The 72089-nt window shown below is 32.7% G+C and overlaps 3 protein-coding genes across 6 annotated transcripts in view; 2 read left to right on the top strand and 1 right to left on the bottom strand.

Moving 5' to 3' along the window:
* The window catches only part of slc6a6a (solute carrier family 6 member 6a), a 31126-nt gene extending 25622 nt beyond the window's left edge, over window positions 1-5504 (top strand). The window contains 3 exon segments of the mRNA XM_073819715.1: window positions 1593-1693; window positions 1759-1929; window positions 4777-5504. Coding sequence (XP_073675816.1) covers window positions 1593-1693; window positions 1759-1929; window positions 4777-4932 — 428 coding nt within the window. The 3' untranslated portion in view covers window positions 4933-5504.
* Window positions 5505-14872: 9368 nt separating this feature from the next.
* Window positions 14873-68418, bottom strand: grip2a (glutamate receptor interacting protein 2a). 2 transcript variants are annotated; one of them, XM_073818721.1, is made up of 24 exons: window positions 67101-68418; window positions 57970-58047; window positions 55796-55931; window positions 50619-50764; window positions 49183-49269; window positions 46525-46600; window positions 44441-44586; window positions 44026-44173; window positions 40117-40271; window positions 34176-34298; window positions 32367-32537; window positions 30350-30536; window positions 27427-27572; window positions 27217-27297; window positions 26986-27049; window positions 26719-26864; window positions 24620-24764; window positions 24268-24407; window positions 23942-24133; window positions 21736-21886; window positions 19304-19424; window positions 18068-18235; window positions 17835-17981; window positions 14873-16067 (listed from the first exon to the last, which is right to left on the bottom strand). In XM_073818721.1, exons 1-24 carry the CDS (start codon window positions 67261-67263, stop codon window positions 15873-15875), a joined length of 3312 nt encoding a protein of 1103 aa, XP_073674822.1. In that variant the 5' UTR covers window positions 67264-68418; the 3' UTR covers window positions 14873-15872. The 2 variants fall into 2 exon arrangements, with proteins under 2 accessions (XP_073674822.1, XP_073674823.1); XM_073818722.1 differs by lacking the exon at window positions 67101-68418 and adding an exon at window positions 62705-63499.
* Window positions 68419-69687: 1269 nt separating this feature from the next.
* Window positions 69688-72089, top strand: part of LOC141286944 (protein SSUH2 homolog) — a 10900-nt gene continuing 8498 nt past the window's right edge. The window contains exons 1-3 of one of the 3 annotated variants that reach the window (XM_073819074.1): window positions 69688-69871; window positions 70080-70211; window positions 70288-70343. In XM_073819074.1, the coding sequence (XP_073675175.1) occupies window positions 70192-70211; window positions 70288-70343 (76 nt within the window). In that variant the 5' untranslated portion in view covers window positions 69688-69871; window positions 70080-70191. The other 2 variants (XM_073819076.1, XM_073819075.1) reach the window with 2 other exon arrangements.

The following is a 72089-nucleotide window of genomic DNA, read 5'->3' as shown; positions in this document are numbered from 1 at the left end:
CATTTGGTTTTATGTAAATATATAATTTATAGAAAAAGAGTCATTTCAGTTTTAAAGGATATTTTATAATACTTGAAGGCTTTTTATTTGAATAAAATGTAATTTTTATTTTTTTCATTTTAATTTTATTGAAAATTTTCTACAATTTTCTCTTAATTAAGAAAAAAAAGGTAACTATTTGTTTTACTTTGCCTCTATAATACATGTATTTTAAACTAAAATCTGTAAATTAAATTTTTTTAAAGGAAAGATGGGGTTTCGATATTAGATTTTATTTTCATTTTATTTTATTTTGTTTTAAGTTCTTAGATTTTCACTTACTTTATAAGGAAAAATTCAGTATTCTACGTCACCTCTATGATAAAAAAATTTTTCCAAGAAAAGAAATCTTATCAATCATATTTTAATTCATTTGGTATTATATAAATATATAATTTATAGAAAACAAGGCATTCTAGTTTAAAAGGATATTTTATAATACCTGAAGGCTTTTTATTAGAATTATGTTTTATTTAGCTTAGATTTAACTTAGATTTTTACTTAAGGAACAATTCTGTAGATTCTACATCACCTCTATGATTACTACTTTTTTATTTTTTATTTTTCAAGAAAATAAATCTATCAATCATATTTTAATTATACAAATATATAGTTTATAGAAAAAGAGTCATTTTGGTTTTAAAGGATATTTTATAATACAATTTGAATTACATTTGATTTTTATTTCAAATGTTATTTTTTTAACCTTTTCTCACATTTTGTCTTAATTGTTTAAGAAAAAGTGAATTCTGACTAGAATAAATTTTATAACATGTATTTATAAAAAACCTGTGAATTTCCACTTTTTTAAAGAAATACTTAAATCAGATAATTAATTTGGCATATTATAATTCATTTATATACATAAACTATTATTTGAGATTTTTAGGTTGATATGTAAGACACTGATAATTTTATTTATTAAGGATGACATGAATTGATCAAAAATGAGAGTAAAATCATTAATAATGTTACACGATTTCAATTTCAAATAAATGCTCTTGGTGGTTGCTAGGCAGAATTAAGTCCTAATTTTAAAATATAAGTTTCTTTATTTTAATTGTACAAATATTTCACAATATTATTGTTTTAGCCTTGGTGAGTATAAGTAACTTTAAAAAAACATTAAAAAAACCTTAGTTTATATAAAAGTTATATACATTTAATTCATTCATATACATTTTAAACATAATGCTGATACATAAACGATCGTTTAGAAGTTATGCATCACCTACGCAGATACACAAATGATTATAAAAATCACTGAGTCTCTTCAAAAACAGATGCTGTAGTTACTTGTGTTTACAGCATGATCTTATGATCTTTGCATTAAGCTGATTATTGTTGCTCAATCAACAGTCCAACAATGTTTGCTGAGATTAATCTTATATAATCTTATTTAGTCTTATATAATCACATCAGCCCTCTGGCCTTATTTCAGTTCTCTATTTTTGTGGCCCCACATGAAATCAGCAAACTTTTCCAAATATCAATCACTACACAAATTTTAACTGCATGTGTGTGTGTGTGTGTGTGTGTGTGTGTGTTTGCAGGGGCTGATAATTTCTACGATGCTATAGAGGACATGATCGGCTACAGACCCAACAGCTGGATGAAATGGAGCTGGATGCTGATCACTCCCGTCCTTTGTGTGGTAAGTGTTTGTGAACACAGTTTATGCTTGAGAAAAATGGTTTGTGACTATTATTTCTCTTTCAGGGTTGTTTCGTCTTTTCATTGGTGAAATACAAGCCGCTCACCTATAACAAGTTTTACGAGTATCCTGATTGGTCTGTTGGATTGGGTTGGGCTCTTGCACTGGCTTCTATGATTTGCATCCCGATGATGGTCGTCATCAAAATCATCCAATCAGATGGCTCCCTGATAGAGGTGAGAAATTAAAATTCAAAACACTTCAAACATGTACACCTTTTGGCATTTTAATCGTATTTAAATTCTACTTTATCAAGAAAAGCTATTTATCAATTCATTATATGTATTGTTTACAGAGAAACAGTCTAGTTCTAGTTTTAAAGGATATATGTGACCCTGGACCACAAAACCAGTCATAAGGTTAAATTTTATAAAACTGAGTTGTATACATCATATGAAAGCTCAATAAATAAGCTTTCTTTTGATATATTGTTTGTTAGGATAGGACAATATTTGGCAGAGATACGTCTATTTGAAAATCTGGAATCTGAGGGTGGGAAAAAAAATCAAAATACTGAGAAAATCACCTTTAAAGTTGTCCAAATTAAGTTCTTAACAATGCATATTGCTAATCAAAAATTACATTTTGATATATTTACAGTAGGAATTTTACAAAAAATCTTCATGGAACATGATCTTCACTTAATTTCCTAATGATTTTTGGCATAATGGAAAAATCAATAATTTTGACCCATACAATGTATTTTTGGCTATTGCTACAAATATACCCCAGCGACTTAAGACTGGTTTTGTGGTCCAGGGTCACATATTATATTAAGATATTATATTTTTATTTGTATTTATTTGAATTGTTTTTATTTTTTTTTACTACTTAACTACTTCTACTTTACCTATATAATAAAAGTATATAAAATAAATTAAATCAGGAATTTCAGCTTTTTTTCTAAAGAAAATAAATATATATATATATATATATATATATATATATATATATATATATATATATATATATATATATATATATATATATATATATATATATATATATATATATATATATATATATATAATTAGATCATTTCTAAAATTTTAAAAGGACATAATAACGTATGGATGTGAATTTTCAATTTTTTAAACTAAATTTGATTTACTTTATTTCATATTTTGTTGACATTTTATTACTTTTTACTTTCTTTTATTACTATTTTTGATAAGATTTTTTTTTTTGTTGTTATTTAAAAAGTAAATTTTAAAATATTTTTTAAATTCCCCTCTATAATTAAAATAAAACTGTGTTAAAATCTGTAAATATATTTTAATTAAGTCGGCATTCTATACATAGATACCGGTTTAAAAAAAATTTAAAAATACAAGTACAAGCAAAAAAATAAATAAAAATTTTTCCAAGAAAATAAATCTATCAATTATATTTTAATTAATTTGGTATTAAATAAATAGATAATTTCTAGAGTCATTCTAGTTTAAAATCTTTTATTTGAATTGAATATTTTTTAAATTAAATTTAATTCAGTTTCATTTATCTTTTTATAAAATGTTTCCTTTTAATAAAAAAAAAAAATTTAAAGTCAGATTATCTTTGTTTCCCTCTATAAAAAAAATAAAATTGGTTAAAATCTGTAAATATATTTTAATTAAGTTGGCATTCTATACATAGATACCGGTTTAAAAAAAAAATTTAAAATACAAGTACAAACAAAAAAATAAATAAAATTTTTTCCAAGAAAATAAATCTATCAATTATATTTTAATTAATTTGGTATTAAATAAATAGATAATTTTTAGAGTCATTCTAGTTTAAAATCTTTTATTTGAATTGAATATTTTTTTTATTAAATTTAATTCAGTTTTATTTATCTTTTTATAAAATGTTTCCTTTTAATAAAGTCAGATTATCTTTGTTTCCCTCTATAAAAAAAATAAAATTGGTTAAAATCTGTAAATATATTTTAATTAAGTTGGCACTGTATACATAGATACCGGTTTAAAAAAAAAATACAAGTACAAACAAAAATAAATAATTTCTTTTTATCTTTAATATCTTTTTATAAAATGTTTCCTTTTAATTAAGAAAAAAAAGTCAGATTATCTTTGTTTCCCTTGATAATTAAAATACAATTGTGTTACAATCTGTAAATATATTTTAATTAAGTTGGTACTGTATATATAGACACCGGTTTTCGAAAATAAATTAAATTAATTAAATACAAGTACAAACAAACAATTATTATTATTATTATTATTATTATTATTTTTTTTTTCATTTTTGTATCTCTCTGATTAAATAGCATCAATAAAAAGAGTTAAACTAATAAAAAACTAAATTCATTAAAAAAAAAATCATAAAAAATATTTTTGGTTTTAGATTCTGCTGATCACATCAGTTTTATTTATCTTTTTATAAAATGTTTCCTTTTAATAAAGTCAGATTATCTTTGTTTCCCTCTATAAAAAAAATTAAATTGGTTAAAATCTGTAAATATATTTTAATTAAGTTGGCACTGTATACATAGATACCGGTTTAAAAAAAAAAAATACAAGTACAAACAAAAATAAATAATTTCTTTTTATCTTTAATATCTTTTTATAAAATGTTTCCTTTTAATTAAGAAAAAAAAGTCAGATTATCTTTGTTTCCCTTGATAATTAAAATACAATTGTGTTACAATCTGTAAATATATTTTAATTAAGTTGGTACTGTATATATAGACACCGGTTTTCGAAAATAAATTAAATTAATTAAATACAAGTACAAACAAACAATTATTATTATTATTATTATTTTTTTTTTTTTTCATTTTTGTATCTCTCTGATTAAATAGCATCAATAAAAAGAGTTAAACTTATAAAAAACTAAATTCATTAAAAAAAAAAATCTTTGCTGATCACATCACACAAAAAGGGTATTTTAAAATAGGTTTATAATATCATCTATAATTTCTGTTCTAGGCCATAACAGTAACAATTATCAGCTGTCATCTGCATTAATAATTTGTAATAATAGTCTTGAAAAAGTCCTAAAGTGAATGTCTGTTTTGTGTTTAGCGGATCAAAGCCGTGGCTGCGCCGGTTAAAGGAGGCGCGAGCTCTCGCCCGAAGGAGTACAGCCTGAAGAACAGCGAGCTGCTTCACCCACTGGACCCCAACGGCATCCATGCCTTCACCAAACAGAGCCACACCATCGTAGAAACTACTATGTGAGACTCTCTAAGAGAGATTCCCATATTCTCCCGCACCTATCCTCTCCTATAGGAGATCCCGTTTTCCTGTCGTCCCGCTCCCTCCCCCTCCGTTCCTCTTTCTCGCTCTGCACTAGTGCGTTTTTATGAAATGATCTTATATCGATATATCTTTTTTGCCATGTAGGACTTGTACTCTGATTGTAATCAATGGTATTAGCACTAATGCTGATATTGTAATAACCTGATGTGAGCTTTAGCCGTATGGGGCGGTTTGTTTAATCTGTAGTGCACCGTTTCACATTAAACCACGTCCTAACCAGGACCGACACAAGGTTTTCCACTCATTGCATTATGATTTCTTTCAAATGAATCAGAGTTTTGGTCATAAACGGCCACAATGAGGCATATCGCTTTCTGTTAAGGTCCTGACACCCTGAATAGCCCTGCCCAAAAAAAAGTGAAAAAATTATTCTTTTTTTTTTTTTTTTTTTTCCTACATTCGATCTTTTATTTTATTTTATGAATTCAGACTTTTCTACTTCCCTTCAATAATAAATGGTATTTAAAAGATTAAAATCAGGACATTTCTTCAAGAAATTTTAATTAATTTAATCATTTTTTTACATCAGATTTACTCTAAATGCTGTTTACACTAGAAAGTTTATAATGTCATTAATAATTATTTTATTTTATAAATTTAGACTTTTCTACTTTTCTACCCTTAATCATACATTTATTTAAAAGAATAAATGTAATAAATGTAAATTCTTTTTACTCTGAATGCTGTTCACACTAAATCTTAAACAATTTTACAATAGGTTTATAATATTGTTATAATTTTGGCTATCATTATAAACTCTATATCACTTATTTTATTTTATTTTATTTTATTAATTCAGACTTTTCTACTTCCCTTTAATAATAAATGTATTTAAAAAGACTTAAAATCAGGACATTTTGGCTGTCATTATAAACTATATCACTTATTTATTTTATGAATTCAGACTTTTCTATTTCTCTTCAATAGTACAGATATTTAAAAAGACTTAAAAGCAGCATTTATTTAATTGATTCAGATTTTAATGTAGTTGATATGGTATACATAAATACCCTTTTTAAATAAAACATTTATTAAAAAAAACGCTAAATCTAAAACAATTTCAAAATAGGTTTATAATATCATTAATAATTTTGGCATTAAAAACTATATCGATTTATTTTATTTTATGAATTCAGACTTTTCTACTTCCCTTCAATAATACATTTATTCAAAAAGACTTAAAATCAGGAAATTTTTACTTTCTACAAGAAAAGATATAATTTAATTCATTCAGATTTTAATTTATTTAATATGGTATACATAAATACCCTTTTTTAATAAATAAATAAAATTTTAAATTTTATAGTTTCAGATTTACTGAGTCATTAATAATTTTGGCTATCATTATTAACTATATCCCTTAATTTTATTTTAATTAATTTAGACTTTTCTACTTCCCTTCAATAATACATGTATTTAAAAAGACTTCAAATCAGGAAATTTTGGCTGTCATTATAAACTATATCACTTATTTTAATATTTAATTTAATGTAATTTATTTGATTAATTCAGTCTTTTCTACTTCCCTTCAATATTATATTTTAAAAGACCTAAAATCAGGAAATTTCTACTTTCTTCAAGAAAAGAAATCAATTAAGTCATGCAGATTTTAATTTATTTAATATGAGTTTCAAATTTAATCTGAATGCCGTTTACACTAAATCTAAAACAATTTTAAAATAGGTTTATAATATCATTAATAATTTTGGCTATCATTATAAGCTATATCGCTTATTTTATTTAATGTTTTAATTTTAGACTTTTCTTCTTCCCTTCAATAATACATTTATTTACAAAGACCTAAAATCAGGAAAATTTCGACTTTCTTCAAGACAAGATATCATTTAATTCATTCAGATTTTAATTTATTTGATATGGTATACATAAATAAAAAAAATATTCATTTCAGATTTAATCAATGCTGTTCACACTAAATCTAAAACAATTTTAATATAGGTTTATAATATCATTAATAATTTTGGCTATCATTATAAGCTACATTGCTTATTTGATTGAATTTTATAAATTCAGACTTTCCTACTTCCCTTCAATAATACATTTATTTAAAAAAGACCTAAATTCAGGAAATTTCTACTTTCTCCAAAAACAGATATCATTTAATTAATTCAGAATTTACTTCATTTGATATTGTAAACATAAAAAAATTATTGTATAGTTTCAGATTTAATCTGAATGCCGTTCACACCAAATCTAAAACAAGTTTGAAAACAGGTTTATAATATCATTAATAATTTTGGCTATCATCACTGCTTTATTTTTTATAACAGTTTCGAATACCTGTTCATTCCCTCAAATAAATGAAAGCAACATCACAGCAAAATCTCATTGGTCTCCGCAAAGATTTCCATACATTAATCAATGATTAGATTCTGATTTTGCCGCTTTGCATGGCATTTTACTTTCTGCGAGGACTTTTAATGTGTCGCACCTGGTTAGGACGGCAATTCATCAGCAGAGAGAGCGAGTTTTAGCTTCATTTTTAGGAAAAGACTTACTGTAAAACAGCAACGATCTAAATGTGACATAAGCTACATTATGACGTCCGTCAGTGGTTGTGGCAGTAACTCTTGTTCGATGAGATTCTTAAATGTTCTTTGTCTTGAAGAAAAATGAATGTACCTCCGCTTTGAGCGGACGCTGTGCACAGACATGCGCAAACACGTAAGACATAAGCAAACCTTAACGCTCTGTCCTTTCGTCTCTCCTTGAACCATAGTGATCACTGCCATCGCACACGTCGAGCCACTGAGTTCATTAACACTGTAGGCAGCTGTGTTCACTAATATGAGTATCATTTGATGCACTATTATAAGAGAGCTGATGATTATCAACATCACGCAGAGCCGCTTGGCAGCACTTTACTAGCTGGTCATGTACAGCGGGGTCCGAAGGTCTGAGATAATGTGTGTGTGCATATATATACCCATACAGTATATGTATACACATACATACACCCACACACATTTTTAAACTTAAAATGTTTTTATATTGTAAAGAATTCTAACTTTTCTACTTCCCCAGATTTTATATATAAGAAAAAAAACACAACCTGGTAAAGTCAGGTCATTGCATTCATTTGGTATTGTAGTTTTTAAAAGACTATTATTTAAATAATAATAGTCAATCTATTTTTTAGATGTTTTATTTGATATTCAATGTTTTTTGTGTTTTAGATTACTGCTACAGAGCCATGCACATGACTTCCAGACTAAAATATATATTGTGACCATCAATTAAGAATTTGTTCCTTTGTTTTAGTTCCCTTATTTTAATCGCAATAGTACAACGTGGCCACAATTTACTAAAATGAGGGAATGAATTAATAAGTTCCCTAGTAAAAAAAAAAAAAAAAAAAACCAATCTTTGGTAGAAATTCGTAGCAATAGCCAAAAATGCACTGTATGGGTCAAAATTATCAATTTTTCTTTTATGCCAGAAATCATTAGGATATTAAGTAAAGATGATGTTCCATTAAGATATTTTGTAAATTTTCTACCGTAAATATATCTAAACTTAATTTTGATTAGTAATATGCATTGCTAAGAACTTAATTTGAACAACTTTAAAGGGTATTTTCGAAATATTTTGATTTATTTGCACCCTCAGATTCCAGTTTTCAAATAGTTGGAATCTCAGTGAAATCTTGGCTACAGTAACAAAACAAAGTTTCCATGAAAATATTTTGTACATTTTCTGCCGTAAATACATCAAAACTTAATTTTTGATTAGTAATATGCATTGCTAAAAAATGTGATTTTCTCAATATTTTGAGATTTTTGTGCACCCTCAGATTCCAGATTTATTTTGTGCTAAGTATACTACAAAAATATTTGCATATTTACACACTTAATAAAATAGGGCCCTATCATTTCTGTGATGCGGAAAACACAGATGGACTTGCAAAATCCAGTCATAAAAATGGAATTTACTGTATAAAATGGAATTTTGGATGAATAAATCAAAAGTAGGTTGGTACACTTTAAATCAAAATGCAATATGGATGTGTTCATAATCCCTACAACTGCTCTGAGAGTCATTTCATGAGCATTTTACAGTTTCTTTTGACAAAAACTATCCTCATATCATATACAAACAGAAACGTAAAGGTCTTCACAGCAACCCATCAAAATAAAAGTTTGGTGCAACTTGAAAAAACTATGACAGGAAATTATAACACAACTAAAGAATACAAAATTATTATTTATTTACCAGAAAAATGTAAATACACAACACAGCAATAAATAAAATAATAATCAATTGTTTTTAACAACATTGAAATTTAATGAAACCATTCAAATGGAATCCAGACAATTAATGGAAAACAGAATCTGGTCAAAATAAAACTGAACATATTTTTAATAGGGCCTTAAAATGTAAAGAAATTGCTGTTAAATTGGTTAAGTTTAATTATTTCTATCAATTAGACATGCTTTTTGGTTGCTATTTTGAAATTTAACCATTAAATCAAAGTCTAGAAAACTGAATAAAATGCAATTTTGTAAAAAAAATAAAAAAAAAAGTCATATATTATAAATCTTGCATTTAAAGGCTGATATTATACAGAGGTGTGCCAATAAATATGTGGGTCTGAAGTATACTTAGCATAAAAAAATGTATTTTAAATAAATTATGGCTTCCCCCCCCCCCCCCCTAGGGTTATGGGAATGATTTCTTCATTTGTTCTTAATTTGTGGCCACTATTATATATATACACATATATTCATTATGAGTTATACTATCTGCATAATATTTTCAAAAAAGCTGACATGAACAAAACCTAATGCACATCTTGTGCTTCAGTGGACCAACTTTACAAAGAGTCACATGATCAATGCCACTAATTCACTTCCTTTAAATTAGTAACCTAAAAAGTGCAAAAAAAAAAATGGATTCCTAGACACTTCAGACGTTTGAAAGCCGCTGTCTATGACATGATTCAGCACAGCCAAACTCGCTCACAATCATCAAACCATCAGCTTTCAGAATGAACGCAGGAAACCTGGGCTTTATGTCCTTGCACAGAGACACTGCCTAAGAATGAGATTGTGCAATTGTCTCTTGAGCCTTAAAACGTCCAAATATTGAAGCTAATCACCAACAGCGAAGAACTGCCCTTCATAATACCTATGTGTCCTTTACCTTTGACCACCCACCCTCCATAAATACCATCCCCTCTCACCCCAGCGTCTTTGTACACCATCAGCTCATCCGACCTGACCTGTGACCCCCGAACTCTTCTAGATTTAGCTAGACCCTCTGACCTGTTTCCACCGATCTTGAGCTAACTGTTCACTAAGCAAGTGTTTGCTCATTTGTAGTATTTTCATTTATCTAAAATTTGCCTTTTTGTATTTAACCATTTTATACTGTACCTGATGTGATTGGTCATTTGCCTATATTTTTTCTGAATGTGTTCAGAAATTTATATTTAAACGGTGATTAGTCGTCAGCCTAAATGCAACTTGCAGTGTGCAATATTTGTAAACAGCTGGCTTTGTCCATTTTTTTTTATTATAATTTCAGCTGGAAAGTACTGTAATATGATGAAAACAGGAAATTCCAAGATAAAATTTTTCATTCACATTTTGCTGTACTGTAAGGTAACTTAAACTAAAACAAACAAAAAATCTTGTAAAACCAAAGTAGTTTTGTGACAGACACCATTCTAGATGCATATTGCATCTTTCAGACAAAATAAAAAAAAATGTCCAATCTTTGTATGTGTTGTGTCAAGTCTGTTCAAAAATGTCTATACCTGCTTTTTGATGTTCTGTACCAGAATGGACCGGGATGAGGAGGATGATGGCCAGGTTCACATCTCAAACCCCAATGGAAATGCTTCTTTTTCAAATCTATTAAAGAATAACTTGCAATATCAGTTGAAGTGGTTGATAATTCAAGAGTGTGGAAACAAGTTACAACAACAGCAAAATAAAACAGTGAAACTTACTCTTTTAAACCAACTGGAGTTCGAGAAATGTGGCACAAATGAAGCATCTGTGAATTACTTGTGAACCAAATCAATCAGCTCATTGAAAAGGATCATCTCGACATATCAGCCAAATCCTTTTAACATTTGCCCTCTAACGATCGTTATTACTCCCGGTTCTTTGATCATTTGAGTCAGGCTCGGCCAATTCTGAAAGTTGATTCAGGACTCATTCCGACAATTGAAGTAGCGAGTTTGAACGGGAGAAATTTGGAAATCTGACCAGTACAATTCATGAATTAGTCATTTAGTGGCAGTGCCATCTGTTAACCAATTCAATAGGTTCGTTAAAAAAGTCCCTTGCAATAATCTTGATCAAGCAATTAAATATATGTGTATGTAACCATTGTTGCAAGAGATAGGTCATACCATTGATATTACCAGAGAAGTTAAAGAAATACGCTAGTAAACTGCACTTTTGGACGAACGGACAAACCGAATCAACTAAGTGAGTCATTTACGCTGGAATCGCTACATTTGATTAAAACTTGTGACTTTTGTCATCCATCACATCGCTTGTAATGATTTTGAAAAGCATGTATAGTCATGGATGAAATGGATATTTTTGAAACTTCGAATCAGTTATTGTGTCGCAACATGAAACGCTTCAATCAAAATTATGTATCACAAATCATTTGATTCAGATCAGGACTTCATAGTGGGTTCGCGACTTCAGAGTGGTTTCGCAAATTGAATGATCATTATTCAGACTGGGATACTGTATCGCGGATCATGAATCGTTTGATTTAGATCGTGACATTGGAGCAGGTTCGCAAATCTTACAGACTGAAACTTTGGGGGCATAAGGCAAATCATTAGATTTAGATAGGGATGCACCGATCCTTATCGGTCGATAACTTGCGCGTTTTGTCAGTAAAGCCGGTTCTGTAATCAGCGGTAAATGCCATCAGGTGCGTGATTTCACGTTGAGCCGTATATACTACACACAGCCGTTGTTCACAGACGTGCTGCGCACATTCACACTGATAATGAACATTGCTATGCGCAGCTCGTCGGTAAACAACGGCTGTGTGTAGTATATACGGCTCAACGTGAAATCACGCACCTGATGGCATTTACCGCTGATTACAGAACCAGCTTTACTGACAAAACGCGCAAGCTTTATCGACCGATTGGTATCGGTGCATCCCTAGATTTAGATTGGAACTTCGTAACGCATTCTCAAATCTTTTGATTCAGATTGAAACTTCGAAGTGTGGATTGCGAATCATTTCATTCTGATCGGGACTTCAGAGCACGTATCGCAAATCATTTGGTTTAAATCGGAAATTGGGAACGCATATAGTGAATCATTTGCTTTGGAACAGAGCTTCGGAGCACATATAGTGAATCATTTGATTCAGATCAGGACTTCAGAGTGGGTTCGCAAAATCATTTCGCAAATTGAATGTTTCACAATCGGCAATCCGAAGTCTCGATCTGAAATCATGGTACGCGAATCATTATTCTGATTATCGCAAATCATTAGATTTAGATTGGAACTTTGTAACAGATTCTCAAATATTTTGATTCAGATTGAAACTTCAGAGTGCAGATTGTGAATCATTTAATTCAGATCGGGACTTTGGAGCACGTATCACAAATAATTTGCTTTACATAGGAACTTGATGGGCAAGTGCGGGTGCAGGCGGGTAGAGACTCCTGTATGTGGAATGTGGGAAAATAAAATGATTTGCGGACTCCTGCAAAATAGAAATATCTAAACATAAAATATCTAAAAACAAAAAATTGTTATTCACCTATTGCACAAAAGCAGTAAGAACTACATAAATATGATTAGTAAGCACGAGAATAGGCAGTTTCGATTTAAAACTTGTTTGCAGCGTGAGCAATGTAGCCATCTGCTGATTTCTGGAATGCATCGCCAATCAGTGGTGTTCAAGTTAAAATCCACTCACTGCTCAATAGTTTTGCACAGTGCTGAATATTGTGTGCTTACGAATTACAACACACAAAGTGTAGACATTTATGAAAGGTTAATTGTGCATAATATCAATTGAGCTTTATGAGATCGCGTATGTACTGAGATATCAGCTTTATATCACGCAGTAGCTCATGTTTGCTTTTTTGTTAAGAATTTGTGAATGTTGATGCTTAGCCTAAATAACAAATATTTTATCCAGAGCATTTATGCTGGGGTCTAGTGGAACTTACAAGATGTTACAAAACTGTTTCATGTAAATTCAATCGATGTACTGAACAAATCTATATAGGCCCATTTTATGCGGGCTTCTGCGGGCGGGAGCAGGACAAAACATGAATGTCGCAGGCGGGAGCGGGACTAGATAACATATATTTCCGCGGGAGCGGGTGGGCGTGGGACACTACTTCGGAGCAGATTCCCGAATCTTTACATTCAGATTAGGACTTCGCAGTGCGTATTGCAAATCATTTGATTTAAATCAGATCTTCGGTGCGGGTTTGTAAAGCTTTGATTCAGATCGAAACTTCAGATCACAAATCACTTAACCCAGATCGGGACTTATTCGATGCAGGTTCGCAAATCATGGTTAATTTTTTTATTTTAAAAAACACGTATAGTGATGGATGAAATTGATCTTTTCGAAACTTCGAATCAAGTTTTTGTGTCGCAAAATGAAGCGCTTCAATTGGATTTGTGTATCGCAAAGCATTTGATTCATATCAAGACTTCAGAATGGGTTTGCGAATCATTTCGCAAATTGAATGATTCACAATCGGCGATCCGAAGTCCCGATCTGAAATGATGGTACACAAATCATTATTCAGGCTGGGACACCATCGAATGATGGTTAGGCAAAATGCTACTTTCCAAAGTCGGACATTGCTTCTTATGATTTTCAAAGGTGCAGAATATAGTAGGGACACTATGACATGTCCCTGTACCAATATCCAGTGACTTCTAGTCCTAGCAATAATGTTGATCCAACAATTCAATGTCTTGTTGTCTATTGTTATGTCCCCACCAATGCCAAAATCAACCCTACGCCCTTGCCTTTAAGTATAGTTATTAGTTATATAGTTCTTTAATCATTTGAGTCAGGCAAGTCAAGTCTGCGAGTGGTTTCGAGATTCGTTCAGACTGGATCATTGAATTAGTGAGTTCTAGTTCAAAAAAAAAAAAAAATGGGACCAGTTCAACTTGTGAATTTGTGAACCAGTTCTAAAGGTTAATAAAAAAAAATATTTCAGCTCATCTCGAACTCAGACATGATCAACAGAGTTCATTCAAAAGAGCTGATTTCTTTCACTGAATCAGTGAGTTCTAGCATGAGAAATGTTCAAATCAGACAATTCAGGAACAAATCATTCCATCTAATTTGTGAACGAGTTTAATAGTTTGATTAAAAATAATCAACTCAAAGGAATGATTCATCACGAATCGGCCTTGACTTGAATACACTGAATGGGTCAAAATTATAGATTTTTCTTTTATGTCAAAAAACATTAGGGTATTTAGTAAAGATCATGTTCCATTAAGACATCACGTAAATTTCCTACCGTAAATATATCAAAAATTCATTTTTGATCAGTGATATGCATGGCTAAGAACTTCATATGGACATAAAAAGTGATTTGAAAACAATGACCAAACAGCAATATACAGTTGGTTAACTACTCACAAGCTGCAGAATGAATACATTAACCAATAAATATGAATAATTGTCTTTGTTGGAGGTAAATATCGAAAGTCACTGCCCCTCCATCACCTTACAATCCATTCAACACTACACGTTTAATATTAAATTCCCAGCACATGCATTAGGCTTCACGTTTTCTCAAATCAGAATCCAACCTTGGACTAAAATAGGAGTCGTGTCAACCGGCTTTGGCTTCCAGTATCTGACAGCGCGGTGAGGTGTGGGACAGCTCATCTCCACCTTGTGCCAACACTGTCTACGATATCAAACCCCTGAACGGCATCCTGACAGACACGTGCTGGAACGACAGAGAGAGATCCCATGCACCTGTCTTCAGTTAAAGCCTGTATTCGTATCACAGACAGGGTTACATTCACTCTGGTTTATATCCTTTATTTTCTTAAAAAAAGGAAGTAATCATTTCTAACCCAAGAATAATAAATATACAACTTATTCATAGCACTCTATATATTTAACATCCAGGAAAAGGGTTTATAATACACAGAATAAAGGACTGTGGGTAAACGATATACAGAGAAGGATCTGCTTTTTAAAAGTTACACTTAAAACAAGCTCCTGTGAAGGACTTTACTTAAAATCTGAATTTATTCCTGGTGTGTATCAGGATGTAAAGCCATAAAATCTTTGTAAAATGCCTTATTGTACACAAATGACATCACCGAACCGCATCGCATGCACCTGAAACATTCACATCAAGACGTCACTCCTGAAAAGGAAAAAGGATTTTAGCTTTTCATCAGAGAAATTCAAAAAAATCGATTGTCAGACTGCCATGGTTTTGATCTCAGATTTTCATTGTCTGAACAGACAACAGATGGCTTGAAGTTTCTTTGTGTTTTGTGAAAAACTTCTGATCTGCATCAACATCAAAGTATTGTTGTTGACAGCAAAAAAATAAACGAGTGTCATTTATTTATATCAGAAACAAAAGTGGCATGTTTTGTGTAACTAAAAGTGTACAAACTGAACTCGCGTGCCACTGTGAGTGGTCAAATAAACTTTGAAGATGTGGCTTGTTTAGTGCAGGGTGATTTAAAAAGCATAGAAAAACAGTAGTGGGTCCTGAAAATGATAAATAAAATAAATATGAATGAAAACAGTGCTAATGTGTGCACTGTGAGGTGAGAGAGAGCCATTTGTGAGAACAAAAACTGAAAAGTGTGCTCTGTGTTGCTCATTTTTGTGAATCAGAGGTAAACTCTTCGTGGATTTTGTGCAGAAACCATAGACAGTTCCGAAGGGTCCTGACAGTTTTTAGGTGGCCAAACATGTGCCTCAGCGAGAGGGTTTCTGCTAATGACCAGCTGCAGATGCTCTCCGGCCTCCGTGATCAACGGCACAGCTAGACAACAGTCGAAATCACGTGTCCGTGCGTGATTGACCTGTTAAAATAGTCAGAAAAATCAGTAGATTAATGGAATTTATTCCTCTGATGCAAAGCTGAATTTTCAGCATCATTACTCCAGTCTTTAGTCACATGATTCTTCACAAATCATTCTAACATGCTGATTTGCTGCTTAAGAAACATTGTTTTCAATGATGAAACCCGTTCTGGTGCTTAATTTTTGTGCAAACTGTGATATTGTCAGGATTTTTTCATGAATAGAAAATGTAAAATTACAGCATTTATTTGAAACAAAATGTTTGTATCAAATGTCTTTACTACCCCCTTAATAAGTTTAATGCATCCTTGCGTAATAAAAATATTAATTTCATTTCTTTTTCTAAATTAAAGAAAACTGTCAAGGTTAAAGGAATAGATCAACCTTCTAGAACACAGGTGACATGAGCAGTCAAAATTTCAGAAGCAAAAATGGACTTAAAGTTTTCGGCTTACTTACCCAGTTGATTTATTACTTTGATAATTGCAAACATTTTTTGTATTACAAGTTTTCGAAAATGTTAGGTTTAAATATGCAAATGAGGCATTATTTAATGAAATATGCTCTAATTTGCTTACTTTTCTAGTATAAAAATCTAAACACTGGATGAAGTCAGTTTCAAAATTCTTGTTTCTTAAAATTCTTAAAAAAGCCCAAAATCTCAAACTTGACAGGTGCATGAAAAAAACAGCGTTTTTGCCAGCACTGTTAAAGTGATTTACAGGAGAATTTAGTTTTTTACTTTTGTAATGGCATTTTTGGCAACTTTATTAAAAGTGTGACATTTATGTAGAATTTTTACAAAATTATTTTTTTAAAGCTTTTCTAGTTTTTAAAGTTTCTAATTAAAAAACAGAATAAGAAAAAGTATAATAATAATGAGTTACCAATCAAATTAAATGTATTTGCACTACAGAGGTGGTACAGAAGAACACAAACATCACTTGTAAGTGTATTTTCATATGTTTAATGAGGCACAGAGGTGGCATGAGTGCAATCACATTCATAAATTCATGCTGAGATTAATATTTTAACTAACATTTTGAATATAACATTTTTGAAGTCACTGATTTAATTACTAAACCGTATCATTCATTTGATTCGTTCGAATGGCTGATTCATTCAGGAATAAAGCAAGTGACTGTCTTTGACTGTCTTTTAAGGGAAATTGAATCATTGACTCGATTACTAAATCGTTTAAAAACGCATGTTCATTCATAAACTAAATAACACTGTGTTTTTGAATGGAAATGCACAGCTGTTCAGCTCAATTTTGATGATGAAATAGAGCAAAATCAGGCAATAGTGTTATAGTCAGACAATGCAATTCACTTCATATTAACTTCTTGTTTATTTAACTGTTGTATTAAATCAATCTTATTTACAAACTCCCTTAAAAATCATTAAAAGCTGTCACTCACCTTAGTTCTTCACGATCTCACAAAGTTCCATTGTAATCAAAGACGCTCTCTAGTCTGCATAATGAATATCTTATTTACACTTTCAGTTTATAAAAGGATTCGTGAGATATGCCCGGGATACAAAACATGTAGAAACCTTTGAAGTTCCCTTCAGTGCCAACACAAATATGCTGATCGGGTCAGTCATACTGTACATGGTGCTCCTACTGTAAATACTTTTTCATAGTCGCAAATGCGAATGAAATGGTCGCACTGTAGAGCCCTGTGAGGGCGAGTAAATAGTGCCATTTTTCATTTTTAGGTGAACTATCCCTTTAAGAGCAGGTCAGCCAGTAGAATACATCACCTGTAGAATACGGTCATATGGGCGTAACCCAGCTTGGTCTGCAGGCCCATCCAGACGGATCATGTTCACGTAAACCCCCTTTTCCAGCAGACCGTCAGACACGCTGAATCCAAAATCCCTGCTATCAACATCCTTCTGTATACAGATCTGAGACAAAGGGAGAGAATGAAGATCTGACGATCAGTCAAGTGTGATTTCAACTTGATTTCAAGTGCTAGGAAAGTGAATATTACCTTATGAAGCTCTATTGGCATGGATGGGCTGGTGTCCTTCATGTCCTCCGGTACAGCTGTGTTTTCTGAGGTCCTCTCCGGGCTCAGTACAAGAGCTTTGGTCCTGCTTTCATTGTGCTTCTCGCTGTCTTCTCCCAAACTCAGTGTGCTGCCTGACATTATAGTAGCCTAAGACATAAATAAAACACTCAAATACAAAATCTCATTTGATTTGGAACGACATGAATGATGTTTGCTGAGATTTAAATGATCGGTTTTGTTCTACTAAATCATACTGGTTTAGGTTACTTATATTATTGCAAAGATTTTGGTTAAAATGACTTATTTTATGCTTCCTCTCCCCACGGCTGCATTTATTTAATCAGAAATACAGGAAAAACAGTAATATTGTGAAACATTGTTACAATTCAAAATAACTGTTTTCTATTTAAATATATTTAACTTAAATGTAACTTATTACTGAGATGGCTATTTTCAGAATCATAACTCTAGTCTTTAGTTTCACATGATCTCTCAGAAGTCATTCTAATACGCTAATTACTTCTACAGACTTTTATTTATTTATTTTTTAATTACTGTGGTAAAAATTTGGGTTGAGAATTTCTTACATGGGAAAGATTTTGGTTAAATTCAAAAAAATTACTTATTTTGGTTGAATCCTTTTATCTTGGTAAATTAGTTAAAATATACTCATATTGTAGAAACATTTTTGGTTAGTCTGTTTTATCTCAAAGATTTTGGTTGAAATGTACTTTTTGGAAAAAAAGATGGTTAAGATTTTGGATAAGGATTACTTATTTTGTCAGAAAGACTTTCGGTTAAAAAAATCCTTATATCTTGGTAAAGATTTGGGTTAAAAATGACATTGTGGTAAAGACTTTGGTTGAAAATGACTTATATCACGGGAAAGATCTGGGTTTAAAATCCTTTTATCTTGGCAAAGATTTTGGTTGAAAATTACTTATATTTTGGTAAAGATTTTGGTTATAAAATCTTTTTATCTTTGTAAAAATTCTGATTGAAATGTACTTACATCGTGGTAAAGATTTAGTTTAAGAATTACTTATATTGTGGTAAAGATTTTGGTTGAGAATTACTTATATCATAGTATAGATTTTGTTCATGTTGCCCACCTCTACATAGTATAAACTGGAAACAGTTAGAAAGACAAAATATAACGATTTAGCAATCAAAGAACACAGACTGTATATAAAAATTGACAAAAAGTTGATTTACCTCAAGTTCCCGCAGGATTTCTGATTGGCCGCAGGTCTCCAGGTCCTGAAGAGCTTGTGACCAATAGTTCTCCTGAGCGTCTGTATTGTTGTGGTTGTGACAGCGTGCGGGACTGACAGATCTGTGTCAATGCAAAGCAACCTGGGTAATGTAAGGCCAGGTGTACTATTGGAAACGGAGCTCTCTCTCTCTCTCTTTATATAACTGTACTGGATGGCATGATTGAAACAGTCACTTTACAAGACCCTTCTCAACTACAAGAAAAGTGTCGGTTAGAGAAAAAGAAACACACACAGATGTGTCTGAAGAGGCTGTGAACTAGTTCCAGTGACAAAAGAATAAAATGACAAAAAAAAAAAAAAGTGATAAAGAAGCAGACAAGGGCGGATGACAGCGAGTGGCCCACGGATGATTAGTAAGGCAGACGAGAGACAGAAAACCTGAGAAAAAATAGAAAAGACAAGAGTAGGAGCATACAGAGACTGGAAGCAGTGCTCGACTGTGTGCATCTTTAACAAGCGTTTAGCCACAGAAACCAAAACCACAACAGAAAAAGTGTATGCCAAAAACCATATACAAAGAAAGGCTTTTGACTTTCCACTGGGATCATTAAAATGACATACAGTGCCCTCCACTAATATTGGCACCCTTGGTAAATAAGAGCAAAGGTAACTGTGAAAATAAATCTGCATTGTTTATCCTTTAGATCTTTCATTCGAAAAATTCACAAAATTCTAACCTTTCCTTTGAGTAAAATGATGGAAGCTAAGGGGGAAATCTCATTACGAAATAAATGTTTTTCTCTAGTTCACGTTGGCCACAAATATTGGCACCCCTAAAAATTTGTAAAATTAAAAAGTAAAATAAAAAAATACCCCATGTCCACGGTTAAAAATACTGCTGGGTCTTTAATGTTGTGGACCTATTTTTCTGCTGGAGGTCCTGGACATCTTGTTTAGATACATGGCTTCATGGATTCTATCAAATACCAGCAGATAAAAAATCTTATAATGGGCCATGGTTGCATCTTCCAGCAGGACGATGATCCAAAACAAACATCAAAATCAACACAAAATTGTGTCACTGAGCACAGAATGAAGCTTTTACCATGGCCATCCCAGTTCCCTGGACTGAACCCTGTATAGAAACTCAAGAAAAGAAGCACCAACATGAAGCTGGGAATAAAGAGATTCTGGAGAATCTAGAGAGTTTCTGTATGAAGGAATGGTCTCTGATCTCTTGTCAGGTGTTCTCCAAACTCATTAGAAATTGTTGGAGAAAACTCAGAACTGTTATCTTGGGAAAAGGACGTTGCAATAATTGGGTGCCACTAATAGCGGCCAACGTGAACTAGAGAAAAACATTTATTTCATAATGAGGTTTCCCTCACAGGCTCTATTGTTTTACTTCAATGACAGGTTAGAATTTTGTGAATTTTTTGAATGAAAAATCAAAACGATAAATTATGCAGATTTATTTTTTTTACATCCACCTTTGCTCATATTTACCAAGGGTGCCAATATCAGTGGAGGGCACTGTATAATCACCAACAAACTGTCTAATTTAACAAATATGGGTCAATTTGATGGTGAAAAATTGTAATACCTGTTACAGTACATTATTCGCTTACATATTTACAGCAGAATTTACATTTAAGTACATTTTAATACTTGCTGCTGTATTTTTTATACATGCTGTATGCTTTATATACATATGAATATACAATACCATTTACCCAAAAGTTTGGGGTCAACATATTTTTTATTTTATTCTGCAAATATGCAATAAATTGATCAAAAGTGACAGTAAAGAGGTTTGTAATGTTACAAAAGGCCCCAAAAATGTTTCAAAACCCAAACTTGTGACTGGTAATGTACATAATTTGACCAAAAAATACCAAAAATCATAGTCTTTTAAAAATGTCAATATTTTACAGACAGTGCATGACAACTTGTTCAGGTCATAGTTCACTCTAAAATAAAAACATATATAAATAAATTATATTTTGCATAGAGTAAAATACATTTTTAATACAAAATCTTAAACTGTGATGTATGAATGCATTACAATTCAAATATCCTTGAACTATGACCTGGACATGGTTTTATGAGACTGACTTGTGTTTTTTTTTTTTTATAAGTGCACAAACAAAAAAAAAATTGACAAACCAAAAAAAAGAAAGAAAGAAAGAAAGAAAGAAAGAAAGAAAGAAAGAAAGAAAGAAAGAAAGAAAGAAAGAAAGAATAACAGCCACATGACTGTGTCAGCAACCAAAACTATAAAACAAGCTAAAGCTTAAAATGTTCTTATGCACAAGTGTCCTTCTCGCAAAACATCAGCTGTTATGATTTAACCTTCTAGTTCCTGACTAGATAAAGATAAAGTACTGTACTGACAGAATCAACAAGCTAGGTCCCTAAACGAACTCTCACCCAGAGTATGTCCAGTCCTCCTCGCTCGGCCTCCCATCGTACATAGCAGGATGGTGGGCGTGTCTTCTGGAGACCATTGGGCTTCTGTGATTGGTCTGTCTCCAGTCATTGGGATGAAGAGTGAAATCAGATGCCCTATGAATATAGACACCTGAAAATAAAGGTTTAGGTTTGATTACGCACAAACAAGGTATATTTGAGTTTATTTATTTATTTTTTTTAGAAATAATGCCTATGTGTGACCCTGGACCACAAAACCAGTTTAAGTAGCACGGGTATATTTGTAGCAATAGCCAACAATACATTGTATAGGTCAAAATTATAGATTTTTCTATTATGCCAAAAATTATTAGGATATTAAGTAAAGATCATGTTCCGTAAAGATGATTTGTAAATTACAGTAAATATATCAAAACCTAATTTTTGATTAGTAATATGCACTGCTAAGAACTTCATTTGGACAACTTTCTCAATATTTAGATTTTTTGCACCCTCAGATTACAGATTTTCAAATAGTTGTATCTCTCCCAAATATTGTCCTATCCCAACAAATCATATCAACTGAAAGCTTATTTATGCATGGTGTATAAATCTCAATTTCAAAAAATTGACATTTATGACTGGCTTGTGGTCCAGGGTCAAATATAGAATATAGTGTTTGGCATTTATGGATCATTTTTGTCATTTTGGAACTTGACAGTATCTAGTCACTGTACGCTGCTTGGAAACTCTGCTAAATTTAGCATAAGAAAGAAAGAAAGATATACAGGTATGGATAAATTATAATTAGTTTTTGGGTGAATAATCTCCAGTGTTTTGCATTATTCCCCTCACAACTGCCATTTTAAAAATAACATTGCAGGAAAAAATTACCCAACCGCCACATGTGGGTTATTGGACACTTTTATGTATTGCAGAAGGCAAAAGGTTTATTTGTTGGCAAAAAAAAAAAAAAAAAAAAAATGGTTCCTTTAATTTAAGTTTATTGATTTTTGGAACAAATACTATCTATCTATCTATCTATCTATCTATCTATCTATCTATCTATCTATCTATCTATCCATCCTACCAGTCAAAAGTTTTATAACAGTAAGATTTTTAATGTTTTTTAAAGAAGTTTTTTTATTGGAGCCAAAATACTGCAAAACCAGTAAAATTTTGAAATATTTTTTCGATTTAAAAAAACTGTTTTCTATTTGAATATTTAAGTGTAATTTATTCCTGTGATTTCAAAGCTGAATTTTTAGAATCATTACTCCAGTCACATAATCCTTTAGAAATCATTCTAACATTTTTATTTGCTGCTCAAAAAACATTTTTTTTTTTCAGGTTTCTTTTATGAATGGAAAGTTCAAAAGAACAGCATTTATCTGAAATAGAAATCTTTTGTAACATTATAAATGTCTTTATCATCACTTTTGATCAATTTAAAGCATCCTTGCTAAATAAAAGAGTTAATTTCTTTCCCAAAAAAATAAAATAAATAAAAAATACTGACTTTAAGGTTTTGAATAGTGTATATAGTTACAAAAGCTTTTTATTTCAGATAAATGCTGATCTTTGGATTATTGATGATGATGATGATAATAATAATAATAATAATAACACCACCACAAATGTTTCTTGAACAGCAAATCAGCATATCAGAATGATTTCTGAAGGATCATGAGACACTGAAGCCTGGAGTAATGATGCTGAAAATTTAGCTTTGATCACAGGAATAAATTCTATTTTAAAATATATTCAAATAGAAAAGTTATTTGAAATAGTAAAAATATTTTAAAATGTTACTGTTTTTGCTATACTTTGGATAAAATAAATGCAGGCTTGGTGAGCAGAAGAGACTTCTTTAAAAAACATTAAAAATCTTACTGTTCAAAAACTTTTGACTGGTAGTGTATGTATCCTGTGTTTTATTCCATATAAGGAAATGCAAGATAAAATGAGCTAGTTTTCATTCTTTTTTGGGCAGGTTTGGGTTAGTTTTTGATTTAAATTTTTTATGGGACTTGGCAACCCTGACTCTCTCTAATTTTCCAAGGCTCCTTCACTGACCTCAATAAAACTCTTAGGACAAAACCCAATCCAGGCACAGTCATCTTATCTGAACTTTGAACTTTTTGTCCAAATGAGTTTATTAACCCTTTCTGATCTTAAGTTTCAGCCCTCGTTAACATTCAGTTACGTTTGTCATCATCTTCCGCACCTTGACTTCCATAGCCAGCATCCAGGGCCGAACTATCCCATGAGTCCATGGCTGAATCCAGACTGGGCGGCGTGGTCAGGCGATGAAGTTCAGAGTACTTCCCTCGCCTGAGAGAATCTGAGCGATCGTCTTCCATGTCGCTCACGCACGAGGCCGTCCTGGACGGGCTGCCCCTGTCTGACTCCAAAAGTGCTGGAAAAGACAGATGTGGGTCAGGAGGACAAGCACTGATGCATTATTTATGAAGATGTTTTTCCTAGAGGATTATATGTCGGAAATGTTTGCATGCACTTCTCCAGAACACACACAGGTCTTAATTCACTCACGTTCAGATCGCTTCTTAATTTTGAGAGTAACTGTGTCTCCGGCGGTCTGCAGCAGGTGGATAGCCTCGCTCAGAGGTTTTCCCTTTAGACTCATATTATTGATGGCCAAAACACGGTCTCCGATATGAAGAGCACCAGTCCTTTAAAAACAAAGTCTCATGTAAAAGTCACTTGCGTAAAAGGTACTTGCAGTTCCCACACTGCCCACTAGATACCATATGTGAGCCTGCTGCTCGTGAACAGATCGCTCAGCTGATGTGTGTTATGAAACATGCAGGTTTATTTATGTGTGTGTATTATTCATGCACTGCTGCATGAAATGCTAGATGAGGTGGTGAGTGTTTGTGTGCACCTGTGCGCGAGGCCGTTGCGGGTCAAGCTGGAGATCAGGATGGGATTGAAGGGCTCTTCAGTGCCTGAAATGGTGATTCCAAGAGGGCCGCCATGTCTCTTGAGCTCTACTGTGAATATGACTGAACCGGACGATTCTAATTCATCTGCAATATACAAATATGCAAGTTAAAATAAGATAAATTAAACAGTGGTGTCAAAATACAAAGGACTTTAATTTTTTTTGTTTGTTTACAGTGTTATTTTAGTAATATTTATATGCTATACTATTCGTTAACAATTAGAATTGGATCGTATTTATTACATTTTATTTTTATATTTTCAGTTTCATTTTTTTATTTTTATAATTAGCTTTATTTTATTTCAGTTTGAGTATTAGCGATTGTAGTACCTTAACTTAAATTTTAAATGTTGCATTGGCAATGAACCGAAATAAAATAAGTTAAAGTTTTTTGAATTTAAAGTTTTTCATATATTTTGTTTTAATTTACGTAAATTATTTAAAAAAAATTTTAGTTTCACTTAAGAATAAGACAAATTTTATTAATGGATATTCCTTCTATACGGCCCAACAAAGCAAAAAGGCAGTAACTATGCCGAGTGCAGAACTGAGAAAAATTACTTTAAAGTTATCCTGTCATCCAGCCTGTTATCCAATGTTAAAACCGTCCCTTGAGGATGCCGCGAAATCACACACATTTGAGATAAGATATTTTGTCACATAACAAAGGATGCCTTGAATGTCATGAAAATGATTATAACTCATTTTTGACCAAAAATGCAGTTACTGCCTTTTTGCTTTGTAGGGCAGTATATATAAAATGACGTTGCATTTTTTATTTGTTTTAATTAAAAAATAATGTTAATATACTGTATATAAGGCACCTTTATAAATTATAAATATACATACAATGTACATGCATCTTAATATACATACACTACCAGTCAAATGTTTTTGAACAGTAAGATTTTTAATGTTTTTAAAGAAGTCTCTTTTGCTCACCAAGCCCAAAGTACAGCAAAAACAGTAAATATTTTTACTACTTAAACTGTTTTCTATTTGAATATTTTTTATTCCTGTGATTTCAAAGCTGAATTTTTAGCATTATTACTCCAGTCACATGATCCTTCAGAAATCATTGTAAAATTCTGATTTGCTTTATTATTATTATTATTATTATTATTATTATTATTATTATTATTGTTAAAAAAACAGCTGAGTAGAATTTTTTTCAGGTTTATTTAATGAATGAATAGAAAGTTCAGAAGAACAGTCTTTATCATCACTTTATCAATTTTAAGCATCCTTGCCAAATAAAAAGTAATAATTTTGAAAATTTCTTGTATAATGTTACAAAAGATTTTCATTTAAATCCCGAAAAAAAATGTACTCAACCGTTTTAAATATTGACAATAAAAAAAGTTTACAGCAAATAGCAAATCAGCATATTAGAATGATTTATGAAGGATCATGTGACACTGAAGACTGGAGTGATGATGCTGAAAATTTAGCTTTGATCACAGGAATAAATTACATTTTAAAATATATTCAAACAGAAGGCAGTTATTTTAAATAGCAAAAACATTTCAAATTTGTACTGTTTTGTCTGTACTTCTGTGAACAAAAGAGACTTATTTAAAAAAAAACGTTAAAAATCTTTTGATATGTAATGTACAAATATTATCTTATCTTATTCAACAAAATAAATAGGAAAGCATAGATTAAAGTTATTAAAACAGTAATTTATTTATAAATTCACATGCATTTTAGTACTGCATATTGATATATATATATATATATATATATATATATATATATAGTATATATAGTAAATACAGTATATACTTTAGGTAAGTATAGATACTTGAAAATATTAAAACCATTAAGTCATAGGTCACAATATAATTAAATTTAACTTCATACAGAAGCCATCTACATTATATTTAATTAAAACGAAAATTAAAAATGTGACTTTAATTTTCCAGTACATTATTACTCATTTAGGTCTTTAAATACTTGACTGCAAAATTACTCTAGCACAAAACGTACAAATTAAAATCAGCCTTTCTTAAAGAGTACACAAACAAAAACCCACTCACCCAGGTTGTCTTCGTCTTTCTGAATCCGCAGTTTGACCATCCCCTCAGCCTGCTGGAGGACCATCATGGCCTCTTCCATCCCACAGTTATCCAGCCGAACATTATCAATGGCCAGCAGACGATCGCCTGGCTCCAGGGTCCCTATTCTATTAAAAAAGGCCATTTGACATCAAACAGTGTACCAGAAACATCATATTTATCAGTTTTTCTCTTCTAATAGGAGGTTTATCAAATGAATTGATCCTGTGAGTTGTATTGCAAGTGTACCTATGTGCGATACTGCCTCTCTGTATCTCTGAGATGATCAGAGGTTGTCCTGGCTTCTTGCTCGCTGTAAATCAAATTTAGTAGTAGAGGTAGTAGAAAATGTAATTCAATTACCACCTCAGATTTGATATTATATAGAGCGTGTTAGATGCAGGGTGCATTCAATTAAATAAAATGTTTAATCTGTACACTATTCCAAGTCAACAGCGCCCCCTTTTGGTCATCACTCACCACTGATTGTAATGCCCAGCTCCACTCCACGTCTCTTGGGCAACTTCACCTGAAATGTGCCACTGCTGGGAATGACTGATTCTGTGAGATACACACACAGACATATACATACAAATCTGTAACTGTAACTCATAAAAAACGATTGTGTGTTCAGATTATATTTCAAATCAACATGAATCACTGATCTTTGACTGAAATTACATTTTGTACCTGCTACTTCAAACTCCACCTCCAGTGCGATCTTATTGGCCAGTGCCGCATCTCGGAGCAGCTGATTGGCCTCTTCCAGAGTTCCGTCCTCAGTGGGAATTCCATTAATGGAAAGAATTCTATCTCCGACTTGTAACACCCCACACCTGGAACGCAAATATATTCAAATAAACACAGACACATTCACATGAAAGTACAATAACAAGTTAACAGAAGGCATAGAATATATTATCAATGATAAGATGTTACTTTTAAAATTGACTAATATTTTAATTTACTGTTTAAAAGGTTAGTTTTTGATCATAATTTTTTTTTAAAGTCCTTTTCACTCTTTATCTCACAACTCAGATTTTTCCCTCCCCATTTGTAGTCTTTTATAAATGTTGTTGCAGAATTTAAAAAAAAAGGTAATTGCAAACTTTTTCTTACAAATCTGACTTTTCCCTTGCAACTCTTTTTTTTTTAATTGACAAACTCAAAATTGTGAAGAGAAAAACAAGAAGCCAGAATGATCTTTTTCTTTATTCTGCAGAAAAATTAAAATAAGACACTACTTAATAATGAAAATTATTGAAAATAATTATTTTCAAAACTACTTTGAAACAGCATAGATTGCAAAAAGGGATATACAAAAATATATTTCTTCACTTTGCCTGAAAATTATAAAAATAAAATAAAGAAATATAAATGACAGAAGTAAATGAATAAATTAAAAAAACAAAATAAATGGAGAAATAAAGTAAATGAAAAATAAAAACATTAAAACAGTAAAAAAAAGTATAAAAATAAAAAGAATAAACAAACGAAAAGAAAGGAAAATATGTAAGTGAATATAAAAAAAAGTAAATTAAATGAAACAGAATGAAGACATTATTCTTATTTTGCCTAAATATCATATTTTTGTCATTTAGTACTGCCCTTCAGAAGCTACAAAAGATGCTTCCCCCCCTGGGTTGCTGTATTAAATAGATTCAACATACAGTGGGTACGGAAAGTATTCAGACCCCCTTAAATGTTTCACTCTTTGTTATATTGCAGCCATTTGCTGAAATCATTTAAGTTCATTTTTTTCCTCATTAATGTACACACAACACCCCATATTGACAGAAAAACACAGAATTGTTGACATTTTTGCAGATTTATTAAAAAAGAAAAACTGAAATATCACATGGTCCTAAGTATTCAGACCCTTTCTGTGACACTCATATATTTAACTCAGGTGCTGTCCATTTCTTCTGATCATCCTTGAGATGGTTCTACACCTTCATTTGAGTCCAGCTGTGTTTGATTATACTGATTGGACTTGATTAGGAAAGCCACACACCTGTCTATATAAGACCTTACAGCTCACAGTGCATGTCAGAGCAAATGAGAATCATGAGGTCAAAGGAACTGCCTGAAGAGCTCAGAGACAGAATTGTGGCAAGGCACAGATCTGGCCAAGGTTACAAAAAAATTTCTACTGCACTTAAGGTTCCTAAGAGCACAGTGGCCTCCATAATCCTTAAATAGAAGACGTTTGGGATGACCAGAACCCTTCCTAGAGCTGGCTGTCCGGCCAAACTGAGCTATCGGGGGAGAAGAGCCTTGGTGAGAGAGGTAAAGAATAGCCCAAAGATCACTGTGGCTGAACTCCAGAGATGCAGTCGGGAGATGGGAGAAAGTTGTAGAAAGTCAACTATCACTGCAGCCCTCCACCAGTCGGGGCTTTATGGAAGAGTGGCCCGACAGAAGCCTCTCCTCAGTGCAAGACACATGAAAGCCTGCATGGAGTTTGCTAAAAAAACACCTGAAGGACTCCAAGATGGTGAGAAATAAGATTCTCTGGTCTGATGAGACCAAGATAGAACTTTTTGGCCTTAAATCTAAACTGTATGTGTGGAGAAAACCAGGCACTGCTCATCACCTGTCCAATACAGTCCCAACAGTGAAGCATGGTGGTGGCAGCATCATGCTGTGGGGGTGTTTTTCAGCTGCAGGGACAGGACGACTGATTGCAATCGAGGGAAAGATGAATGCGGCCAAGTACAGGGATATCCTGGACGAAAACCTTCTCCAGAGTGCTCAGGACCTCAGACTGGGCCGAAGGTTTACCTTCCAACAAGACAATGACCCTAAGCACACAGCTAAAAAAAACGAAGGAGTGACTTCACAACAACTCTGTGACTGTTCTTGAATGGCCCAGCCAGAGCCCTGACTTAAACCCAATTGAACATCTCTGGAGAGACCTAAAAATGGCTGTCCACCAATGTTTACCATCCAACCTGACAGAACTGGAGAGGATCTGCAAGGAGGAATGGCAGAGGATCCCCAAATCCAGGTGTGAAAAACTTGTTGCATCTTTCCCAAAAAGACTCATGGCTGTATTAGATCAAAAGGGTGCTTCTACTAAATACTGAGCAAAGGGTCTGAATACTTAGGACCATGTGATATTTCAGTTTTTCTTTTTTAATAAATCTGCAAAAATGTCAACAATTCTGTGTTTTTCTGTCAATATGGGGTGCTGTGTGTACATTAATCAGGAAAAAAATAACTTAAATGATTTCAGCAAATAGCTGCAATATAACAAAGAGTGAAACATTTAAGGGGGTCTGAATACTTTCCATACCCACTGTATATCTGTGGTTTTATATCTTCCTGTTGGTTTGTATTTTGATAAATGCTTCAGGTTTGCAAACGTGGGACTAAAATGTCAACAGAATAGTATCAACTGTGCAGTAACGTCTGCAATCCTGAAGCAAGCTGTCACAGGTGATCTTTGTCCTGGGTCAGATCAGCGTCTCAGGTTTCTCTCATGCTGTAAGGCTTGTGTGTGTTCGTACATGTACATACATCTCTCCACAGGCTCTAAATGTACAAGACAATGGCTTCAGCATGCATCACGTCTACAGTTTGACAGCTCAGGGCAGCGGCGTCCTCTCACCTTTCAGCAGGTGTGTCAGGCTCTATAAAGCGAACGCAGGCAGGCGCTGACAGCGGTTCAGTAGCAAACACTCCCCCCTGTAACTGCAGGCCGAATCCAGTAAGAGGATCTCCTCTCAGAACCACCTCACTGGTTTCTATATGCACCACCTGACCGCCGGCACCCACCGTACTTGACGCCAGAGACACTGAGAGAATCAGAAAATTATATGATGTACAGTCGTGGCCAAAAGGTTTGAGAATTACATAAATATTGGAAATTGGAAAAGTTGCTGCTTAAGTTTTTATAATAGCAATTTGCATATACTCCAGAATGTTATGAAGAGTGATCAGATGAATTGCATAGTCCTTCTTTGCCATGAAAATTAACTTAATCCCGAAAAAAACTTTCCACTGCATTTCATTGCTGTCATTATAGGACCTGCTGAGATCATTTCAGTAATCGTCTTGTTAACTCAGGTGAGAATGTTGACGAGCACAAGACTGGAGATCATTATATCAGGCTGATTGGGTTAGAATGGCAGACTTGACATGTTAAAAGGAGGATGATGCTTAAAATCATTGTTCTTCCATTGTTAACCATGGTGACCTGCAAAGAAACATGTGCAGCCATCATTGCGTTGCATAAAAATGGCTTCACAGGCAAGGATATTGTGGCTACTAAGATTGCACCTAAATCAGCAATTTATAGGATCATCAACAACTTCAAGGAAAGAGGTTCAATTCTTGTTAAGAAGGCTTCAGGGCATCCAAGAAAGTCCAGCAAGCGCCAGGATCGTCTCCTAAAGAGGATTCAGCTGCGGGATCGGAGTGCCACCAGTGCAGAGCTTGCTCAGGAATGGCAGCAGGCAGGTGTGAGCGCATCTGCACGCACAGTGAGGCCAAGACTTTTGGAAGATGGCCTGGTGTCAAGAAAGGCAGCAAAGAAGCCACTTCTCTCCAAAAAAAACATCAGGGACAGATTGATCTTTTGCAAAAAGTATGGCGAATGGACTGCTGAGGACTGGGGCAAAGTCATATTCTCCGATGAAGCCTCTTTCCGATTGTTTGGGGCATCTGGAAAAAGGCTTGTCCGGAGAAGAAAAAGTGAGCGCTACCATCAGTCCTGTGTCATGCCAACAGTAAAGCATCCTGAGACCATTCATGTGTGGGGTTGCTTCTCATCCAAGGGAGTGGGCTCACTCACAATTTTGCCCAAAAACACAGCCATGAATAAAGAATGGTACCAAAACACCCTCCAACAGCAACTTCTTCCAACAATCCAACAACAGTTTGGTGAAGAACAATGCATTTTCCAGCACGATGGAGCACCGTGCCATAAGGCAAAAGTGATAACTAAGTGGCTCGGGCCCAAAACGTTGAAATTTTGGGTCCATGGCCTGGAAACTCCCCAGATCTTAATCCCATTGAGAACTTGTGGTCAATCCTCAAGAGGCGGGTGGACAAACAAAAACCCACTAATTCTGACAAACTCCAAGAAGTGATTCTGAAAGAATGGGTTGCTATCAGTCAGGATTTGGCCCAGAAGTTGATTGAGAGCATGCCCAGTCGAATTGCAGAGGTCCTGAAAAAGAAGGGCCAACACTGCAAATACTGACTCTTTGCACAAATGTCATGTAATTGTCGATAAAAGCCTTTGAAACGTATGAAGTGCTTGTAATTATATTTCAGTACATCACAGAAACAACTGAAACAAAGATCTAAAAGCAGTTTAGCAGCAAACTTTGTGAAACCTAATATTTGTGTCATTCTCAAAACTTTTGGCCACGACTGTACATTAATGTAAAGTGGAGTTAAAAACCTTAATCATGGTAAAAAAAAAACTCAAACTGTTTATTAGCATGGCCCAATTGGGAGTAGTGTTGCTCTTTAAGACCTTATTTTCATTTAACAATTTTTTCCTTTTTGTCTAGATGTCAGACAGTCACATTAAATGAGAGATAGCGATACTAAGCTGGACATAAGCTGAAGGGCAGAGATGAGACAAATCTACATGTACTGTATATAAATGCACTCACAAGAGCTCTTGTGGTCTCTTCTCCTTTGTCTCCTCTTGGTGACGGTGCAGCGAGGGCTGGATGGGTAGGAGGGCAGGGTGTTGCTGGGATAGGTGTTGGGGTACGTTGACTGCGTGCCACAGTTGTAGCTGTGAAAGCCTGATGTGTTTGCAGAGATGCCAGACGTCACAGCTGGAGAAGAGAGAAGATTTGAGATTGAAGTGTGATGTGTAGTCCATGTATGGTTATATTTGTATATGAATGGAATACTAGCAATACTGCTATCATGCAGTATGAGTGACAGACAGTTTAATTATAGCAATATATATTATTAATCATTTAAATAACTGGAAAACTACTTTGAAACAGCATAGATTGCAAAAAGGGAATTACAAAACAATATAAAAACATAAAAAATAAACAGAGAGAGATATAAAGTAAATAAAAATAATAATAATAATAATAATAATAATAATAAAACCGTAAAGTGAAAATGTGTATAAAAATTAATAAAAAAAATGAGCAAAAAAAGAAAAATAAAGGAAAAAAATTATGAAATTAAGGTAAATAAAATGAAAATAAGTAAAAGAATAAACTGAATATGTAAATAAAATTGAAAGAGAAAAAAGAAAAAAGAGAATAATGAAAATAAAGTTACAAAATTAATAAATAAGTAATATAAAACAATATGTAAATAATATTGAAAGAAAGTGAACAAATAATACAAATAAAGTAAAAATTAATAAATATGAAAAAAAGAAAATATGTAAGTGAATATAAATAAGTACTCAATAAATAAAACTGAAAAAGAATAAGGTTAATATAAATTAAACATTCATGAAAATAAAAAGAACAAAAGAAAATAAAGTAAAAAAAATTAATTAAAATTAAAAGAAAGGTGAATGAATAATGAAAAAGTAAAAATGAATAAATAAAAATGAAAATAAGCAAAATAATAAAGTGAATATGTAAATAAAACTGTAACAAAGAAAGAATAAAAAATGACAAAGAAATAACGAATAAAAAGAAAAGAAAGAATAAATAATGAAAAATAAAAAGAATGAATAAAAATGAAAAAGTAAAAAATGAATAAATAAAATTAAAAGACAAATATGTAAGTTAATATCAATAAAAATTAATAAATGATTGAAAATGAAAAAGAAAGAAAATAAAAAGTAAAAAGTAAAAAATGATTAAATTAATGAAAATGGAAAGAAAAATATAAATAAAAGTTTATATAAATAAAAATGAATAAATTGTTGAAAATGAAAAAAGAATAAATAATGAAAATAAAGTAAAAAATGAATAAAGAAAAATGAAAAAGAAAAATAATTAAATATAAATAAAAATGAATAAACTGATGAAAATGGAAAAAGAATAAATTGTGAAAATAAAGTAAAAAATATATAAAGAAAATGAAAAAGAAAAATAATGCGAGTATAAATAAAAATAAATTTATGAAAATCTAAAAAAAAAAAAAAACAGGTAAACATGAATAAACATAAACCAAAAATAAATAAAAGAAAAATTTAAATAAACTATAAAACATGTAACACAGGAAATAAAGTACAGTTGCACACTGCATTGTGGGATACAGTATTACACATTTTTGGCAAATGTACTACAGCGAATATCCAGGTATTCCGCTCTAACAGACAGTTTGCACCCAAACAAAAATAATTAATAGTATTATTTTAGTATGCCCTTCTGATTGTACCTGAAAAAGTCATCCTCTCCCTGTATATTTATTACATTTAAATGCTAATATATAATTACATATATATTTAATGTTCAGTAGAATATGAAAACATGCAGACGGGGGACACTCACATCGGTGTGAGGGTGTAGGGGTGGTGTGACTCCAGGCCGAGGGTGTTTTTTGGAAAGGTGGAGGAGCGCAGCTGTAGTTCTCACTAGAGTCCCACTGACGCTGACTGCTCCTCTGGACACGTACTGCAGGGAAAACAGACACACACAAAATGCCTGATAAATGGGTTATTTCTGCTGAAAACAAGCTTATGTTACAGCACTCAGGCTGATACACGCCTGCAGAAAGATCTGATGTGGACTGATCCACACCGCTTCACTGATCATTGACATTCACAGGGCCGAATCAGAGGTGCTGCTCAAGGCAAGGATTTGGTTCACTCCTTCACACACAGTCCATTTATTTCCTTCATTTCTTTTTCTTTCTCTTACATTTCCGGGCCAGCTCGAGTAAGGCTGACAGCAGCGGAGGAACCATCTTAAAACTCTCTCTTCACAAATGCTCTGTGAGACAGACAGAGGACATTGTTTTGGATTCTGACAGAAACAGATCTGACACTAAGCAGCTGTGTCACTAACGATGCTTAATTAGGCATGCATCGTGTCACGCTCGTTAGGATGTGCCACACCCATCAGGCCAGCTGTTTAGACACAGATAAATCTGCACTTCAAAGAGCTGCTGTGGGTTGCTTTTCTTTGTATTACCCCTGCTTTCTTACATGCTGTTATTTCAATGATTTTTCTACTCTATCCTAAATACTAATCTATGACAAAGATGGTGGCAAATGGGAAAAATTGTTACGTTTAACCTCCATTTTTTTTTTTTTTTAACTGGACAATATGGCAAATATTGCACATCATACAGGTATTCTTTCGATGTAAAGTGGTACGGCAAAAATAAACATATCTCACTATGTTGAGTTTTTAATTCGGCATTGATGTCCTAGTAATACAATTAAATACAATAAATAAAAAATTTGTTTATTTAGCTTTTTTCTAATGTGTAAAAATGTTTAAGTTCTTGGAAGTGTGATGATTTCAAATTTTATTTAATTAAATTATTAATTACATAGTAGGCCATCCAAGATTCATACAATTAGAAAATACATATAAACATACCCAAAATATCATGGAATGAGTGTTTTCACTGACAGATTTGTCAACAGCGTTGGTCATTTTAATAAAAAAAAAAAAAACATTTGTCAATTAAAATAAAGCTGAAAAACATTTTTTTCTAAATATTAAATTGAAAAATTTTTCATATTATTATTTTTTTAAATTTAAAGAACTTTGAAAGGATTTGCAAGTAACTGCAATAACAAATAGTTTAAAAATTAAATTAAAAATTTTAATATTATTATTATTTTTTAACAAATTAAAGAACTTTGAAAGCATTTGCAAGTAACTGCAATAACAAATAGTTTAAAAATTAAGTTAAAAACTTTTTAATATTATTATTATTTTTTAACAAATTAAAGAACTTTGAAAGGATTTGCAAGTAACTGCAATAACAAATAGTTTAAAAATTAAGTTAAAAACTTTTTAATATTATTATTATTTTTTAACAAATTAAAGAACTTTGAAAGGATTTGCAAGTAACTGCAATAACAAATAGTTAAATTCCAAAATAAAAATGAAATAAAAACAAAACACTAAAAAAAAGCACATAAAATGTTTTTAATGTTTTCAAAGAAGTCTCTTCTGCTCACCAAGCCTGCAGTTATTTATAGACAGCAAAAGCAGTAATATTGTGAAATATTTTTACTATTTAAAATAACTGTTTTCTATTCAAATATATTTTAAAATGTAATTTATTCCTGTGATCAAAGAAGGATTTTCAGCATCATTACTTCAGTCTTCAGTGCCGCACGATCCTTCAGAAATCATTCTAATATGATTTGCTGTTTAAGATTTTATTATTATTATCAATATTTAGAACAGTTGAGTAAATTTTTTCAGGATTCTTTGATGAATAAAAAGATCTAAAGATCAGCATTCATGTGCAATCAAAAGCTTTTGTAACATTATACACTATACCATTCAAAAGCTTGGAGTCAGTATAATTTTTATTTAATAATTAATACTTTTATTTAGCAAGGATGCTTTAAATTGATCAAAAGTGATGATAAAAGATATTTATAATGTTACAAATGTTTTTTTTATTTTAGATAAATGCTGTTCTTTTGAACTTTTTGTTCATCAAAGAAACCTGAAAAAATTCTGCTCAGCTTAACATAATAATAATAAATTATTTGAGCAGCAAACTAGAATATTAGAATGATTTCTGAAGGATCATGTGACTGAAGTAATGACGTTAAAAATCAGCTTTGAAATCACAGGAATAAATTACATTTTAAAATATATATTCAAATAGAAAACTGTTATTTTAAATAGTTAAAATATTTCTACATTTTACAGTTTTTACTGTACTTTGGATCAAATAAATGTAAATTTGAAAATATATACATACCAAAAAATTGTCATGGAATGAGTGTTTTTTCCACTGACAGATTTAAAAACCATTTGTTAATTGAAATAAAGCTGAAATGAAATATATTTTTCGAATTATTTTTATTCTAAATATTACATACAAAAAATTATTTAACATTATATTTTTCTTAAATAAATTATAATATTTTGAAAAAAATTTAAGATTAAAATTGTTATTAAAATGTTGTCTTGGCAAGTAACTGCAAAAAAAAATTGTTTAAAAATGTCAAACTAAAAATAAAACTAAAATAACACACTAGACAGAAATATTTTAAAATAACAAAACAAATAATAATAAAAAAACAACAAAAATAACAAAAGCACATACAATTTGTATAAATAGTAAAATAATAGTAAAATAAATACAAAAAAAATAAATAAATATTTTATATATATAAACATAAAAAGATAATTTAAAAAAATAGCATTAAATACTAAAATAGTTTGTAAATAATACTAAAATAACACTGTTTGTCAATCAAACAGGCAAGAGTAACTGAGGCCGTATGTTTGGCTATGATCAGAACAGCACATTACCATAACACACACTATTTCTGCAGCATACCGCATAAATACTGAATTTTTCTGCATGCATGGACTACCCAGATGATGTACTACATGTCAAAATGTGCTGTGTACAACAGAGCACACTGAGGGGGAAAATGCATTGCAATGCAAACATAAATTTAACTCTTTATATTATTAAATCAGACATCTAAGAGATCAGTTTTTTTTTTTCAATAATATTAAAAATACAAAATATATCCAAAAAAGTTAATTTCTGGGATGATACCTGAGCACCACCTGCTGATTTAAACATGCAAAGCACTGAAAAGTCATGCGACACTGAAAGCTGGTATATAATGGCTGCTGAAAATTCAGCTTTGTATCACAGGAGGAATAAAATACCTTTTAAATTATATTTAAAATAGAAAACTGTTACTTTAAATTCTAATAATGTTTTAATTTTTTCCTGTATTTTTAATCAAATAAATGCAGCCTTGGTGAGCATAAGCCACTTCTTTCTCTAGTTTCCTCAGTTGTCAGTTCTGCGGTGTATAATCTGCGTGCATGAAAAATGACTCCACATACGAGATTATTCTTTGACAGATGAGCCGCCCGGTGAGCTCAAGCTTGAGCTAAAGAGGATGCAGGTGTTCAAATCACTTTATAACTGCTGTGCGCCCGTTCATATCTCATTTCAAGAAAATCCAATGATACAGTCAGAATGCGGTTTCTAGTAACATAGTTAAGCCAGAGTGAAGGCTCTGAGCTCATGGTTTGTGTGTGTGTGTGGACTCATGTCTGTAGGGTAGGGGAAGTCTTGCCTGCAGTGCTCTGCATATTAAGAATGACTCAAGATACTTGTAAGAAAGTGGCCCAAAGCTGGACGCCGACAAGCACTACAAACCGACACTGGCATGAGGAAAGGTCAAAGAGAGACAGAAGAAAAGAAGATGGAACAAGGATAGAATCCAGTAAGGATGCAGCAGCTGTGAATTGAGTTCATATTGTAGATACAGAGCATAACTAAAAAAGGATATGAATTAAAAATAGAGCTTTGATGCTTTTTGCATTAATGCTAGTGGACCGGAAATCAGCCTGGATAAATGCATGTAGTTTTTTACTGTTTACTGTGCAGTCTACTGTTACATAAATAGTATATGAAACTAAACGTTTCTAACTGTATGCTACACAAAACCAGTCATAAGGGTAATTTTTGGGAAACTGAGATATATACATCGTCTGAAAGCTTTCCACTGATGTATAGGACAATATTTAGCTGAGATACAACTATTTAAAAATCTGGAATCTGAGGGTGCAAAAAAATTCAAAATATTCAGAAAATTGTCCAAATGAAGTTCTTAGCAATGCATATTACTAATCTAAAATTAAGTTTTGATATATTTACAGTAGGAAATTACAAATTATCTTCATGGAACATGATCTTTACTTAATATCCTAATGATTTTTGGCATAAAAGAAAAATCGATCATTTTGACCCATACAACGTATTTTTAGCTATTTCTATAAATCCATCTGTGCTACTTAAGACTGGTTTTGTGGTCCAGGGTCACAAATAGCATGAAATAGTATGACACACACACACACACACACACACACAGACACACACACAGACACACACACAGACACACACACAGACACACACACAGACACACACACACACACACACAAAAAACTTTAGTATACTACATTTTTAATTTAGAAAGTGGAGTCCAAATAGATAAAAATAATAATAATAAATAAATAAATAATGTGGAGAAAAATAAAACTGCAGTATGGTATTTTTTAATTCAGCAACTGGAGCCCAGATTGATTGATTAAATAAATAATTAAATGGTACATAATAACCCCGAAACTGTAGTATGTTACATTTTTACAAATTCAGAAAATGGTATACAGATTTGAATAAATAATAGTAATAAGTAAATACATAATAATACAAATAATAATAATAATAAAATAAAATAAACTTTTCAAACTGCAGTATTTTTTTTTACTCAGATAAAATAAAATAAAATAATAAAATAAAGATAATTCTTTAAAAAATATTAAAAAACATACTGATCCCAAACTTTTGAACAGCAGAGTATATAAAAATGAATATAATCTAATGTTAACTCGTTTGTTCATTTAAAATTCTCAAAAAATATTTGACAATAAGATGTGCATTATCAGTTAAATAAAAATATATATATATATATAATTCTTTAAAAAATATAAAAAAATCTTACTGATCCCAAACTTATGAATGGCAGATTATATAAAAATTTATATTATCTAATGTTAACTCATTTATTTAGTTCAAATTATACAAATTCTCAAAAAATATTTGACAATAAGATGTGCATTATCGGTTTAAAATAAAATAAAATAAAATAAAATAAAATAAAATGTGAAAATAGTAAAGTATTAGCTTTTTGTTTATATTATACTCTTTATATATTATATATTAGAAGTTTGATAATTCATAAAATATTTGCAAAAAAAAAATCAGTTAATATTATTTATATAATTCATAGTTCAACTTTAGTTATAAGCTCTTGTATATTGTACATTTAGGCAAAATGTAGTATCTGGATAATGTGTGCACTATTAATAGCATGTATTTACCTTTTTTTGTGGCCATTTGTACATTTTATGGGTCTGACTTCCGGTCTCATCCAGCTATTTTCAGCTGTACAAAACAACTTGTTTTGCTACTTGATATTGCAAATTGGTGTGTTGGATTATCTTAATGTATTATCTTAATTATGAGCACACTGGTTTGTAGTGCACCATTTACTCCACATTGTTATTCTTCTCATTATTAAGTCTCACCAATAGGCTTACTTCCACATTGAAGTAAAAGGTGGATGGTCTCCACAGAAACAGTATGTAAACAGTATGGTAGTGTGCTACTGCAAAAATTCTACAGGACAAGTCTAGATTATCTAAGTGAATGTCTTTGAGTTTGTTTATGATCTGTGTGTGACAGTGAGCGTCTGCAGACCTGTTTCATGTGAGCAGTGTTGAGAGGGCAGGATCTCTAGTTTGGTGAGCTCTGAGGAGCTGGAAAGGAGCTGCTGAGCCTCCATCAGGGAGCAGTGCTCTGTGCTCATGCCATCTATAGCCAGGAGAATATCTCCCACATGCAAAGCACCACATCTGAGGAAAATAGGGAAAGACAGCAAGAAAGAGACAGACAGTGGTAGCAAGGTGAGAAAATCATCTGTGGAGCAAAGCTAGAAACAGGGTGAAAACAGTCACAACAGATGGGAAGGTGTAAGGAAAAAAAGAGAATTGCATGTGGATTTTACACTAACTGTGGGGAGTGCAATCTGCAAACACAAGGTGATGTAAACAAAAATTAAAAAGAAAGATTTGAGGTGTGTAAAGAGCAGGGGAATAATGGGAGATTTGATGCATATTAGTAATAATGGACCACAAAATAAGGGTCAATTTTTTTAAATTGAGATTTATAATATGATTTTTAGCTGAATGAATAAGCTTTATTTACATATAATTTGTTAGGATAGGACAATATTTGGCCGAGATACAACTATTTATAAATCTGAAATCTGAGGGTGCAAATAAATCAAAATATTGAGGAAAATCGTCCAAATGAAGTTCTTAGCAATGCATCTTAGCAATTACTAATCAGAAAAGTTTTGATATATTTACAGTAGGAAATTTACAAAATATCTCCACGGAACATGATCTTTACTTAATATCCTAATGATTTTTGGCTTAAAAGAAAAATCGATAATTTTGACCCATACAATGTATTTTTGGCTATTACTACAAATATCCCGTCATACTTAAAGGTGCCATAGAATGGAAAACTGTGTTTATCTTGGCATAGTTGAATAATAACAGTTCAGTACATGGACATGACATACCATGAGTCTCAAACACCATCGTTTCCTCCTTCTTATATAAATCTAGTGTTTGTTTCTGTTCATTTAGGAGGGACAATGAACATTAATGAACATTATAATCAGTATAAAATACTAATTTCTTATGCTCACCAAGGCTGCATTTATTTAATCAAAAATACAGAAAATAAACTGTATATTGTATATTAATATGTAATATTATTTCAATTTAAAATAACTGTTGTGAATATATTTTAAAATGTAATTTATTTCTGTGATACAAAGCAAAATTGTCAGCATCATTACTTCATTCCTCGGTGTCACATGATTTTTCAGAAATCATTCTATATGCTGATTTATTATCAATGCTGAAAACAGTTGTGCTGCTTAATATTTTGCTGGACCCTGTGATTCTTTTTTTCAGAATTCTTTAATAAATAAAAAGTTAAAAAGAACATTTATTTAAAATTAAAATCTGTAAATTTGTATTCTTTCTTTTTTTGAAAGAAATTAACACTTTTATTCAGGATGTTATAAAAAACATATAGCAAAGACTTAAATGCTGTTCTTTTAAACTTTTCATTCAAAGAATTCTGAAAAAAGAATCAGCATATTAGAATGATTTCTGAAGGATCATGGGACACTGAAGACTGGAGTAATCACAGAAATATATTAAATTTTAAAATATATTCAAATAGAAAACCATTATTTTAAACTGAAATGATATTTCACAATTACGTTTTTTTCTGTATTTTTGATTAAGTATATGCAGCCTTGATAAGCATAAGAGAATTCTTACGCCTCTTTTGGTGAGGCTTCCAGTTCATTAGCTGCTATAGGGAAATAATCAGAAGAATAACAATGTGCAGTAAACTGCAAAACTGTTTGCATTACAAACCAGTGTGTTCATAATGAAGATAATACGTTATATGGTAAGACACACCAATTTGCAATATCAAGAAGCAAAACAAGCTGTTTTGTACAGATAAAAATAGCTGGACGCAGATGAGACCAGAAGCTAGACCCATGAAATTTACAAATGGCTGCGCCTGGTTTTACAGGAAGAAAAAGTTGGATCTTTGTAAAATTACTGTGTTGGATAAGCATATTTAGCATAATCCAGAGGTCTCGCGAGAGCACAATTTGAATTGTCTCTGCAAGACACTCTGGCATCGAGCAATGATCCACATTACTGCATTACGTAAGCAGTTCTGGGAACCAATCAAATCGGTGTATCTGATGTAGGCAGGCCAGAGGCGAGCTAAGCTGATGACGACAGCGCTCCGACGTCTGGAATCATTAGTAAACAGATGAAAACCAGTTGTTTTTGGCCGCTACAATGAACGAGTTAGACTTGGCTTTGTCATATAAAAGAGGAACAGAAAACCGTGCTCGAATGGTTCCTTTGTAAGAAGGACTTTTTTGCTGTTTTGTAGTGTTGCTTTCGTCAACGAAAATTATGACTAAATATCGTCGTCAACGAACCTTTATCACGTGACGAAAACGAGACGAGACGAAACGAAAATGCTGAAGTCATGTGACCATGACTATAATTAAATGTTTAATGCAATATCGTTGACGAATAAAAACAAGACTAAATGTGGTTTACAAAATAAAAACTATGCTAAAATGTCTCTTCATTTTTGTTGACGAAAACGAGACGAACGAAATGTTATAACGTTAGATTGATGTGCGCATGCCCAGTAGCCAGAGCTGTATCCCTTCTAGTCTAAACCGCAGGCGACGTCACTTTCTCAAGCCCCACTCGCGGCATTATCTAGAAGACGACTACAAACGAAGTTAAGTGTGACACAGATAAACGGACCGATGGCCGGCCAGCTGGGGTTCGTCTTTGGGAGAAAAAGAACAGTTCTTTGAAGCGTTCCCCTCAACTCTATCGTAAAAAGGTTCATTATTCAAAGCTTTTCAACACGTTGTACGCTAATGACGTCTTGTGGTCAAAGGTGGAAAAAGTTTCTTTTGCGTCCCAGATGCCCATGCAATTTTTGGACAGTTGCATAAAATAGATCAATTTGTGCTACGAAAACCATAAGAAATATTTTACTTACACAAGGTATAAATTAATTAAGCTGTAAATAAACTTATAAAAATATAAGCATGATTCGTGTTGGCATAGATGATCAAAGTAAATTAAGAATATTGTTAAGCTGACTAATATTATTATTAATTAGAAGTGCTTGTGAAGCGGGGATTACTACAAAATGAACATGCACAAAACTACACATGTACATATTTATTCGTTATGATTTATTCTTAAAAAGTGAATGACACTTGAAACCTGTGCAAGGGGCTTGTTATTTGATTTTGTTGTAAATTCAAATTAGAGCATCTTCCATGTCTGGAATGGATGTATTCTTGAGCCTATAAGGTAACAATTATATAATAAGATAACCTTGTTTGAAATGGGTTTGGCTAAATGAAAACTTTGCATTACTAAAAAGAGACTAAAATACAACTTTTATTGACTAAAACTAGACTAAATGTAATCAGTTTTCGTCTACTAAAACTAGACGAAAATGTCATCACTTTTCGTCGACTAAAACTAGATGAAAATAGTCATGGGTAATTCTGACTAAAATAAGACTAAAATGCTCAGACTTTTAGTTGACTAAAACTTGACTAGACTAAAAAGAGTATGAACATGACTAAAACGAATAAAAACTAAAATGACAGCTTCACACAAAGACTAGACTAAAACTAAAATTAAAACCGGCCGCCAAAAACAACACTACTGTTTTGCCGACTGGATACGGCAAGAGTTTAATCCATCAGTTAGCTCCGCTGGTAGCTAAACGTATTGGGCTTAGTGAAAACTTAGTGATTGGTCGTGGCGTTATCCAATTGCGTGCATTGAGAGGTTCAAATGCATGCTTGGTGCCACCCCTCGAGTTAGACACTTTTCATTGCTCGATGCCAGACCCTTAATCTTAATAGATTAGGGTCTGGATTTTTCCAGGCTAGCTTTAATGTATTATGTAGGTGATTCTTTTCACGTCTGTTTGGTTGTGCATTTGTGTACTCACCTGTCTGCAACACTAGCCGGTTTGATTTTCTGGATTGTAATGACCTGTTTGTTCCTGTAGAGAGAGGTAGTGAGACTGAGTCCCAGTACTGAACCTGCAGAACGGGCGATGTCTACCTGCAGCGGCCCGGACGACTTCTGGACTGAGTCTGAATCCGGCCAAACCGGAACCACAAAGAGATACAAGGAGGAGAAGGAGAGAGATATTACACAAAAAATCTACAAAAAAAAAAACCGGTATTGCTGTTCAGGAGAAAACACAGAGATCTCATTGGTGCTTTGTCTTCCTCATGGGAGTCTAGAGGGAAGTGGAATATGTTTCTACTCTAATTAAGGCCACATGAGAGTATCTGTGCATACAAGCAAACTCAAGCGTGTGTGTCTGCGTGCACGTGTGCATCTGTGTGCCTGCTCACCCATGACCATGATGTCGTACTCGATGAGGAAGAAAGCCTCCTGGCTGCTCTGCATGATCAGGGTCAGAGCGTCAGCATGTTTCTGTCTGTTCACAGCAACACCGTTCACGCTCAACACACGGTCGCCCGCTCGCAGAGTCCCCTCTCTGACAGATGGAGAAATGTAGAGAGACAAACGGAAACACAAAAAGACAGCAGTGGAGATGAGAGGTGAATGCAGATGCCTAAAATAAAACAGTCCCACCAGGGTTTTGCTATTTTTTGCCTTCAAAATGACTGATTTTGTTGCGGTAATCTCCGGCATTTTGTGAAAAGTGTATGATGTTATTTTAATCTTTATAATCTAGGTACAACTGTAACACTTACCTTCTGGTCATCCAAGATGTAGATGAGTTTGTTTCTTCATGGGAACTGATTTGGAGAAATGTAGCATTACATCACTTACTCACCAACGGATCCTCTGCAATGAATGGGTGCCGTCAGAATGAGAGTCCAATAATCCACAAGTAATCCACATGACTCCAGTCCATCAATTAACGTCTTGTAAAGTGGAAAGCATTGTTTGTAATAACCTAATCTATCATTAAGATGTTTTACTTGTGGAAAGCTGTTTAGACTCTCATTCTGATGGCATCCATCCACTGCAGAGGATCCATTGGTGAGCAAGTATGTTATGCTAAATTTCTCCCAAAGATCCCATAAAAAACTAAATCTATACAGTTGAGGTCAAAAGTTTACACCCCCCTTTTAGAATCTGCAAAATGTTAATTTACCAAAACTAGAGGGATCTTACAAAAGGCATGTTATTGTTCATTTAGTACTTACTTGTTTTTTTGTTTAGTGATAGTTGTTCATGAGTCACTTGTTTGTCCTGAACTGTTCAACTGCCTGCTGTTCTTCAGAAAAATCCTTCAGGTACCACAAACTCTTTGGTTTTCCAACATTTTTGTTTATTTGAACCCTTTTCCAACAATGACTGTATGATTTCGAGATCCATCTTTTCACAACTGAGGGACTCATATGCAACTATAACAGAAGGTAGTTGCTATTACTGATGCTCCAGAAGGAAAAAAAAACATGCATTAAGAGCTAGGGGTTAAAACTTTTGAACAGAATGGAGATGTGTACCTTTCTCTTATTTTGCCTAAATATCATATTTTTTATCATTTAGTACTGCCCTTCAGAGGCTACAGAAGATACTTACCCAGATGTTTCCTAGAAGAAAAAATATGTTATTCAAATTCAACATCTTTTATGTGAAATATCTTATTCAGGTCAGTACTAAATATACAATAACATGCATTTTGTATGATCCCTCTTGTTTTGGTAAAATAATAAAAAATTAGCATGTAGACTTTTGACCTCAACTGTACATCTTGGATGGAAGCTAAACAGCTGATTTTCATTTTTAGGTAAACTATTCTTTAAATAACTCTCTTTAACTCATAAATAATTCATGCATGTTTCTTTATCAGACTAATGTATCGATAACTTTTTGAACCACACAATTATTATTTTAAAAAGCGAATTACACAGGCACAAAACAATGCAACATAAAAGTGACATTTGGCATGAACAATACACATTGTGGATGTGTAATTATTATGCTAATTTAATTCATATTAAAGCAAGAAGTTGAAACGGGAAGCGTTCATATGCATGTGTTTCGTCTGATTTTGTGTGTGTGTGTGTGTGTGTGTGTGTGTGTGTGCGCGCTCCAGGCTGTGTTCTACCCTTCTCACTCATTCTAATGTCATCAGCCTATGCTTCAGTTAACATGTGTGCCTCCAGAACCAGCTTACAGGGTTCAACGATCACACACACAACATACAGAATGCTCTTATAATCTACACCAAATACACAGACACGCATCTCATACACAGATACAAAAGAAAACTCTATTACGGCAATACTTAACCTACCAAATGCATGCAGACGGCACTAATGTGACACGCACACACACACAGACAGAGAGGCAGAGATGATTCATACATTCTGCTAATTAATAAACAGAGTTGTTCAAAAGGGCCTTGTGTCTCACACACACACACACACACCAATGATTTGAGTCATCATGGTCTTACCTGTCTGCGGGTCCGCCAGGCCTGATGTAGGTCACTACTAGAGGTCGAGCCTTATGCCAGTCCTCATGAAAGCCCCCTGAAAGCATGTGAAAACACACACCTGACATGCCAACCCAAATGCCTTTAGTCATAAAAAGCAGCTAAACACACACAACTCACACCTGCTGACCCTGAGAGTAATATCACACAAATACTTTAAAATAAATTTTTCCTTTTCATCTCAGCTTGTAAAAACAAGTAAAATGCACACAGTGCTGAAGTTGTATTGAAGGGATACCCAAACAGTTTTGTCAAACCAGACCATTTTAATATAAAACAGTGTCTTTCTTTCTTCAGTCTAAAAGAAATTAAGGTTTTTGAGGATAACATTACAGGATTTTTCTCCATATAGTGGACCAAATTGCAGTTTCAATGCCGCTTCAAAGGGCTCTACACGGTCCCAGTCGAGAAATAAGGGTGTTATCTAGAAAAACAATTGGTCATTTTCTAAAAAAAAAAGTCAATTGTAACCAAAAATGCTTGTCTTGAATTAGCTATAATAACAAAGGTCACATGTGCTTTGCTTTTGTCTGTGTACTCTGGTTCAAAAAGGTAGGGTAGGGTGAAAAACATCTAATTTTCTCCTCCAACTTCAAAATCATCTGGCATTGTTGTTTTGCCGTTTTTGTAAAGGCTGTTTGACTTTCTTTGGAGGTTCGCTTTGTAATCACTGGGTCGGTACTTCAACCTACATCACACCTGACCTTTCCAACATGATTACATAATGCATGAGTTCGAGCTAGTGAAAGACAAGCATTTGTGGTTAAAAAGTATATAAATATTATTTTTTGAGAAAATGACTGATCGTTTCGTTAGATAAGACCCTTATTTCTTAGCTGGGACTGTGTAGACCCCTTTGAAGCGGCATTGAAACTACAGTCGTGGCCAAAAGTTTTGAGAATTACATAAATATTGGAAATGAGAAAAGTTGCTGCTTAAGTTTTTATAATAGCAATTTGCATATACTCCAGAATGTTATGAAGAGTGATCAGATGAATTGCATTGTCCTTCTATGGCATGAAAATTAACTTAATCCCGAAAAAAATTTCCACTGCACTGTTAAGAAGGCTTCAGGGCGTCCAAGAAAGTCCAGCAAGCGTCTCCTAAAGAGGATTCAGCTGCGGGATCGGAGTGCCACCAGTGCAGAGCTTGCTCAGGAATGGCAGCAGGCAGGTGTGAGCGCATCTGCAGCACAGTGAGGCCAAGACTTTTAAAAGATGGCCTGGTGTCAAGAAGGGCAGCAAAGAAGCCACTTCTCTCCAAAAAAAACATCAGGGACAAATTGATCTTCTGCAAAAAGTATGGCGAATGGACTGCTGAGGACTGGGGCAAAGTCATATTCTCCGATGAAGCCTCTTTCCGATTGTTTGGGACATCTGGAAAAAGGCTTGTCCGAAGTAGAAAAGGTGAGCGCTACCATCAGTCCTGTGTCATGCCAACAGTAAAGCATCCTGAGACCATTCATGTGTGGGGTTGCTTCTCATCCAAGGGAGTGGGCTCACTCACAATTTTGCCCAAAAACACAGCCATGAATAAAGAATGGTACCAAAACACCCTCCAACAGCAACTTCTTCCAACAATACAACAACAGTTTGGTGAAGAACAATGCATTTTCCAGCACGATGGAGCACCGTGCCATAAGGCAAAAGTGATTACTAAGTGGCTCGGGGACCAAAACGTTGAAATTTTGGGTCCATGGCCTGGAAACTCCCCAGATCTTAATCCCATTGAGAACTTGTGGTCAATCCTCAAGAGGCAGGTGGACGAACAAAAACCCACTAATTCTGACAAACTCCAAGAAGTGATTATGAAAGAATGGGTTGCTATCAGTCAGGATTTGGCCCAGAAGTTGATTGAGAGCATGCCCAGTCGAATTGCAGAGGTCCTGAAAAAGAAGGACCAACACTGCAAATACTGACTCTTTGCATAAATGTCATGTAATTGTCGATAAAAGCCTTTGAAACGTATGAAGTGCTTGTAATTATATTTCAGTACATCACAGAAACAACTGAAATAAAGATCTAAAAGCAGTTTAGCAGCAAACTTTGTGAAAACTAATATTTGTGTCATTCTCAAAACTTTTGGCCACGACTGTACAATTTGGACTTTCAACCCATTGCAACCTTCCATTGAAGCCCACGATATGGAGAAAAATCATGGAATGTTTTCCTCAAAGACCGATTTCTTTTCGAATGAAAAAAGAAAGATCACCTTGGATGACATAGGGGTGATAAATTATCAGGAATTTTATTTTGCAAGTGAACTAATCCTTTAATATTTGAATATTTTAACAACACATTTACATGTTCATGGTTTTTAGTTAATGATCACATTTCATTAATAAACTAGATGTTTTTATTTGAAATTATTTATTTATTTTATTTTGATATTTTTATGATTGAATTAATCATTAGCACAACCCAATGCAGCTCCTTTACAAACCCCAATTCCTTGTGATAGAATTTTCACAAATTGTTAGTTTGATTTCATTGATTTCATTTAATTTGATATCATTGAAGTATTATTTCTCAGTTTTAGGGTCGTAAAATCATTTGAAGTTAAAAACACATGAGATATTTATGTAAAGACATTTTAAGCTGCCTGATGATGGTTCGTTACCTCTCAGAACGAAGCCAAAGCTGTTTCCTTCTTTTTCCAAGCACACTTCAATAGTTTTAGAGATGACGCTGCAGGGATTGCTAGGAGCTAAACACAGAGAACAGCTTGTGTTAATGTCACAGGAGAATGAGCTACAGTCTGAAATAACTTTACTGTAACAATGCCATAAACACTAATGCCAAAATTATCAGCGGTATCAGTCCCTTTGCTAGATACTGTGGTAGTGAATGACTGTTTAGGATGACAGTACGTTTTTTTTCTTTAAAGAAATTATTACTGTTCAGCAAGGCAGTGTTGTTTTCGTCAACGATGACGATGACGAAATCATTTAGTTGACGCCACTTTTTTTCATGACGATAATGAGACGATGACAAAATAAAAATGGCTCGTTGATGACTAAAACATGACAAGACGTGTGTGAGTTTTCGTTGACGAGATGAGAATAGACGGAAATGTTAGTGGGTGGTCCGTCAGACGTTTAAAATGCATGACATTTCTGTTTAATGTGCATGCCAATTAAAACCGAAAAAGTAATGCTAAAATGGCAAGCCGTTTTAGCATTAAATACTCTTTGCCATACTAGTATGGCAAGCCGTTTTAGCATTCTATCCTTGTTTGGTTACGCTCAAAACGTCACATTGTTGTCACTCAGACAGACAGACGATTAACCATGACGGCGGCAGTTTGCACACAGGGTGGTCGCAAACGGTGAGAGGACCTATGGGTGCATTTCAAATATATGTCTTTTATGTCTAAAACCATTCCTTCATTATTGTAATTATTGGTGAAAATAGTCGATCCGGAAGCTCACATTGTGTTGAACTATAGATCTGCTATTTTCACAACTTATAAGTGACACTACCAAACAGCAAAATACTTACTGACCTACATTAATTTGTTAAAAGACTATTTCCCCTTTTTTTGACTAAAACTAGACTAAAACCTTTCTGACTTTTCGTTGACTAAAATTGGACTAAAACTATCACATTTAGAAGTGACTAAAATTTGACTAAAACTAATAAGCATTTTAGTCCAAAAGACTAAGACTAAATCTAACAACACTGCAGCAAGGACATACTAAAATGATCAAAAGTGACAGCAAATATATTTATAATATTAAGAAATTGTGTTACGTTCAAGAAATGTTTCTTCAACAGAAAGTCAGCATATTAGAATGATTTCTGAAGGATCGTGTGACACTGAAGACTGGAGTAACGATGCTGAAAATTCAGCTTGGTTTCACAGGTTAAATTACATTTTAAAATCCATTCAAATAGAAAAGAGTTATTTTGAATTGTAATAATATTTCACAACATTGATGTTTTTACTGTATTCTTGATCATATAAATGCAGCCTTAAACCAATCTTGCCACACCAAACATTTCTTCAGCAGGAGACTTAAGCAAATGCGAGTGTGAATGAATTTGTGTGCGTACCGAATGCTGGCAGCTCGTACTCCACCTCCAGCACCACACGCTCACCGATGTTCTTCAGCATGCTGATGATCTCATCATGTCTGAGTTTGGACAGATTTATGCCGTTCACTGACTTGATGTAGTCCCCGACATTGAGCTGGTCACTCCTGCCACACAGACACATATGGAAAATTCAACAATGCAGTGATATATTTTGGTAACATGCTAAGTTCCCTACCAGTCAAAAGATTTTTTTTTTTTTTAAAGTAGTCTCTCACCAAGCCTGCATTTATTTGATCCAAAGTACAGCAAAAAGTACAATTGTGAAATCTTTTTACTATTTAAATATATGATATTTCAGAAATCATTCTAATATTCCAATTTGTTGCTCAAAAATATTTATTTTTATGTTGAAAACAGCTGAGTAGAATTTTTAGAAGTTCAGAAGAACAACATTTTTATGATAAACAAATCTGTAACATTATAAATGACTTTATCAAGTCAAGTCAAGTCAAGTCTTTATCATCACATTTGATCAATTTAAAGCATCCCTGATAAATAAAAGTATTCATTTCTATAATAAAACCCCAAAATCATATATACTGACTTTTGGTATAGTGTATAATGTTACAAAAGCTGTTTATTTCAGATAAATCCTGATCTTTGGATTTTTCTATTCATCAAAGAATCCTGAAAAAAATTACATTTTTAAATATTGAAAATGTTAATAATATATGTTTCTTAAACAGCAAAGCAGCATATGAAAATGATCTCTGAAGGTACATGTGACGCTGAAGACTAGAGTAATGATGCTGAAAATTACAAGAATAAACAAATTCAAATAGAAAACAGTTATTTTAAATATTAAAAATATTTCACAATTTTACTGTTTTTGCTGTACTTTGGATCAAATAAATGCTTGGTGAGCGAAGAGTCTTCTTTAAATAACATTAAAAATCTCTACATTTTCAGTCACAGTAGAGCATGGCATTAAAAATCCAAGGTCTTGGGTTTAATTCCGATGGAATGCAAGAGCTCAAAAAAAATGCATACCTTAAATACAATAAAAGCAGCTTTGGTACATTAAACAGTCCCCACGTCTATAGTATGTAACCTACATTTATTCCTTTTAATTATATTCAAATAAATTATTTTCCTATGACTTTTCTATTCATTAAATAATCCTGTAAAAATGTATCAGATTCCACAAACATATGAAGCAGCAAACCTGTGTTCAACATTGATGATAGCAAATCAGCATATTAGAATGATTTCTGAAGGATCATGTGACACTGAAGACTAGAGTAATGATGGCAAAAAACATATTCAAGCAGAAAACATTTACTTAAAATTGTAATAATATTTCACAATATTACTGTTTTAACTGTATAAATCTTTGAAACTGAACAGTAGTGTATGAAAACCTATTATTGGTAGTGATATTCACCATATAAGATTCTAACTCTTTCAATCACAGAAGTAAAGCACAAGATTCATTCCATATACAGTAATATGGCTGCACTAAGATGCACAGTCTGCATCTGCTGCAGAAAGGTGTGCCTTAGCGTTGTGCAGCAGGTATATGCGATGTGTGAGTGTAAATATGTGTGATGTTAGCAGAGCTGACTCCTCGTGTGCTGTTGTAGAAGCTAATTTAAGCCGCTGCTGTCACCCAGCGCTAGGATTTTGCCTGTAAGCATCGCATTAACTTAGACAACGGCACACGCTCGGAACCGACACAGTGACGACACACAAAAGTAGTTAATTTACACATGAGCACACAACCAAAGGCGAAACGCAACACCCAAACACATCATTTTGTGATTCTGCTTAATAATTATGCAGTGGAGTTAAACAGCATTAGCACACATAATAATTACAAACTCGCACATCTGCTCTAGAGCTTCAGAAAGTGATTTAACCATTAGCTGTAAGCTTAAATACAGGGTCACCAGCTTTAAATCACCTGACTGCAAAACCAACGTTTGCAACTCTGCATTCAGTAATATGCACATCAATCCTGCGCCTGCCTACAGGTCAGTGCAACCATTCAACTAAAATCTTCCTGGTGTGTGTGTGTGTGTGACAGAGAGAGAGAGCGGTCACGTTAGGCCTGTGTCAGCCTGTCACACTAGAGGCTGATGTGATGGAGCAGCCCACATCCTGCGGTCTCACACACACACACACACACACACACACACACACACACACACACACACACACATACACACACACACACACACACACACACACACGTTGGGTTTACATGTTTTATGGGGACATTCCATAGGCGTAATGGTTTTTATACTGTACAAACCGTACTTTCTATCGCCCTACACCTAAACCTAGCCCTCACAGGAGATTGTGCACACTTTTACTTCATCAAAAAAACTCATTGTGCATGATTTATAAGCCTGTTTCCTCATGGGGACCTGAGAAATGTCCCCACAAGGTCAAAATCTACTGGTATTCCTATCCTTGTGGGGACATTTGGTCCCCATAACATGATGAATACCAGGTACACACACACACACACACACACACACACACACACACACACACACACACACACTAACACACACAGGAGCAGCCCAGATCCTGAGGTTAAAGAGCTGTGCGAGTAAACATGGTGCACCACAGCTATTTTAGCATCACTGGAATACTATTATAGTTTTTACAAATATTTATAAATATTTCGTTTTTATCTTCTGCATGTTCACTTTGGTTTCAGTTGTGTGTCATTTTGTTGTATTTTTTTGCAACAAATTTGTTTTTACATCATTGACATACATTATAGTTTTTATGAATATTTTGAATCTTTTTAGTTTAGTTTTTGCATTTTTTTTTAAATTTTGTTGCATTTTTTGAAATTTTTATTAACATGTTTTCTGGATAATAAATTGCAAAATAAACTAAAATGTTTTTAGTTTTATGTTTTTCATTTTCATTTTATTTCAAGTTGTTTTTAATTTTACTGCATTTTTAGTAATTTTTTTAACATGTTTTCAGGAAAATACATTGCAAAATAAACTAAAATGTTTTTAGTTTTATGTTTTTCATTTTCATTTTATTTCAAGTTATTTGTAATTTTGTTGCATTTTTTGTAATTTTTTTTTAACATGTTTTCTGGCAAATACATTGCAAAATAAACTAAAATGTTTTTAATTTTATGTTTTTCATTTTCATTTAATTTCAAGTTGTTTTTAATTTTCTCGCATTTTTAGTATTTTTTTTTACATGTTTTCTGGAAAATACATTGCAAAATAAACTAAAATGTTTTTAGTTTTGTGTTTTTCATTTTCATTTTATTTCAAGTTGTTTTTATGTTTTTCATTTTCATTTTATTTCAAGTTGTTTTTAATTTTCTTGCATTTTTAGTATTTTTTTTTTTTACATGTTTTCTGGAAAATACATTGCAAAATAAACTAAAATGTTTTTAGTTTTGTGTTTTTCATTTTCATTTTATTTCAAGTTGTTTTTAATTTTCTTGCATTTTTAGTAAATTTTTTTTTTAGTATTTTCACTACTAAAAAAAAAATGTAATTTTTTTTAGTATTTTTCTGGAAAATACATTGCAAAATAAACTAAAATGTTTTTAGCTTTATGTTTTTAATTTTCATTTTATTTCAAGTTGTTTGTAATTTTGTTGCATTTTTTGTAATTTTTATTAACATGTTTCCTGGAAAATAAATTGCAAAATAAACTAAAATGTTTTTAGTTTTATGTTTTTCATTTTCATTTTATTTCAAGTTGTTTTTAATTTTGTTGCATTTTTAGTAATTTTTATTAACATGTTTTCTGGAAAATAAATTGCACACACTACACCAACGTTATTTTACTATCATTGACATACATTATAGTTTTTATGAATATTTTGAATGTTTTTAAATTTAATGCTTTTAATTTTAATTTTAATTTTATTTTAAATGGTTTGTAATTTTGTTGCATTTTTTATCATTTTTATCAACATGTTTTCTGGAAAATAAATTGCACAAACTACACCAGTGTTATTTTACAATCACTGACATACATTATAGTTATGCTTATTTTGAATGTTTTTAGTTTTATGTTTTTCATTTTTATTTTATTTTAAGTTGTTTGTAATTTTGTTGCATTTTTTTTTTTTTTTTTTTTCATTTTTATTAACATGTTTTCTGGAAAATAAATTGCACACACTACACCAGTGTTATTTTACCATCATTGACATACATTATAGTTTTGATGAATATTTTGAATGTTTTTAGTTTTATGTTTTTCATTTTCAAGTTGTTTGTAATTTCGAATAATATTTTGTATTAGTTTTTATTTGTAACGTTAAATTTTCTTCAAGTTTTAGTAATTTCGTTTTATTTAATTTTCATGTAATTTTATTACCATATTTTCCAAAATTCTTGTTCAAAATGTTTTCAAGTTTACACACTGCCTCTGAAACTTTCGTCTGCCACAAAAAAAAAAAAAATCGGATCAGCATTTTCGCATTCATAGCAAGCATTAAAGTGCACACTACCTCAGTGTTATTTTAGTATCGTTGATACTATTATAATTTTTATTAACATATTTTCTGTTTTTATTTTAGTTAAAGTTTTAGTAACTATGTTCCTTTTTTGTAATTTTTATTACCATATTTCCCAGACAACAAGTTGCACACACTAGACCAAGTGTTATTTTACTATCACTGACATACATTATAGTTTTTATGAATATTTTGAATGTTTTTAGCTCTATGTTTTTCATTTTCATTTTTTAATGTTGTTGCATTTTGGTCATTTTTATTAACACATTTTCTGGAAAATAGTTGCACACACACTACACCTGTGTTGATTTAATATAACTGAGAAACTATTACAGTATTGATTAATATTTTGTATTAGTTTTTCTGTATGTTTTAATTTTACTTTTAATTTAAGTTTTAAAAAAAATTCATTTATGAAAATATGGTAATGTTTTTGCCATATTTTCCAGGAAATCATTTGCACACATTAGTATGCCAGCGATATTTTAGTATTATATTTTTTATCAATATTTTAAATTAGCTTTTATTTTTCTATTTTCATTTTAAAGTTTTAGTAGTTTTAGTAATTTTGTCATTTTAGTTAGTCTTTTAAGCAGAAAAAAGTACAACCTATCAGCAATAAAATGTTCTACTGGCAGTTGAGTCGCTGATCAGCATGCATGTGTATGTCTCATCTGTTTCTCACCGGATCGCGAGGCCTCCTGGTCTGAGGTTTGACACTCTCGGTTTGCCGTCCTTGTCACAACCTCCAGAGATCGTGAGGCCGAGACTGGTGCCCTCTTTTTTAATCAGTTCCACCGTCGTCACACCTCTCTGCTCATCTGTGTGGAAACAGACACACACAATGACCACACAGGCACCAGCACACAGACCTTCACAGCAGGTAACTCACCCGCGGGTCCTTGGGGAACTTGTGTAGCCATGCATTGTGACGTGGAAGTCAGATTCATTTAACCATTTCATGAAGGACAGATGGTAGTACTGCAGTCTGGTAGTAAAGCAGGCTGTGTGTAATAAGTATGTTTATACATTATGGAAAAAAAAACCAAGCTTGAGGTCGTGTTCAACAAGTAATGTAAAAGAAACTAAACTTTGGTCAATTTTATAAACTCTTCAAATTAGACGCTTGGAAAACTAGAAAACAACAGCTTCTGGTACATTATGATCATTATGACTATTCATTTATATTGATAAACACACACTACCATTCAAAAGTTTGGGTTTGTTAAGTTTTTTATGTTTTTAAAAGTAGCCTATTCTGCACACCAAGGCTGCATTTATTTGAAAAAAAATAATAATAATAATAAGTAAAAATAGCAATATTGTGAAATATTATTTTAATTTAAAATAACCATTTTCTACTTGAATATATATTTAAAATGTGATTTATTTCTGTGATGCAAAGCTGAATTTTTCACATGATCCTTCAGAAATCACTCTAATATGCTGATTTGCTGCTCAATAAACATTTCTGAAAAAGAAAAGTGTTGCTTCATATGTTTTCTCTATTTTATTCATTCATTCATTTTATTAATTTATAATTATTATTTATTATAGATTATTTTAGAATTATTAGAAATCTTTTGTAACAATGTAAAGGTCTTTACTGTCACTTTTGATCAATCCTTTATGAATAAATTATTAATTTATTTAAAAGAAAAATGTCCCCAAACTTTTAATTGAAAGTGTTGTCTCATTGATATGAATGCATCATTTTATAATAAAAAACTATTTATTAAAAATATATATATATTTTTACTGTTTTTTTTTACATTTATTACTTTGTTACAAAATACACACATACATACACACACAGACATATATATATATATATATATATATATATATATACATATATATATATATATATATATATATATATATATATATATATATATATAAATAAAATATGCACTTTCTAAAATGAATGGTTAAATAAATCACTGTCTATAATATGTATTATTTGTAAAATTGCATTTTATTATCAAATAAAATGTACTATTTTAATATTTTTTGGTCACAAATAATAATTATTATATACTCTGTATACTATAAATTTCCACTCATAACAGTTATGAGAACCTCATTAAGGAGAATATTCTATTACGACCAAATGAGGACAAATGATGTGCTAAGCTTTTATGAAGCAGCCATTGCAATCCGAAGTATGTGCTCATTACCGCTGTTAAATCTGTACAGCATCTGATAGTGAGTGTCAGTGTGGTAAATCAGTAAAGACAAATTAACTGACATGATTCTTCACAAGCCCAACGGTTAAAAAGGAAAAGAACAGAAAGGCCACTGAGGGGGTACAGCAGCGGTCTGAAGAAATCAAATATCAGCATTATCACAGCCGAACAGTCTCTTTACCTTAAGGTACAAGACACTGTATGCGTGCTGAGGCTCACAGAGCTTCTTATAAAGAGACTTAATCTAGAAGAAAACACATCTGATGCAGCACAGTGGTATAGTTCAGCAAAAAATGAAAATTTGTTGAACATTTCTCAGGCCATTTAGGATGTAGATGAGCTTGTTTCTTCATCAGAACAGATTTGGAGAAATGTAGCATTACATCACTTGCTCACCAATGGATCTGCAGTGAATGGGTGCCGTCACAATGAGAGTCCAAACAACTGATAAAAACATTGCAATAATCCACAAGTAATTCACAACACTGCAGAGGATCCACTGGTGAGCAAGTGACATAATGTGCTAAATTTCTCATCTCAACTCATCTCCATCTTGGACAGCCTGAGGGTGAGTAAGTGTTCAGCAAATGTTCATTTTTTGATGTGAACTATTTCCTTTAATAGTAGTTATCTGCAGGTTTCAGTTCTGTTGGTTCACATGCCTACTTACCAGCAATGCTGCTCCTCTTGTTGAGGCCGCTGCTGTCACTTGCAGCATCTTTGCTTCCCTTTGTGTATGGGACATCATCTGAAACACAGAGTGATCAAATAAATTATGATAATACATTAGAAAGGCAGTTGTTACTGAATAACCAGACTTGGATTGATTGCTTTTGATAACATTTGGAATTTAATTCAACCTCAAGTCAACAAGAAACAGCATTCGCAAACCATTTTACTTCCATAATGTGACTTTACATTACATGTAAATGTATAATTCTCTTATGCAACACATTTTTTATGATCTAACAATAAAACTTGAGATTTAAGATTTATGTATTTAAATTGCATAAAAAAAATGCCATCCATTGCAGAATTTTGACATAAACAAGCTAATAAATTCAATGTGATGCATATCAGTCATACAGAAATTAATAAACTACTAATAAACTATTAATCATCATTTATCATTAATAAATCCAATTTGTTTCAATTTCATACAATTTAACTAACTGAATATTGCTTGTTCCACAGCTAGCCATATTTTAACCAAGTTTATATATTTCAACTGAATACATTTCATGTTTTTTAAAATGAACTGATTTATGCTGATTCTCAGCCATTTGAATACATGAATTTTTAAAAAATTATTATTTAAATAAAGTCAAAAAATAGCTAATAGTAAATTATGCAATGACTTTTTGAGTGCATAATTGTAACCCATTTCATTTATGCATGACTGACAAATATGCATCGCATTAAGTTTATTATCTGTGTCTCTGGATCATAAAACCAGTCATAAGTTACATTGGTATATTTGAAGCAATAGCCAACAATACATTGTATGGGTCAAAATTATTGATTTTTCTTTTATGCCAAAAACCATTAGGATATTAAGTAAAGATCATGTTCCATGAAGATATTTTGTAAATTGTCTACCGTAAATATATCAAAACTTACTTTTTTATTAGTAATATGCATTGCTTAAGACTTAATTTGGACAAATATAAAGGAGATTTTCTCAATATTTAGATTTTTTTGCACCCTCAGATTCCATATATTCAAATAGCTGCATCGCAGCCAAATATTGTCCTATTCTAACAAACTTATTTATACAGCTTTCAGATGATATATAAATCTCAATTTCAACCTTATGACTGGTTTTGTGGTTCAGGGTCACATTTAATGTTAAAACTGTGTAATCCAAATGATGACGATCATTTATAAATCTGCTACTGTCAGCAAAAAGTCGTACTGAGGTCTTCTTGCGTGTTTCCGCCAAAATAAAAGTCCACATTAATAAATGTTAGTATTGTAGTTTTAATGTTGTTCTGTAAAATAAAATAAAAAAGTAACACAAAAATAATGATAAGCATTACAACAGCTCTATTCATACATTATTATATCATTCTTCTTTGCTCAGCAAGGCTGCATTTATTTGCACATTAAAAACATTTGCCTGATTTAAAAAGGGGTCTAAAAATGGCCAAAGAATATCATTTTGCTAACTTATTAATTTTAAGTTAAATCGTGCTTAGTTGGTAGGCTATAATGTCTACTAGAATGCTAAAAATGTTCAGTGTTAAGTAAATATTTGTAAAATGTTGTTTTGTAATTGATTTTTGTCTTTGAAATGCAAGACAAAACTGCAAAAAGCAAATATTGACTATTTAATGTATGCAATGGTGAAAAAAACTTGGCAAAATCCATGAGGGAAAAACACGAAAAAATATGTTCGGTAATCGGCCTCAGCCCAGTGTGTAATTTTGTTCAGCTTCAGCCAAAATTTTCATTTCGGTGCATCCCTAGTATTAACTTTCAACACTAGAACGATCCCAATGGAGCAACCTAAGAATGATGTTGAAAGCTCAAGGATCATCACTTGCTGGGTTTAAACTTAACATCCTTTCAGTTTCCAGTCCAGATATTTAATTAGTAAGGTACACAATATGTATATTTGATATTATGTCTCATTTGTTCTCTTTAGTTGTTCTCTTGACTGTTCACTACCATTCGAAAGCTTTTTAATGTTTCTTATGCTCACCAAGACTGCATTTATTTGATTAAAAATACAGTAAAAACAGCAATATTATGAAATATTATTACAATTTAAAATAACTGCTTTATATGTAAATATGTTTCAAAGTGTAATTTATTTTTGTGATGCAAAGCTAAATTTTCAGCATCAATACTCCAGTCTTTAGTGTCACATGATCCTTCAGAAATCATTCTAATATGCTGATTTGCTGCTCAACAAACATTTATTATTATTATCAATGTTAAAAACAGTTGTGCTTCTTCACGTTTTTGTGGAAACATTTATTTTCAGGATTTATTGATTAATAGAAAGTTCAAAAGAACAACATTAAAGTTGAAATAAATCTTTTGTAACCTTACAAATGTGATTTCACATAAAAATATGAATTTTATAAAAACTGGGTTGATATTGAAAAATAATAAGAACTTGATGAGAACAAATAAAGGTCAACCAATCCCAATGTGCTAGTCCAATGTGCTAGTCCCATTAACAACCTATAAAACTCCTTTAGGTCAGTAAAGATGGTTCAGCTGCCCTTTAGACCAAAAGGCTAAACAAACCAACATCACCCAGACTGTTTGTTTAATAGGTCAAAAGCTCAAAACAACACACCACTGCTTTAACAGTCAACAAACAGCACATCTATGAGTATTCAGCAACTGTTATATAACTCACACACAGCAGCACCTCTGAAAGTCACAGCAGAGTAAAACTGTCATTATGGGTCATGATAACTCATTTTCCAAGTCTATTAAATCTCTGAAACTAATTTGGAGCAAAGCACTCCGAAGGCCCTGATTGTGTTGACACCAATCCTGATGTAGGTTAAACGGATGATGTTCTAACAATGCAAATGGAAGCTCAGGGCCTATTTTCAGAGCTGGGCTTATATTTATAGCGGCCACAGTCGCCCCAGTTGTCACCCCTCGCCCAACTCTCAGCAGGCTTTTACATTTACCACCAGGGCTGGGGCTAAAAACCAGCGCAGGACAAAATGTTAAGGGTGGAGGCCTAGAGGAACATGGTGGACCCTTTTTAGTCACAGGGCCCGGGACGACAACCTGTATGACAACACAACCTCTGGCAAAAATTATGATAAATAGAGTTATGACAAACAGAAAGTATAATAAATAGAATTATCCGTAAGGAATTGATTAACTTGAACTGTACAAGACAAAAGCAGGGTATGCAAACAGAAAAGTACCAAAAATAACATTGTTTTGGACATGTACAATGCCAGTACCATGCTACTTGGAATATACAGTTGAGGTCAAAAGTTTACACCCCCTTTTAGGATCTGCAAAATGTTAATTATTTGACCAAAATAAAAGGGATCACAGAAAATGCATGTTATTGTTTATTTAGTACTGACCTGAATAAGATATTTCACATAAAATATAGTCCACAAGAAAAAAAAAAAGTTGATTTGATAAAAATTACCTCGTTCAAAAGTTTACTTTTTTTTTTCTTGCCTAAATATGATATTTATTTTAGTTAAAACTGCCCTTCAGATGCTACAGAAGATACTTACATGTTTCCCCGAAGACAAAAAAGGTTAAATTTACCCTGATCTTAAAATTCTAAATGTTTTCACCCCTGGCTCTTAATGCATGGTTTTACCTTTTGTAGCCTTCTGGAGCATTAGTGAGTGTTTGAACCTTCTGTAATAGTTGCATATGAGTCCCTCAGCTGTCCTCAGTGTGAAAAGATGGATCTCAAAATCATACAGTCATTGTTGGAAAAAGTTCAAATACACAAAAATGCCAGTAAACCAAAGAATTTGTGGGACCTGAAGGATTTTTATGAAGAACAGCTGGCAGTTTAACTGTTCAGGACAAACAAGGGATTCATGAACAACTATCACTAAACAAAAAAACAGCTGTGGATCATTTAGGTACAGTATTAAGAATCAAGGGGGATGTAAACTTTTGAACGGGATCATTTTTATAAATTAAACTATTTTTTTCTTGCGTGGACTATATGTAAACATCTTTCATGTGAAATATCTTATTCAGGTCAGTACTAAATAAAAAAAATAATATGCAATTTGAATGATCCCTCTTATTTTGGTAAAACAAAATTACATTTTGCAGATTCTCAAAGGGGGATGTAAACTTTTGACCTCAACCGTAATGTATTATTACCATGGTATATGAATATCATAATTCAGTTCCATGGTAAATGTCAAAGTACTGCGTAATCTAGTAATCTTAATACCTAAAAAAGATAAATTAGCTAATTAGACAGACAGATAGCTAGAAATGAATACTTTTATTCACCAAGGACGCATTAAATGAACCAAAAGTGACAGTATTTCTATTTTAAACAATTGCTGATCCTTTGCATTTTCTAATGTTGCGGTTTTCAACATTGGTGATGATAACAAATGTTTCTTGTGCAGCAAATCAGTATATTACAACGATTTCTGAAGAATCACATGACACTGAAGACTAGAACAATGACTGAAAATTCAGCTTTGCATCGTAAGAATAAATTACATTTTAAAATGAATTCAAATAGAAATCTGTTATTTTAAATTACAATTATATTTCATAATATTACAGTATTTTAACAGTATTTTTGATCAAACTAATTTTAGCCTTGAAGAGCATAAGAAATGTTGCTGAAACAAAATCTAACACAATATATATGACAGAAAAAGTGAAAAAGAAGGGCTGAATGTGAAAAAATGATCAACATGACTCACCCGTGTTGTTGCGACCCTCTCTCCTCAAACCACACAGCATCATGGAAAAATCAGGATTCCATTCTGCCACACATTTTATTTTATTTTTTTTAGTAACTAACTAAATTGACCAACCAATGGTATAAGAGGAAATGACTATATTAACCTATCCAATTAAGTAAGCTACATGTGCAACTTCAGTTAGAATTCCTTAAAGAATTAATCTTCATTGAAAAGCAATGAAATGACAGTCCTGAGGAAGACAAGCAGACTAGATGAATCCATTCAGCGATGAATCCACTCAGATGGTTTTATCCACAGCTGATCCTGTTGCACAGACGATGTTCAATCCATACATCCAGAATTCCATTTTTTTCATAAATATGTGCATCCCTACTGCAGATCCACGTGAGCGACTGTAAGAGTGCAATGCATGAATGAGCGACTGAAAAAGTGTTGCATAGCTGCAACTGGATTATTCCTGAGACATTACAGTGTCACTCCAGTTTATTCTTTCCAACATGGTCTCCTCTGCCTGCCAATCCGTACATGCAACTAGTCTCCAGTCAGTCATCCATAAAACACATGTGATCCGCTCGCACAGATTCAGTCCTGGGTTTGCAGCGTGAGCCGAAGCAGATGGTAGTTTATCCAGAGATGACAGCGCTGCAGTATGGGAATGTATCCGAACGCTCCAGTGCTTCACAGAGATCAGATCCAGACAGAACACACACTCGCTCCTTCTCTCCTCTCCTCCCTCCTTTCTGCCACTCCTTCCTCACTTCTTGAGCTTCTCACTGTTAACATGTGCTCTTCCTTCCTGCACTGGCCTATTAATCATGTTCGTTCACACACATACACACAGTCTTGTGCTCTGTGCCCGAGAGAATCTTCCTACCGGCAAGCTAATGTAGACCCAAATATTAAACACACCCACACACACAGAGAGAGCCAAACCCCCTCACTACTCTCTCAGCCCCCACGTGCCTCATGCACAAACACTTCCTCCTCCCTGTCTGTCTCCCTCTCACGTGCCCTGTTTCCCTTCATTTGACAGCTGAGCATCTAGCGTGAAACAGCCTTTGCAACATTACTCCATGGTAAATGTATTTAAAGAACCCTGAAGAATGCACCACAATTGCCTCAAAAATATTAAGCAGCACAACTGTTTTCAACACTGATAATAATCAGAAATGTTATGAGTAATAATGCTGAAAATTCAGCTTTATATCACAGAAATAAATTATATTTTAAAATATATTCAAATAGAAAACAGTTATTTAAAAGTAATCATATTACATAATTTTTTTTCAGAATTTTTGATCAAATAAGTGCAGCCTTGGTGAGCAGAAGAGATATTTAACAGCCAAGCATCGAGTATGAAACAGCCCTTGCAAGATTTTACTATGGTAAATACAGTTTCTTTACCATTGTGGTCAAATCAGTCAACAAAAATCATTAAAACAAAATGATGCACCAGAGGCAATATCACAGTACCAATCTATAAGATATAGATGGAAATGAATAGTATTAGTAATTTATAAAAATGACCTCGTTCAAAAGTTTACACACACTTGATTCTTAATACTGTGTTGTTACCTGAATGATCCACAGCTGTGTTTTTTTGTTTAGTGATAGTTGTTCATGAGTCCCTTGTTTGTTCTTCAGAAAAATCCTTTAGGTCCCACAAATTCTTTGTTTTTTTCAGCATTGTTGTGTATTTGAACCCTTTACAACAATCAATGACTGTATGATTTTGAGATCCAGATTTTCACACTAAGGACAACTGAGGGACTCATATGCAACTATTACAGAAGGTTCAAACGCTCACTGATGCTCCAGAAGGAAAACGATGAATTAAGCCTGGGATGAAAACTTTTGAACAGAATGAAGAGGTGTACATTTTTCTAGTTTTGCCTAAATGTCTTATTTTTTTTCATTTAGTACTACCCTTCAGAAGCTACAGAAGACACTTACATGTTTTCCAGAAGACAAAACAAGTTAAATTTACCCTGATCTTCAAATTCAAAAAGTTTTCACCCCCCTTAATGCATTGTTTATTTCTAAAGCATCAGTGAGTGTTTGAACCTTCTGTATTAGTTGCATATGAGTCCCTCAGTTGTCCTCAGTGTGAAAAGATGGATCTCAAAATCATACAGTCATTGCTGAAAAGGGTTCAAATGCACAAAAATGCTGGAAAACCAAAGAATTTATGGGATCTAAAGGATTTTTCTGAAGAACAACAGGAGGTTGTTCAACCAAAGACAAACAATAGACTCATGAACAACTATCACAAAATAAAATACAGCTGTGGATCATTTACAGTATTTAGAATCAAGTATATGTGAACAGGGCCATTTATTACTTTCTCTTGTGGACTATATGTAAAGATATTTTATTTGTCTTATTCAGGTCAGTACTAAATACAAAATATCATGCATTTTGCAGATTCTGCAAGGTGTATGTAAACTTTTGACTTTATACCATATACAACTGTATATGTATATAATATTATGATAAAACAATGTTACATATAAAAAAATCATTGTATTGCTATCATACATGTTTAAATAATTATTTCAGTTCCACAGTACTATATTTTTACCTTCTGATACATCACTGTACAGTGGCACCACTACTGTACTTTTTTTCCTAATAGTATAAATACCATGGTACATGATTTTTTTGTAGAACTATGATAAAGAATAAAGTATCATCTGATACCATCGCAAAAAACCAGGGTACTATTACAATACATAGCTTTGATCGCTTTCTTCCTGCATAATAAAATAATCAATATTTCTTAAATATTTTCAACATTGCTGCTACATATTAAAGAATAAAAGAGATAATTACAGTACACTACACCTTACATAAACAGCACTTTGTGCATTTTAGAAACAAATATATGCATCCTGTTGTTGTTATCTTGTTAAAAGTGGCTTTATATTATGCACAGAATTAAAGCCATACACTTCACTTGCCATTAAAGGGACAAACCAAATGCAAGTCTGCTCTCAAATTTCATTTTTGGGGGTTGGTGGGGGTATTTCATCCACTATTAGACATTTGTCTTGACAGCTGCATGTGTCCGAGACAAACACCTGTCTCACCAATCAACACATACTACACATTCTTCTCTATACTGTAACACTATAAAAAAAAACTTTCTACTCAACAACAGATGACACACAACACATACAATACAGTGATTATGCCACACTGATAGTTTAACAACTGCAAAGCTGAATTTTCAGCATTATTACTCCAGTCTTCAGTGTCACGATCCTCCAGAAATCATTCTAATATGCTGATTTTCTTTACAAAAATTGGTAAAAGTATAATAAAAAAAAGTGTTCTTTTAAATTGTAATAATATTTTATTATTACTTTACTCTATTTCTGATTTTAAAAAATGCAGCTTTGGTGAGCACAAGAGACTAAAAAAAATCTTAATTATTTAAAAATTTTGACTGGTTGAGTAAACTACCAGTTAAAATTTTTAAATAATTAAGATTTTTTTTTAAAACATCAAAAGTTTTTGAACAGTAAGATTTTGAATGTTTTTTTTTTAAATACCAAGCCTGCATTTATTTGAACCAAAGTTCAGCAAAAACAGGAAATTCTAAAAATATTTTTACTATTTAAAAATAAATGGTTTCTATTTGAATATATTTTAAAAAGTAATTTATTCATGTGATCTCAAAGCTGATTTTTTTGCATTATTACTCCAGTCATATGATATTTCAGAAATCATTCTAATACTCTTATTTGCTGCTCAAAAACATTTGTTGTTATCATTATTATGTTAAAAACAGCTGAGTAGAATTTTTTTCAGGTTTCTTTGATAAGAGAAAGTTCAGAAGAACAGCATTTATCTAAAAATAGAAATATTCTATAACATTATAAACTATTTTCTATAATTTCTGTCTATAAGAAAAAAAATATAGTGCCCAAACAATATACAGCCACAAATAAAAACTGCACAAGTGTTGCTGCATTAGATAAAAATACATTAAACCAAGAACTATTTATTTAAAAAAAAAAAAAAAAAAAAAAGCATCTTTCAAGCTAAATTCTTCACAAAAGTAAGTTCATAAGATGCAAAATGATCAAGAAAAATTAAAAGTAACTGATCATCTGTAATCTATTGTGGTGAAATTAATACGGTCCAAATACTTTGGGTTCACTGTAAAAAAACAACAACTGCAGACCAAGGAATTTTAAAATATACAGCCCCCATGTGGCTGAACACTGTTTTGCAGGTACATAGAACAGCAGATCTTGCAAAAATATAAACACTTAAAAAATGTACACACATAATAACATAAGTACACAGCACCTATACATGCAGTTCACTGTTTACCTATACAAACATCACCACATTCACACCTTATGCACATTCTCTCGTGTCTTACCTTTAACCCTTCCTCTGATAACTCCAATCCGACATCGTAAAGAAAACGAGAACATCTTCCTCTTCCCTTTGACTCCTCCAGCCAGTGCTTTCTTCATGGTTGGCCGCGCAGGCACCCCATCCGGGAGCACTTTAGGATTTAAAGAACAACTAACGTGCCACATGGCTCTTCTTTCCTTCTCCTCTCTACTGTACCAAACAGATTTTCAGCCTAGTCTAGCTTCGGGTTTCTTGCTTTCTTATCTTCCTCCTCTACCCTCTCTCTTCATCCTTGAAGAGCTCTGTGCTCATTCTCTGTGAGATATCCTGCAACTTATAAGGGCTTTTGGAAAAACACGGCTGATCTCATTTCACCCTCTTCAATGTAATGTCATGAAAATCTGGTATGACTTAATAATATATCCAGTTAAATATGGGTAGGGCTGATAAAACCGTTGGGGAGCAAGGATGTGTATTGGCTGCTCACAGATGAGACAGATGGACCGAAACGGCCTGCTACTGAGACACAGGCTGTCTGAACCACAGGAGAGACACCACACTAACAATAAACTACTGACAGAACCATATTTTTCATTTGCATATTTAAATATCATTGTACTTTTAGTTTGGTAATCATACAATACTAAGGAAGGGAGACTGGGGCTAGTTATTACAATTTAGAACTGTTTCTCAATCAAATGTCAAATGAGTTTGTTCTGGGTCAGTGTGCATATAAACATGTCAAATAAATAACAAAGGTGAAATAATACAAATAATGCTATAATAATTTAAGTAGAACTGTTTTCTTAGGACAAGGGTATTCTATTAAGGCAGGCCAGGTTGTCAGGCGATGTAATTTAAAATATGTTTGTCACTTCATGTTTAATAGTAAGGTTTCATTTATTGACTTTAGTCAATAACAGAGAATTAAAAATGAATATAAATTCTTCTCAAACACATTTACATTACAATTACATTTACATTTTAATAAATACTTTCACAAATGTATTGCTCATTGTTACTAATCCATTAACTAGCATTAACTAATGGGACCTTATTGTTTTATAGTCACCTATTACAGTTGAAGTCAAAAGTTTACAGAATCTGCAAAATGTTAAATTATTTTACCAAAATAAGAGGGATCATACAAAATGCATGTTATTTTTTATGTAGCACTGACCTGAATAAGATATTTCACATAAAAGACGTTTACATACAGTTCACACGAGAAAATACTAGTAGAATTTATAAAAATGACCCTGTTCAAAAGTTTACATACAGTTGAATGATCCACAGCTGTGTTTATTTATTTATTTATTTTTTGTGATTACTGTTCATGAGTCCATTATTTGTCTTGAACAGTTAAACTGCCCGATGCTCTTCAAAAAAAAAAAAAAAAGGTTCAGGTCCCACAAATTAGTTAGTTTTTTAGCATTTTTGTGCATTTTAACTCTTTCCAAAAATGACTGTATGATTTTAAGATCCATCTTTTTACACTGAGGACAACTGAGGGGCGCAAATGTTATTTGAAGATCAGGGTAAATGTAACTTATTTTGTCTTCTGGGGAGCATATAAATATCTTATAAAGAGAGGTACAAAATGAAAAAAAATATGACATTTAGGCAAAATGAGACAAATTTACACATCTTCATTCCGTTCAAAAGTTTACAACCCTGGCTCGTCTTAATGCATCATGTTTCCTTCTGGAGCATTTAAACCTTCTGTAATAGTTGCATATGAGTCCCTCAGTTGTCCTCAATGTGAAAAGATCAATCTCAATATCATAGAGTCATTGTTGGAAAGGGTTCAAATACACAAAATGCAGGAAAACCAAAGAATTTGTAAGACCTGAAGGATTTTTTTTCTGAAGAACAGCGAGCAGTTTAACGGTTCAGAACAAACAAAAGACTCATGAACAACTATCACTAAACAAAACAAACAAATACTGATGTGGATCATTCAGGTAACAACACAGTATTAAAAAAGAAGTGTATGTAAACTTTTGAACAAGGTCATTTTATAAACTCAACCATTATATCTTATTCAGGTCAGTACTAAATAAAAAAAAAATCATGCATTTCCTCTTATTTTGGCAAATTAATTAACATTTTGCAGATTCCGCAAGGTGTACGTACACTTCAACTATATATTTTTCCATTTACTAAATCATTGTGTTTCATAATAAAGATAATAATAATACAATAAATAATAAATAAAACAATAATAAAAATATTAGTGTTTAAATATAGCCAAAAGCAGCAAACAGGTTCACATTGTGACAAAGTATGCCATAAAGTGAGAAACAATCCAAACAATGCAAATATGTCCCAAACGTCTTTCGGTTTACCATTGTCATCCAAGCATATGTAAACACGTGAACCCCTGAATATCACTTTATATATAAATAACTAGATAGATAAACAACCATCCAACTAACCAACCCGCCTCACTCACAGGTGTCGCTTTGGATTGTATGTTGAATAAACAAATGTAAAAGGCGTGACACTAGCCCTGGCTAGTATTTAGCTCATAGCATGAATTTACCGTCTGAAATCATCATTGTATCATGGTGCCATCACAGACGGCCTATAGGTTTCTAAAAGTAGCAACTCTTCACCTAAAGTAGTCCGCACTCTCAGTTTCTCTTTCATCAGCAGCAGGTGGTTGCTAGTGTAGCGTCAGTATGAAACTACGGATCCCCGAAAGGGCTTTTGCATTCCCCAGAAAACAAAACAAAACACTGCGTTCGCTCTCAAAAGTTTGCGAAATTTCTCTAGAAGAGCCCAAATACAGTAGGTCTTCCCTTATACTTCATTTTTTAGCAACATGTCATTATAGCGACTGTGTATTAAGATACAATCATACTCAACTAAACTGAAACTGCACTTTACTCTTTATGACATTCGTGACAACCACGAATATAACAAAGTTTACTACTTTATATATACGATGAACGCCTGTATAGACTGAGCAATAGCCTGTTGTTGAACTCTGTCTCAGTTATGTGGGGAATCACTGACGAAATAACAATCACATGATGATTACTGCATAAGGAAGCTGTTAACGATAAATTTCAGGAAATCATACTTTTACTTCTCAGTGCGTTTGCAAAATGGAGAGACCGATTGTGAGGTAAGCTTTAAAAAAGTCTCCGTAACCGATATTTACATTATTTATACAACCTAACTTCATTAAACTTTCTCTGAAGTGACTATGGAACTAACTACGGCACTGTTAACCCGGTTTATGGATTACCAGCACCAGGTAAGAGTTTTTGTGTGTGTGTGTGTGTGTGTGTGTGTGTGTGTGTGTGTGTGTGTAAACAATCTCAGATTTCGACAAGACACATATATTATTATTCATATGGGAATATACACTGGTACTCTTGTATTTCCTACTGTGGTAATTATCCAAAACATGGTAGATTTATAATAGTTTCCACTTAACAGTATTTAAAACAACACAAATATATCACTTTGTGCATAGTACAGTGAGCTGTATTAGCTCAGTATTATATTATTGTTAATATTAGAATTCGTATAGTATGCAGTATTTGTTTTACAAAAATGTATAATGATAAGTATGAGCAAAATACCATAGTTATCATTACTATACAGTAGTAGTCTATTTACAAAAAAGGAACTCTGAAATAAACAATGTTACTCTGGTACTTCCTACTGTGGTAAATTTCCAAAAACATGGTAGTTTCATAACAGTTTCCGCTTAATGGTATTCAAAACAACATGAATATATTACTTTGTGCATTGTACAGTGAGCAGTATTAAAATTATTATTCATTTTGGAATTCGTATAGTATGCAGTACTTGTACTACAAAATGTACAATGGTAATGCAAGTATCAACAAAATAATATTATATTATTGTTAATATTAGAATTTATACAGTATGCAGTACTTGTACTACAAAAATGTATATGCAAAAATACAAATACCATAGTTATCGTTACAATACAGTATTTAAATCACGCAGTAAAAGTGCAACCCGCGCCCAAAACGGGTTGCCTGTGGATGAGAATCCAAAACAAGGACTGGTGGGAGGTTGTCCTGCTCCACTTCACAGGCGCCAAGTGAAAGGAGAGTTTTAATGACAGGAGGACAGGCATTTGTACACGCTCGTTCCCTTTGTCATACGTCATTACGCTATTTCTGCGTCATTGCACATGCGCAGTCCTTTCAGTTTCGGATTTCAATCCGATCAAGTTTGCTTGCACTCTCAATCGTATTAGAAAAGGAATAAACTACCACCTTCAATCCGATTCAGCTCAATCGGATCGATTATGATGTTTACATGAAGGCTCAATCCGATCACAAACGGATTATTTGGTTGCATGTAAACGTTGCCAGTGTTACTTATTGTAGAAACAGCGCCACCTAGTAGCCTATTCAGCACCATCCAATAGGTTGTTTGCAATCACGTGATTCTGATGACGCGAAATGCAGCTGGAGGGCAGTGATTTTTCTCAATAAAAGAATCACTAGCAGAAACTCAAAATGCTTTTTTTCCTGAATGCGGAAATCACGCCTGACTGAAGAATGCTTTGCATTTCCGGTCTCCAGTGTTTCTAGTTAAAGTAGCATGTATTCCCAGCTGTTGATCTAATGTTAAACTTATTAAAATGTTCTTATTAAACTTTTGAGGAGTAAGGCACTGACAAATGACAGTCATTGCGACATTGCAAAGTGATGGCGCTATAGAGCCATGTGCTTTTTAAAAACATTTTAATAGGATGAAAAAAAACTCTGAATGTCTGACTTATAACAAAAATCAGAACAATGTCTAAACGCTGCTATGTGACAAGTTGTACCTAAAAAAACAGTGTTTAAGAACACAAAAGTAGAGCACAAACTTTCATTTCATTTCGTATCGTGTATAATTAATTCCTGTTCATACGGAGGAAAACGCAAGACATTGACTAAAAAACGTAGGGAAAAGTGGCTTGTAAACCTGCGTCTGAACCCCTTATGAACAGCACATTTTTCATATATGATAA

This window comes from Garra rufa, chromosome 15, assembly GCF_049309525.1.
Source record: "Garra rufa chromosome 15, GarRuf1.0, whole genome shotgun sequence".
Classification (NCBI taxonomy): domain Eukaryota; kingdom Metazoa; phylum Chordata; class Actinopteri; order Cypriniformes; family Cyprinidae; genus Garra; species Garra rufa.
This window is presented reverse-complemented; position numbering and strand designations above follow the sequence as displayed.

What these genes read in the sequence shown, in the direction of transcription:
- grip2a (XM_073818721.1), bottom strand. Translation starts at nt 67,263, where the DNA reads ATGTGGCACGTTAGTTGTTCTTTAAATCCTAAAGTGCTCCCGGATGGG. An exon ending in GTACGACATCATGGTCATGG is followed by an intron (nt 44,174 to 44,440) that starts GTGAGCAGGCAC and finishes GGCCGGATTCAG; the next exon opens with ACTCAGTCCAGAAGTCGTCC. An exon ending in GGTGGAGTTTGAAGTAGCAG is followed by an intron (nt 27,298 to 27,426) that starts GTACAAAATGTA and finishes TGTATCTCACAG; the next exon opens with AATCAGTCATTCCCAGCAGT.